General features: G+C 38.2%; 3 protein-coding genes and 1 long non-coding RNA gene across 4 annotated transcripts; 1 reads left to right on the forward strand and 3 right to left on the reverse strand.

The window, feature by feature from the left end:
• Positions 1–21,639: 21,639 nt before the first annotated feature.
• LOC110920179 lies at positions 21,640–22,068 on the reverse strand. Its single transcript, XM_022164409.1, has one exon. It carries the CDS (start codon positions 22,066–22,068, stop codon positions 21,640–21,642), a length of 429 nt encoding a protein of 142 aa, XP_022020101.1.
• A 5,085-nt stretch (positions 22,069–27,153) lies between these two features.
• On the reverse strand, positions 27,154–28,858 carry LOC110920177 (protein FAR-RED IMPAIRED RESPONSE 1-like). The gene is made up of 3 exons (XM_022164406.1): positions 28,688–28,858; positions 27,284–28,343; positions 27,154–27,215 (listed from the first exon to the last, which is right to left on the reverse strand). Exons 1-3 carry the CDS (start codon positions 28,856–28,858, stop codon positions 27,154–27,156), a joined length of 1,293 nt encoding a protein of 430 aa, XP_022020098.1.
• Positions 28,859–32,304: 3,446 nt separating this feature from the next.
• LOC110920175 lies at positions 32,305–33,008 on the forward strand. Its single transcript, XM_022164405.1, has 2 exons — positions 32,305–32,769; positions 32,865–33,008. The coding sequence occupies exons 1-2, from the start codon at positions 32,305–32,307 to the stop codon at positions 33,006–33,008; spliced, it is 609 nt and encodes a 202-aa protein (XP_022020097.1).
• A 699-nt stretch (positions 33,009–33,707) lies between these two features.
• On the reverse strand, positions 33,708–34,263 carry LOC110916788. The gene is made up of 2 exons (XR_002580000.2): positions 34,153–34,263; positions 33,708–34,078 (listed from the first exon to the last, which is right to left on the reverse strand). It is a non-coding gene; the product is annotated as an uncharacterized LOC110916788 (long non-coding RNA).
• Positions 34,264–72,089: the final 37,826 nt, after the last annotated feature.

Below are 72,089 nucleotides of genomic sequence, written 5' to 3' on the forward strand. Positions count from 1 at the left end.
ATTGTCTACGTGCAGGAAATTAAAATTGTTTAACAGACAAGAAAAGTAAATTGTTCCAGGGACCACAACCATCAAATCTAAAAAAGTGGGCTCCGGCCTAAGCATCAATATCTATCATCGCCCACTCAGATGCCCTCACACAGCAGCATCCTCTCCAACCTTCTCCGAATTCTCAACACCAGCATCCTGCCCAGCATCCTCACCAGCATCCGTTCCAGCATCCTTCTTGTCTCCAGCCTGATCCACCATCTCTGCTGACTTGGAGGACTCACCAGCTTCTGCAGGGAGTGGCACAGCTTTTCCTCCAAGCTCCTTCAGTTTGGCCACCCAAGAGTCAACCGTCCAAGCTGGGCACACGAGGCCTGTCTCCTTGGCCTCGTAGGCCATCTTGATGCGAGCTTGTAGCAAGGAGACGATGGCAGAGGCCTTGATCCCTTCCCGGAAAGAAACCATGGCCTGCTCGTGATCCATTTCTGCGGTGGCAAGTTTGAGCTCAGCCTCTTGGGTGACCTTCTTCATCAAGCTCTCGTAATGCCGGGACTTTGCTTCAGCAATGGCACCTTGGTCAGCAACAGTGCTTTCGAGCTGTTTGATTCTGGCTTCGTGGAGTGCAACAGTACCGCAGGCATCATTATACAGGTGGAGCAGATGCTGAAGGCCCTGCACATTAAATTCAGGTATGGGTCAGAATATATTAACCAGGATATCCTATCAGGATATATATGCAGGATATGTAGTAGGATATTACCTTGTTGAGGAAGGATGTCATTGGCTCTAAGGAGTCAGAAAAGCTGAGTTCACCATAGGAGAACCCCTCGGAGACTAGGGCACTAATTTCAGAGCCCTTCCTTTTTTTTGCTGTGGAAGCACGGGTCCTTGGGTTAGCCTTAGGGACCGACAGTGGCTTGGAGCTGGTGGCAGCAGGTGTCTCTTTCTTGACCATGACTGGAGTAGGATAGCTATCGAGTTCGTCTAGATCAAGGAGGATTGGAACTTTGCTGGAGTCTGCACACAGGGAGTAAAAATTCTTTCCTAAATATTTCAAATAAAAGCATGTATGCAGGATATTGAACAGGATTCATACCAGACATGTTTACACTGGAAAGAGGGCTTGGAGACGGTGGAGATGGGTTAAAACATCTTTCAGCTTCAGGAAGGAGTCTGATGGCGTCAATTCTCTTCTGTGATTCAGCAAAGGGAGGTGCAAGCTTCCTAAAATCAGATGTGTACAAGAAAATAACAAAGTCAGTTCAAGATATGCGGCATGATATAAGACAGGATTGTCCTAAAACCCTAAGTCCTACCCTTTTTTAACCATTTCACCGGATAATCCGCCCCACCAGGGATTGAATCTCTTTTTACAAAAAAAGAACTTGGATTTCCATTCCTCTTCATTCCTGGTGGCTCGGAGAATCAGTGGGTCACTGGAGGTGGAGTAGAACAAAAATCGACAAGAGCCATGGCATCTAAGCCGATATGCTAAAGGAAGGTCATGAACAGAAAGATCAGGAATATGGTTGTTCTTGATCTGATCAAGAACAGACAGAACTCGCCAAAGCATTGGCATTGTTTGACTAAAAGAAATCTTGGTGAGATTAAAAAACTCGGTGATAAACTCAAAAAAAGGAAATTGTAGCCCTAGAGTAAAGGGGAAAGCATTAAAACATAGCCACTCGTCGGAAACCATATCCGATCGGATTTCCCGGTCAAATGGCCGGAACACTGTCCCTTTTGGGAAGATGCCGGAGGTTTTGAGGGCCGAAAAGTGGGCACTGTCGAAAGAGCATATTTCCTTCTCCGAATCTTGGAGAATATTCTGGTGAATAAATGTGGGGGCGGAATCGCCGGAGCTGGATCTTGTCTGCCTTGTCATATTGCCGGAATATTGAAGAGGATGAAAGAGGAAGATGGAGTTGAGAGAGAAAGTGTTTACCTTTTTTCTCTTCGGTGATGGTTAAAAGAAGATAAGGATGAGAAGATACAGGGAGCAATGAGTAAACATAGACTGAACGGTTACAAGCAGTCACATCGTGGGTCTTATCACTTAATTGCCTCGTTCTCTGGAAAAAAATATAACCGTTAGTGCCAGGATACTTAACGGTAACATTTTTTGGGGACAATTGTTATGGGTGAAATTCTGAGCCCATATCCTGAGAATTATCTTGAATTATATCTTGTTTATATGATACATGTTCACATCCGGGATGCTGATTCAGGATATTGGTAACATCCTGAATAGTATTCTCAGGGTTATTAACAGATTATGTGCAGGCATGTGGGTTAGAAGCTGGCAACGTTCATGAAGACCTTTTCTACTAAAGACTCGGTCCAAGTCGTTCACAGGAAGCCGTTGAAGCCGCTTTACTCGGTCTACAACGTTCACTTTGGAATATTCGGAGCATCCCATGTTTATAGGAATTTTAGTTTACATTTCGTTACTATAAATAGATGGGTATACCAGATCGAATAGGACATCACAACTACACTTACACACTTGTTCTCTCGCAACTTGTACTCTCACAAATCATTGTAACACTTAGCGATCTGGTCAATATCCTGCACTGTATCCTGAAGTTTGAAGCAATAAGAAGAACTAGGCAGCTGCGATTGTCAGCTCCCGAGGTTTTATGCCAGCGATCTAGATTAATCAAAGGCTTTCCTCGTACATCTCGTGTCAACCCCTTTACTTTTTGCTCATTGTTTGATCGTAGATACAGCTCAGTATCCTGAGCCGTATCCTGAACACTGTTTTTCAAAACAACTAAACAAGCATATTTTCAACACACTTTTTAGCACACTACCTCACTTAACTAATTTGATCACTTAATTGCTTCGGTAATTTTTGACCAAAACAATATGTTATACAACTTAAAGGATGGATTCAAACTTATAAGTGTGGACTGGGGATATTCCTATAATTGAAGATTGGAAGTGACTCTTTAGGAATCTCTGGTACGATCTCTCCTTTTTTTTAGATAACTTGGGTTTAATATGTTATGCGTCAGTATCCTGAGCAAGATATCTCTCAGGATACCCTTACAATGTGTTCCCAAGAATGTTCAAACAAAAACTGTTTTCATAAATAAAATTCATGCAGTAAAGGTATAACAACAGGGATAAAGCCAAAAGAAAGGTATATTATTAACATACCAAAAGTTGTGCTTTCAGTTTCACCTCGAACAAAGGTCCATCCACCAAAAGCACGATTAGTTCCTTGCCATATTTACTTAACAGTTGAAGGTTTTGCCTCAAACCGAGACCCGTCCACCTCCAACTGTTATATTGTCCAAAAGTAAAAGCATACTAACGTTGATGACCAAGGGCTTCGTCCTGAAACTCAAGATCCCTCCACTTTTGGCCATCATATTGTTCAAGTGCAGGAAAAGTAAAGTGTAGAAAAAGTAGTTGTTTTGGGGTTACAAACTAACATTCAAATTTAAAAAAGTGGGCTCCGGCCTAGGCATCAACATCCATCATTGCCCACTTGAATGCCCTCACACAGCGGCATCTTCTCCAGCTTTCTCCGTCTTCTCAGCCCCAACATCCTGCGTAGCATCCTGACCAGCATCTGTCCCAGCATCCTGTTCCTCTCCAGCCTTGTCCACCACCTTTGCTGACTTAGAAGATTCACCAGCCTCAACAGGATATGGCACAGTCTTGCCTCCAAGCTTCTTCAGCTTTGCCACCTAGGATTCAACCGGCCAGGCTGGGCACTCAAGCGCTGTCTCCTTGGCCTCATAAGCCATCTTGATACGAGCTTGCAGCAGAGAGACAATGGTAGAAGCTTTGATCCCTTCCCGGAAGGAAACCATGGCCTGTTCATGCTCCATTTGGACGGTAGCCAGCTTGACCTCAGCATCATGGGTGACTTTCTTTAGTTTGTCCTCATAATGCCGAGTTTTCGCTTGGGAAATAACACCTTGGTCAGCAATGGCAGTCTCAAGCTGTTTGATCCTGTCCTCGTGGAGTGCAGCAGTACCACGGGTATCGCTGTAAAGGTGGAGCAGATGTTGGAGGCCCTGTAAGTCAAAATTCAGGTATAAGTCAATATTTACTATCCTAGATATCCTGTCAGGATATTCTATCAGGATATTGTGTAGGATATAGTACCAGGATATTACCTTGTTAAGGAAGGATGTCATCGGTTCCAAGGAATCGGTGAAGCTGAGCTCGTCATAAGAGAACCCTTCGGAGCCTGGGGCACTGACTTCAGAGCCCTTCATCTTTTTTGCGGTGGAAGCACGAGCCCTCGTAGTGGGCTTGGGAGCCGGGAGCGGTTTTGAGCTGGTAGTAGCGGGAGTCTCTTTCTTGACAATGGTTGGAGTAGTATAACTGAAAAGCTCATCAAGATCGAGGAAAATTGGAACTTTGCTAGAATCTGCATACAGGGTGTAAAACTCTTTCCTAAATACTTCAAATAAAAACATGTATGCAGGATATCGTGCAGGATCCTTAACAGACATGTTTGCACTGGAAAGTGGACTTGGAGATGGTGGAGATGGGTTGAAACTTCTTTCGGCCTCTAGGAGGAGTCTGATGGCGTCGATTCTTTTCTTTGAGTCAGCTAGGGGAGGTGCAAGTTTCCTGAAATCGGCTGTGCACAAGAAAATAAAAAAGAGTTATTAGTACAGGATATGGGACAGGATATAAGGCAGGATCATCCTTAAACCCTAAATCCTACCCTTCTTTTACAACTTCATCGGATATTCCGTTCCACCAGGGATTGAGTCTCTTTCTACAAAGAAGAATTTGGATTGCCATTTCTCCTCGTTCCTGGTGGCTCGAAGTATCAGTGGATCGCCGGAGGTAGAATAGAACAAGAATCTACAGGAGCCATGGCATCTAAGCCGGTATGCTAAGGGGAGGTCATGAACAGAAAGGTCAGGAATGTGATTCCGCTTGATCTGGTCAGGAATGTGATTCCTCTTGATCTGGTCAAGAACGGACAAGACTCGCCAAAGCATCGACATTGTTTGACTAAAAGAGATTTTGGTAAGATTTAAGAACTCGGTGATAAACTTCGAGAAAGGAAATTGCAACCCTAAGGTAAAAGGAAAAGCATTAAAGCATAACCACTCGTTGGAAACCATATCTGATCGAATTTCCCGATCAAATGGCCAGAACACCGTCCCTTCCGGGAAGATACCAGAGGTTTTAAGGGCTGACAAATGTGCACTATCAAAGGTGCATATTTCCTTCTCTGGATCTTGGAGAATATTCTGGTGGATAAACGTGGGAGCAGAATCGCCGGAACTGGATCTTGTCTGCCTTGCCATATTGTCGCCGGAATATTGAACAAAATGAAAGAAGAAGATGGAATTGAGAGAGAGAAGTATTTGCCTTTTTTCTCTTCAGTAAAGGTTAAATGGGATAAGCATGAGAAGATATAGGGGAGTAATGAGTAAAGATAGGCTGCACTGTTACCAGCGGTCACATCATGAGTCTAATCTCTTAATTGCCTCGTTTATCGTGAAAAAATGTAACCGTTAGTATCAGGATACCTAACGGTAACATTTTTGGGGACAATTGTTATGGGTGAAATTCTGAGCCTATATCCTGGTCAATATTTTAAGCTATATCTTAATTGTATGATATGTGTTCATACCCCGGGTTACACATTCAGGATATTGGTAACATCCTGAATGGTATCCTGAGGGTCACTAACGAATTATATGCAGGAATATGAGTCCAAGCTCGCAACGTTCATGAGGACCCTTTCTCCGGAAGACTCAGTCTAAGTTGTTCATAGGAAGATGTTGAAGCCGCTTTACTCGGTCTACAACATTCACTATGGAATATTCGGGAGCATCCCCCATTTATAGGAGTTTTCGTTTGTATTTCATAGCTATAAATAGATGGATAAATCGGATCGAATAGGACACAACAACACTCACTGCTCTCTCACACTTTACTCTCTCGCAATTCTCACTTTCACAACAAGCATTGTAACACTTAGCGATCTGATCAATATCCTGCACTGTATCCTGACGTTTAAAGCAATAAGAAGAACAAGGCAGCTGCGATTGTCAGCTCCCGAGGTTTTGTGCCGGCGATCTAGATTGATCAAGGGCTTTCCTCGTATATCTCGTGTCATCCCATTTACTTTTTGCTCATAGTTTGATCGTAGATACAGCTCAATATCCTGAGCCGTATCCTGAAACTGTTTCTACAAAAAACTTAATCAACATATTTTCAACACATTTTTAGCACACTACCTCACTTAACTAATTTGATCACTAAATTGCTTCAGTAATTTTTGACCAAAACACCATATATTTCACATTTTCTCGTACTACGTGCCCTGATCTAACTAGACTAATACAAGACTCGATACAAGACGAAGTCGACAGACATATGCACCAACACATATTAACTTAGGAAACCTGTTCATAACTCATTTGGTTACCCGTTACGCACTTTTCGCGTTCGGATCGGTTTATGTAACTAGTTTGCATAAATTAGCCGAAACAGGTCAAACCTTATCATTTTTATCTCAAAATCCAGAATGTGTTTAGTTTACCCATATTAAACAAATATACAAACTTGTCGAGTCTAAACCACATTCTAATCCGGTCTTCGCTTAATCTTGCGTCTGAACCGTATATCCTCCTTTAAAACTAACCGGTCTAAGCATAGGCTTAATTAAGACCCGTTATGAATCTAATAGGGTATTAAAAACTTCGTTCCAGATTTAGGAGCCCAGTAAAAGCTACCTATACTTGCTTGGTTGTATACGGCTGGGATAAATTGTATAAATTTGCTCAGGTAAATACTTTTAACTTATTTTCCCTATACGGGCTTGGGGTACGGTATATAAAATACCGCTTGGTCGGGCATTTGTAACACCCCAAAAATGTTTATCATGAAAGTAAGTTAAAATACTAAAAACTTAACTTAGTTAGTTAAAAAGGAAAATGTGTTGTAAATATTAGTTAAGTGATGGAAAAAGGGGCCTAATTAAAAGAAATGTAAAAACTAGAAGGGCTAGATGTGGATGATACTAAAATAGGGGTATTAGAAGGTGGAAACCCAAAAACACACACATCTGTGCGTGTCTGGGGTCGAACAAGCAGGGAGAAACAAGGGTGAAACCCTTGTTTATTAAATCTAATCAATTGGATAGGAAATTTGATGATAATCAACTGTATGAACTCGAATTTACACTCATCTAAACTCGATTATTGAAGTGGTAAGTTTAATTTTCTAAAATCATGATTTGTAGAATGAGGGTTCAACCCAATCTCTAATTTTTATGTGTAAATGTGAGAAATCTGAGTTAGGGTTACCTTCTAGGACAAGAATCATGTTGATTTTTAGGTTATTTGTAAGATTTTGGTAAAAACCCACTATGTGAAATTGTGGTATGAATAGGATGATCAAAGTAGCTATAATCATGTGGAATCTTGAAATATGTTGATGTAGTAATGCTTGAATCTTAGAAGATTTATGTAGGATAAAAGAAGGTTATGAACATGGATTGATTGTTGATGAATTATAAGATAAACTAGTAGGAATTCATGCTTTGTATACTTGTACATAATACTAGTAAATACGATGCCCACCAAGTGTTTGATGAAATGCTTAAAAGAATAATATGTATAATTTGGAAGGTGAATGAATGAGATTTAGTTGTACTAAATAAACGAGTGAATGTGTTGTTATAGGCATGAAAGAAGAAGGTTCCAACACTAGGAAATCAGAAAGTTCACAAGATCGAGGTACATTAGTGTACACCCTATTTCTATTGTGTTGTTATGTTAAAATTGTAAGATTTGAATTCTATGATTTTTCGAAAGTAAAAGTAAGATCCGTCATAACGGATTGTGAGGAATGAAGAAGTATGAAAGATAATGCATCATATCCGGTTCTTTTAGTTGAACCGGGTATGGGAAGTTAAGTATGTAATGTATGAAAGTCTACTTGATCCGCCTTTCACGGATTGGAGTATCATGTATGAATGTAAAGAATACGTTGTTCGTCATGAACGAATCAAATGGAAGTTATGTAATGTTACTAGTATCCGTTCATAGCGGGTATGTTAAGAAAAGCATGCTTAGTCTCTACTTTGAGGCAAGCATATAATGAATCGTTTAACAGTTAGTAAAGTATTTGAATGATGTTATACCGCGAAAGTGACGAATCGGTTTATCGTTTAAATGTGGTAGTAATGAAATACTAAATTATTTGTTTATGTTGAATGTAGGTAGATCCTCACTTTAGGCGACTTGGCAATTTGGAGCGAGCTCATGCACACGTTATGACCATCAAGCGCTTCCGTTATTTTGTATTAATGTTTTGGGTCAAAATGCTCGTTTTGTGTAACTTGTTAGTCGTTGCACTTTTTAACACTTGATGTTATGGTTTTTAGTCGTGTCTAGTCGAACGGGTTGTAGACTTATTTGTTTTGATGATGGTTAAAACAGGGATATGCTCGTCTTATGGACGGGTCATGCCCAAATTTTGTTAAAATCGTGCATAAATGATATTAGTAATGTTGCCCTTTTAAATTGAGAAAGATTTGTACATTTTAAAAGTTTATGTTTCTAGCGTCTTTTGGATGTCATTTCTACTAGACGCAAATGCGGGCTTTACAGCATTGAATTGTTAATGATGATAAGGTTAATGCATTGAGATGACCTATTTAAATTGTTTTGTTTGCTTAAAGCCTTTGGGGGGTTAATGACCATGTCCCTGTAGGATCGTTTTCAGACCCGAACGAGTCGATCAGAAGAGGTTATCTCTAAACGAACGGCAGAAACAGACGTGTAGAGGTCAATTCAGCTAGAATTACACTATAAACTGTTATATGATTAATATAAAGACGTTTTACAACCTGACAACACTTCGGCAGCACTTCATTGCACAAGCCGGAAAGTTACAAATGGTGAAAGTTTGAAACCTATTTATACTACAAGACCCTTCCATTTGAAAGTGATATGCCCTTTTTAAACGGAACCCTTTTCAAACTTTCAGCTGTTTCAAACTTTCAGCTGCTTCAAACTTTCAGCTTCAAACTTTCAGCTTCAAGTGTAGTAAACCGAGACTCGATATAAGACGAAGACGAGAAATGAATGCACCAACAAACTCCCCCTCAGATGTTGACGGAGTCTTCAGTGTCGAGTCTTCACATCTTCAATCTTTATCAGTCCTCTCGAACTCTTTGAAGTATATAACGTTGTAAGAATCCTCAAATCTTTCTCTTCTCTTTTCATCATCATCAACAGACTTTCCACGAACAATCTCTTCTCGGATGTCTTCAGACTCCCCCTTTCGATATGTTGGGATCGCAGCCTGGCTTGTTGAAATCACACAGTCTTCAGGTATCGGAACCTGGCATTCTATCTTTAGATAACCTGCACATTCTCTACCCAAAAATAAATTTTCTAATGATAACTTGTAAAAACAATCTCACCAGCTAATGAACCACTAGCAAGAATAATACAATCAAAGAATGATTTTACAATGTTAATCTTTGATAAACCACTTGAAGATATATTTTAATTTTTCAAAAAAAACACACTCTCCCAAACCATCTGTTCATCATGTTTAGCACTCGGAATTTTGAAAATTAGCTCTCCAACACCAGTTGTCGAAAATCTTTTTGAATTTTTTCAAAAATTTATGCTAAAACACACTAAAAATCTTTTTGGATTTTTGAATGTAAAGAAAATGCATAAACGAAATATTTACAGACAATATTTTTGTGAGTTCGTGCAAGAGGATCATATCAGTTTTGTGACAAATCACTAACACCGTTAAGCTTTAAACATACTCAGTTCTAAATAATTTACCTAGATTGTCAGTATATTGATCCACTTTAAATTTTCACACAAATTTCAATCGATTCGAGATACGATATTAATGCTTTAGAAACTTAAACTTAATTGTGTATCACTCCACTTGAATATACTCATGTATCCAGATCCCAACATTCAGTCTTACAGGTGAGTATACCACAGATGATATCTGTAAAGGGGTTATGTGCGAGGGCCGTGAGAGCTCAGGTCGATACTTCCGTATACGTAGAGAGATGACGGCTTCGACTTTTGGTGGGTCCCCTTTAGAGGATCTTTTGATTACAACAGCAGCAACTATCAATTTTATTGTTTCATCAGCTTGCTGAGGGCGATGCTACGTTTCAAGCATTTTGCGAAAAGCATTATCCGGGGACTAGGTCAGTACTTCCATACAGCAGAAGTCCCGGGATAATACCCCAGATATCACTGAGTATAAAGACCTAGTATCTCAGAATACGGGACCTTTCAAACAAGATTTCGGGGGTTACCCATATATTCAAGAATAGTTACCCACAAATCAAGCAAGTTTGAATTAGGTTTATATCTCGTTTCAATTTACTAAATGTGCAAAAACCTACTGACACATCCGCAGTAAGATTGTTTATTACATTTTATCTTTACATTTCTTTAGCATATTGTGATAGTCCACTGATGTACTATCATTTCCTCTTTTTCACAACAAAACTCATTTTTTTATTTTATCATGTTTTTGTCTTTTTTAAATTTTCTAATGTTTTTGGATTTTCTGAAATTTTCTACTCCCCCTAAAATGCAAACACATTAACAAAAATTGAAAACAAACTGTACAGAAACATGACAACCGATACCAAATCGCCTCAATTCACCATTCGCTTGGCATAAACAATCAGAACTCCCCCTATCAACAAACTATTTTCCCATTTAGATTTCAAAACACTTAAGTTTGTTTTAATCAAAATGGTTTTTTCCGGAAAATAAGTTTAGATGTGGTTCATCATCTTGTCCTTCAACTACTTGTAGGAAAATGCAAGTACAAATTAATGTCCTTGATTTACCATTTGCAAAGCTGCATAATCAAACCTTCTAACTACTTGTAAACGAATACAAACAAACATTTTACCGATTGAATGATTGACGTTACCGAATAAAACTCAAGAAAGATGCCGATTCATGCTCCACGCTTACCAACCTGGGAGCTCCGGCAAGTCAGGTTTTCAGTCGAAGAAAATATCCACCCAAGCCTGACCAGCCTTGGGTTTCACCGAGTCACCAGCACTCGGTTTCTTACCTCCTCTCTTCTTCTCATAGAATTCTTTAACCCCTTTGACTTTTCGGTCAATCATCTTACCAAAGATATGCTTTACCTTGGGGTTAAAGGCCTTCTCAGCATCAAATTCCTATTTATCATTATAAAATTGGTTAGAAATTTCAACTTTACCAATTTTCTTCTTATAATTTTCAGCCCGAAGTGATGGAAAATCCTCATCATTCACAATCGGAACTGAGTTTTCATCTTTCAAAATAGCTTCACATTTTGAAACAACTTGTGGCTCAACTGATTTTATGGAATTAGTTTCATCGCCAGAAGGTAGCTCCTCTGATTTTGACCTATCAGAATCATCGCTAGAGCTTTCACCAACTTTCTTAACAACCCATTTCTGGTTGTCAGATTTAGCTCTCTTCTTGTAAAACTTGTTCGAACATTCACCAATTTCAAAAGTAGAATCTTTAAACAATTTTGTTCTATCAATTGGTGGTTCGAACTCAACTACTTTCTCTTTGAGTTTACGAAATACTCCCTGTTTTAATTGTATTGCCTTAGAACAATCTTTGGCAATATGTCCAACAGTGTTGCATCGGAAACAGGTTTTCATTTCTTTCTTCTGCTCAGTCGTTTTCTTCAATTCATCTTGCTTCTTTGCAAGGAATTCATTATTTGACTGTCTCCAGAAATCTTTCTTTTCTTCTTCTTCAGATGACGTTCCTGAAACAAATGTCATTTTGGATTTAAAATCACGAATATATTTTTCATTTTTCTGTTTTTCTGTTGGAGTAAAACCTAACCCTTTCTTTTTGAAATTACCGTTATGGTTTGATTTCTTTTGAAAACCAGAACCAGAACCATAACCCTTTTTCTTGTTTAATCTTTGTTGTACTCTTGAGGTGTAAGGTCTCGGTTTTCTTGTAAGATTTTCATCTTTTATTTCAGAAATATTAATTTCTGTAAGTTTGAAAACCTTGTTTATTAATTCAGTTTTGACACCTCTTATAGGAAATTCCTCATCAGAATATAATTTGTTAGAATCATTCAAAGTGTAAGCAACTTTAAACGGTTCATCATCCAAATTAGATTTTGATCAGTGTCAGACGATGTAAACACGACATCAATATTATCTGGCAAATTTACTGATGACTCCGACTCCCACTGTAAATTTGTTGCTTTTTTGACTCTTTCATCATTTGGATTTCTAGCTAGATATCCATTTTCCAGCGGAGGTGGACATCTGTTGTAACTAACACCTTGTTTCTTACCAGATGGTGTCTTTTCAGTGTCTTTCTTCTTTTTTGTCTTTTTCACTGGAGTCTTATCTTCAACCTTCTCTTCAGAAACTTTCTTTTCTTCAGTTACTTCATTTTCTTCAAATGCCTTTAAACTTTCAGCCATCGGATAAATCCTGTCAATGACATAAGAAGAACATGAGTAACTCTTCAACAAACGGTTAACTCTTTCAGTTTCAATTCTTTGAAGTTCAAGTTTCTCTTCGAGATCAGCACACTTCTCAATATAATTGTTTACAACTTTTTGCTTGACCATAAAAGCTCCTTGAAGTGTTTTCATTGCAGTTGCTTGCTCTTCACTTGTGTTATTGTACATGTTCATCGCTTTGTTGAGCACATCATAAGATTCCTTTAATCTGTTCATATTGTGAATCAAAGAACTATTTTGTTTCTTTACAACTTCACAATTTTCACAAATTATTGGACTCTTCTTAGCAACAGCTTCTTCATCGATCTTGAACTCTGGAACTTTCACTTTCTTTCGAATCACCGGAGTTGTTTCATCATCACTGCTCACCGGTGTTTTCACCTTCTTCTTTTTCTTCTTTGCTTTCTCATCCTCACTGTCACTTTCTGCTAACATCTTCAAATGTTTTGCCATCTGTTTAGCATAGTACTCAGTATCATCATCACTATCTTCTTCAACTTTTGCAACAAAAGTTGTGTAAGCTTTCTCTTGATCAGGAATATAGTTATCCTAAGTGAAATTCTCCCAACTAAAACCCTCGGGTAACTTTTCATCATCTTGATCAATAACCAAAGCACTACCATCACTTCTGTTCAAATTAGCTTGATCAACCACACAAGCTCTCTTTCCAGAATCTTCAATTATAGGTCTTCCATGTGCAGTTTGAGCTTGATGTTTATGTTGTTGAGATGAATGTTGACCAACTTGGTAATAGATGGCTTTTCGATAATAATCATTGTTGTTGTTGAAAGGATTTTGAGCTCCACTTGCTTCACGGTTAGTGCACTCCCTCTTGAAGTGACCTTTCTCCCTGCAACGAAAACAAGTGACTTTAGATTTTTCAAAACCTAAAGTAGAAACATTTGCATCACGAAGATCATCTCTCCCCGTGATCTGCTTGAATTTCTCAGCTCTCCTCAATACGCTTGTCAAACACCACTTTATGTCCATCAGCTCCATCTCTTCAGCATCTATCTGGTTGTAATCTTCCTTTGTTAGCATTGGATTTCCGATACGACCTGCAACAAAACAACTGTAAGACTCTAAAACCATTCCTAATAAAGACATGTGGTTTTTAGCAACTTCCTTAGAATAATCTTGATCATTTTCAAGATTTAAAACAATGTTGCACTGTAATTTTCTTCCATTTTTCGTTGCTGAAATGTTCAGATCAAAGGACGGAAATGATGTGAAACTGGTTTTGCTGTTTGATCCTGATGATGAACTACCAGGAGAATTCTTGGCATTGTAAGCAGTTTCTATTTTCAGAGATAGATTTGAAGATTTTCATTCACTCCTGCTTTATAATACAACCCAATATCCTGTTCACCATCAAAGTCTTTCATTCGAACAATCTTTCTCTGTTCCGTTTCCGAGCTTCCAGCTTCTCAATGAATTTGCTCAACGTTAAAGTGCTAAAACCCTTTTTGTTCCTGAGCATCATCAGATAGGTTCCCCACGTTTCATGTGGTAACGCATCAGCAAGCTTTTCAATTAACTCTTCATTGTCTTTGTTGATGCTTAACCTCTTCATGTTCACCAATAAATTGCAATATCTTTCAATGATTTGTTTGGTACTCTCGTTCTTCAAACCTCTAAACAAATCAAACTCCTTTTTCAAAAGTGACTTCTTATTTTTCACCATCTCCTGACTACCAACAAACTTTAAACGCAACGCCTTCCAAATTGAGTATGAACTCCCGTTGTGTTGTAGCAATACCATAATATCTTCCTTCACAGCTTGTTGTAGCAGACTTAACATCATTTTCTCATTTTTATACTTCTTCTTGTCATCAGCACTCATGTCTTTGATCACCACTTCCTCTTCATCGTCATTTAATGGCCTCACATACTTTGTCTCGACACATTCCCATGCATCAAGATAGTTTGCTTGAACCCAGTTCTCGAAATGACCTTCCCAACCCTTATACTCCTCGATGTTCATGAGTTTGGGTGGCTTTTGCATGGTACCCGTTTCGTTCTCTAACATCGTATTTTGTGCCAAACTGATCGGTGTAACTGGAGTAGCAAATGCGTTGTAGAATTCCTCGTCCATTTTTCCGGATTTTCACAACTTTATCACCTTGTAAGAATACCCGACAACAAACAAACAATCAGTTTAAAGATTTATCAATTAACAGAATAAAACTGGTACTCGAACTATTGAATATTCTATGCGGACTGAAGATTAACAAACTATGCGAACTGATATGACCCGGATCAAATTCAAACGACCTTTTTCCAATGACCTCACTAAACCACACGACCTGGAACAAGTTTGAATTCAACAGAACTGAACCACCTCTTGTGAACTGATTCTAGCGATTTGATTGTTCAATCTGTGCGGACTGAAGAAACTTTCAAACAACCTGATTTGATTTTATGTGAAATGGGTCAACCAAAGTCAAGCTTTTTATAAATGCCAAGGAATGGGTGACTTTACACTCGGACTTCAAACACTTCACATGGGCTGATAATTCTAAGAATTCAAAATATATGACTGGGTCGTTTGCTTTGGGCCGTCTTTAATTGGAATGGGATAAGGCCGCAAAATGTTTGTGCAAGGACCTAGGATTGGACCGTGTGGTAGGCTGACAATTTAATGATTCGACAACACCACTAAACCGACAACATGAAGTGTAATCACCTTGGCCTTTAATATGTATAACATGCAATCGGCAACAATGATTGGGCCACAAATCTCTAGTTGATGATTGGACCAAAGATAATCACATTAGCCGAAAACTTTGAACAATTATTAGTGATTGGGCCGGTGAATCTTGAATGGATAACAATCACATGGGTTGATCAAAATTAATCCTTAAAAGACATCAATTGGACCTCAAAAATCACTAACCCAATAGCTGATTGAGCCGCTTGTTTATAAAGTGTACAAACAACAACACTTACAAGTTCAATTATGGCTGACAATTATTAATGAAACAACAGTGATTGGGCCGATAAAGATGAATGGGTCGGTGTATATAGATCTCTTTTATTGGGCCGATTAATATTTTTGATTTTAATTCTATTAAGCAACAAAAATGGCCGACAACTTTATTCTTTGCATGCAAACCGGTTCAAGCTATATTTTTTTTAACGAATTCTCATTGGACCTCCATTTACACTAGCGGACAACAAAGATACCAAATGATTTTCGATTGGACCGTGTGCTTTGATTGCCCCTGACACACTTACTTTTACCGACAACCCACAACTCAATGCACTTTCTCGTGACCCATGTTTCAAACTGTACACTTCAAACGATATGTAACCTTGTCAAACAATATATTCAAATGGGAGCCTTGTTTCAAACGGAAGTGTGATGTTCAATTTTTCAAACGGTCAAGCTCAATTTCAAACAGACATGTGCAGATTTCAAACAGTTAGGGACAATTTCAAACGGTCATGTGCATTTTCAAACGGTCACACGAGATTTCAAACGGTCGTGCAATTTTTTTCAAACGGGATGGATCAATTCAAATGATACAGTCCAGTTTATAGGTTGTAGATTCAAACGGTCAGGCACTGGGCTCATTCAAATGGACATCAGTTTTAAGTCAATTTTCACCACTTTTACTTCGAGTTTTAAGCTGAAACTTTCAAGGGTTTGTCAAAACACCATTACGCACACATTGTGAAAGTTTCAGCCGAATTTAACCATGAAAACTTGTAATTTTCGAAAAAGAAAGGTGTAGAAACACAAATTGCAGCTGAATTGTATAGAACTCTTCTTCCTGAGCTCTGATACCACTTGTAGGATCGTTTTCAGACCCGAACGAGTCGATTAGAAGAGTTTATCTCTAAACGAACGGCGGAAACAGACGTGTAGAGGTCAACTCAGCTAGAATTACACTATAAACTGTTGTATGATTGATATAAAGACGTTTTACAACCTGACAACACTTCGGCAGTACTTCGTTGCACAAGCCGGAAAGTTACAAATGGTGAAAGTTTGAAACCTATTTATACTACAAGACCCTTCCGTTTGAAAGTGACATGCCCTTTTCAAACCGAACCCTTTTCAAACTTTCAGTTGTTTCAAACTTTCAGCTGCTTCAAACTTTCAGCTTCAAACTTTCCGCTTCAAACTTTCAACATCAAACTTTCAGCTTCAAACTTTCAGCTTCAAGTGTAGTAAACCGAGACTCGATATAAGACGAAGACGACAGATGAATGCACCAACAGTCCCGGATATCCTTGGCATCATTATAATAAAATGGCCACGTCTTAAGCACGGGGTGTAGGTATACACCTGACAGTTGCATATGTAAAAACTGGTAATCCACTTAAAGGAATCAACCTTGTGGGCATTATACGTGTGGTGTGTCTATTAATCTTTAACCTGGTATACAGCCCGGGCTACTGAACGCATAACAAACATGTAATTCTTTTACAAGTTTATATATAAATAATTATCCCAAGTTAAAAAATATTTTGTGCCTTGTGCATTCAAATCAATTTTCCTAAAACATTTTCAAAATGAGACAGTTAATTGTATTTACCAGTGTATAAACCACTGACGTATTTTCCACAAAGGTTAAGTGCAGGTACTAGACGGAATAGGCTGGCTACTACTAGCATCAATAAAGAGTCTTGCAAGCTTAGATGTTAAAATCTGTTGAACAATTATCTTTTATTTGATCCGCCTGTGGATCCTTTACATTCCGTTTGTAATACTTTGATATTACTTTATATCGGTTTGTAATAATTTATCTTTTGCTTCCGCTGTGCATTAAATTGTGTTGTTTGACTATGATGATATCAACTATGTCACGATACTCCCCACCGGGCCCACCGGTAATACGTGGAAATATCGGGGTGTGACAAGAGATGAAGTAAATAAGGAGATAAATGGAAGGTCCGTAAATGGAATTCTTATTTAAGTTATTTATTTATATAATTAGTCCCTAAAAGGTAAATGACAAAGTTGCCCTCATGTGCAAGGCACATGATCAAATTTAACTGAAAATTAACTAGGTTAGGCCTAATGGACATAACGTGTAGGATTTTAAAACCTAAAGTACAAAACTCATCAATTTTAAATATAAAGGACACCGCCTGCAAATGTTTATAAAGATAAAGGACAATCTTTGCAATTCACTCTTTAAATTATTTATGTTGCTAAATCAACACATAACAACTAAAATAGTTTACAATTGTCGCTAGCTACTACAACTTTCCGACAAATTTGGATATTTTTAATTTTTTAAATTACATCGCAAAGGTAATAAATATCGCCACAAAATTGCTACAAATGGTTATTGTGTGGCAAGTTTGTCTGAAAATTGTGGTAAATTTTTGGTTTTTATGTTTTTTTTATTGTCAGAGAACTGTAGGAAAATTGTAGCAAAAAATTGTAGTTGAATTTTGAAAAATCGTTGCTTCTTTAATCAAGGATTGATTTTAGACTTGGCACAATAGGCCAAATGGGGGTTTTGAACCTTGTGACAAAGATTGATAAACATAAAACGGCTTTGGGGACCCATGAATTTAGTGGATCATCAACTTAAGAAGTTAAAATATTAAGAAGTTAAAATAGAACATCCTGAAGAGAGGGAATGCTTGGTAATAGGATGCCTTATCCCCTGTGATACATTCGTATTCATTATATAATCAATTACAAATCCTATATTAGGATAGGATACAACAAAATTAATAATTTATAAAGGGAAAATATTTATTCTAAATATATAGTCTATTATACCCCGCAGTCGAAGCGAGGGTGAACGAATGGTTAGACTGGACTGAAAGTCTTTGAACAGAATACATGGAAGGCCCTCTGCAAATATGACTGCAATTTGGTAACATGATGGAACGTGAAGCACACAAACTTGACCGCGCTGAACTTGTTCCCAAACGAAGTGAATGTCGAGTTCAATATGCTTCGAACTTTGATGCTGAACCGGGTTACCCGGCAAGTATATTGCGTTGACATTATCACAGTATACCAACGTAGCTTGTGAGAGCGGATGATGCAATTCCAACATGAGATTCCTTAGCCAACATATCTCGGCCACGACATTTGCAACTCTGCGATGTTCGGCTTCGGCACTTGAGCGGGAGATTGTTGGTAGGCATTTTGAAGACCAAGATATTAGATTGTCACCGTAATAAACACAATACCCACTAGTTAAGCATTGAGTATCCGGGTAACCCGCCCAATCCGCATCTGAATAAGCAAGAAGAGATGGGTTCGTAGAGGCACCAAATGTAAGGCCATACAATGTTGTCCCTTTGATATAGTGAATGATACGTTTTAAAGCAAGCCGATGATCAATCTTCTGGTCATGCATGTGCAATCAAAGTTGCTGAACGGTGTAACTAATATCGGGGCGGGTGAAGGTTAAGTATTGTAATGCCCCGAAAAGACTTGTTTATTCTGTTGTATCCTATCCTAAAATTACATCAACATATAAAAGGAGGTAGGTCGTGTTGCGAACGCGCTTGAGTGTGAAAAGAGAAGCATCACGCCGATGGTGTGTAAAGCCCAAAGTGAGGACATAATCTGTGAAGCTTTGGTACCATACCTGTGCGGCCTGTTTTAGTTCGTAAAGGGACTTCTTTAAGAGACACACATGATCCGGAAAGTTTCGATCTCGAAAGCCCATCGGTTGCTACATGTACACTGTTTCGTTTAGATTCTCCTGTAAAAAAGCGTTTGTTACATCTAACTAATGAACCAGCCATGATTTGGAGAGAGCAATTGAAAGTATTGTTCGAATTCTGGTAAGTTTGACCATGGGGCTAAACGTGTCTCCACAGACGATACCAACCTATTGCAAACAACCATCACATACAAGTCGAGCCTTGTAACGCTTGAGAGAACCATTAGATTTGAATTTATGTTTGAATAACCACATGCTTCTTATAACATTCCTATCAGGTTTGCGTGGAACCAATTTCCATGTCCCGTTTTTTATAAGATCATTGAACTCGTTGGTCATGGTGTTGTGCCATTCCGGTATGGATAAGGCAATGGTTGGGTTTTTGGGAAGGGGTATGATCGTGGATGTAGAGTGGAGGTTAAAGTATTGTTTTGGCTTAACGATGCCATCCATGACTTGTGTTCGCATGGTACGAATGGGAATGGTAGGAAGTGGTGGTGAGGAGGAGAAGGGTGAGGCGGTTGGTGACGGTGTATCGGCTGGTGTGGTGGGGGTGGCGTTTACGGGCTATGTGTTGGGGGTGATGTTACGGGTTGGGTCGTGTGGGTATGTTGGGCCATGAGTGGGGTGGCTGGGTTGGTATGAGGGGGAGTGGTTTGGGCTACGAAGGGTTGATCAGCAAGGTGGTGGGGTGTGTAGTGGAAGGGTAGTGTAGGTCATGATCTGTGGACTAATTTGTTACATGTTGGATGGGGATGGTGAGGTCATCGATTAGAGGCCAAAGTTGTGGAGGGAATTGATTTGTGAGAAAGTCGTAAGAGGGAGCGGGGACAATGGTGTTTTTAAATAGGATGGTTGTTTCGTCGAAAGGCATGTGACGGGATACGACAATTTGTTTTGATTTAAGGTCAAAACACTTGTATCCATGATGGTTTGGTGGGTATCCTAGGAAAACGCAAGGGTACGAGCGGTTCTCTAGTTTATGGATAGAAGTGGAGGGAATGAGGGGATAACAAAGACATCCAAACACGCGAAGATGTTCGTATGATGGTGTTCGCTGGTAAAGCAACTCAGTTGGGTTTGGAACTTATGGGTTTTGCTTGGAAGAATATTCAGATGTATGTGGCGGTTTCGAGAGCATGGTGCCAGAATGTGTTGGGTAGAGAGGTGTGGGCTAAGATTGTTCGAATAATATTATTTCTTGATCGAATTTTCCGTTCAGCCTTGCCGTTTTGCAAAGATGTGTGTGGGCAAGATAGACGAAATAATATCCCGTTTTGGTCAAAGAATTGTCGGAATGAGGAGTTAACATATTCTCGACCGTTGTTGCATTGGAAAGTTTTTTTGTCTTTTTCAAATTGGGTTCCAATTTGTTTGATTAGGTGACAGAAGATTGAAAACACCTGTGATTTTTTTCACAATTGGAAATGACCATAGAAAGTTTGTAAAATCATCCAAAAATAATATATAATATTTGTGTCCACCCGAACTTAACACTTGAGATGTCCATAAGTCGATATGGATAGTATCAGATGGTTGAAATGTAATCGTATGAGATGTGTGAAATGGTAACCGAACACTCTTTCCAAATATGCAAGATTGACAAATATGTTTATTAAAATGCGGAAAATAATAGAACTAGAATGTTTCAAAGTTTGCAATAAAGGTTGTCCCGGGTGCATGAGACGTTGGTGCCCTAGCTGAGACGAAAGAACTGCGAAGGTGGATGTTGTGGTGCTCCCGGACCAGAGAATGAGCGGGTATAAGTGACCGATGTTGTTGCACCAGAGGATAGGGGTCCGGGTCTTGTAGTCCTTCACAAGAAAACCAAAAGGATCAAATTAAACTGAAACAGAATTGTCGGTTGTGAATCGACGAATAGATATTAAGTTTTTAATTCATTTGGGGGCGTAGAGGACATTGTTTAGGGTCAGGGGAGGGAAGGATGGTGGTAGAGTTTGAGTTCCATTTTCAATAACGGGAATGGTCGTACCATCTCCAACAATAATATTTTGAGGAATGTTGTTATTAAAAAAGGTCTGAAAATTACCTAATGTGTTTGTCATATTTGATGTAGCACTGGTATCCGTGTATTATGTGGGATCTGGTTGGTTAAGGGAGAGAGTGTATAGGGCCTGCTCAATATCGGTAGGTGTGTAGGTAGCAATATAAGCTTAGCTAGGCCATGGGCCAAGTAGGCCGTTTCCGTTGTTAGTAGTGTTGGGTCGCGTGTTGAAGTTGGGTGGGGGCAGCGTGGTGCAACCCACTGTTGTTGTGGAGGATTGGCCCAAGGTAGGGGTGAAGCCCAATAAGGCCATGTGTTTGGATTTACTGAAGTGGGCCAGCTGGACCAATTGAGTTGCTGAGTGTTTCCCCTACCACGGGCCCAAGACCCCCTTCTAAAGCCTATGCCCCTAGATCCGTCGCGCCCACGAGAACGGTCACCCGATAGATCTTGCCGGTAGTTAGTGCTTGACACGGCCTGAGCTATGACGCTGGACGAGTGGAATTAGCATGGAGTGCGGTTCCCGGCGGTCTGAGCTGCATGAAGGGCCTGCTCGGCTTTGCGGATTTCGAATAGTATGAGTTTTGACCTGGCATCGTAAAAACTAGGCAACGGGTCCTGTTGTTGGAGTATAGTTGCTATGCCTTCGTACTGATCATTGAGACTGGATATCAACCGGAGAACCAATCGTTCATTGTCTACCGGGTTTCCCACGTTTCCGAGTTGATCGGATAGGACTTTAAGAGCTTGATAATATGCTGAGACGTTTGGGAATCCGTCTAGGCTTGTATCTAAGAACTTGTGAAGGAGGTGAATGGCGCGAGAGCTCTTATTATCCTGGAAGATATTCTCAAGAGCGGTCCAAGCTTCATATGCGGTGGTATTCGGTTCAAGAATTGTGTGTAAAAGATCACTGGAGATGGTGTTGTACATCCACTAGAGTACGATAGCATCAAGACGATCCCATGAGTCTTCAGATTTTGGAGTCTTGTCTTTCTCTTGGTCTTTATCGGCCTCTTTGGAGGAGGCAGGTTTGTCGGGTTTGGGAGCCAAATGGTCACTGACCAAAAAGGCATTGGATCCGAAATAGCACTCCAGGACGCATATTGTCCTGTATCCATCTCAAGGGTGATTGGTATTAGGCTTTTTATGTTTGAGACAGTAAGGGCGGGGTGGATCATGGGTTCCACGGTGAGATAGATAAGAAAAGAGGTTAACAGAGGGTGAAAAGAATTCTAAAGAAGGTGGCGGCAGCTAAGCCAATCCCTGTCCCGTGATACCATGAAGAGAGGGAATGCTTGGTAATAGGATGCCTTATCCCCTTAAATACATTCGTATTCATTATAGAATCAATTACTAATCCTATATTAGGATTAGATACAACAGTGTAAACAGTTTACAAGGGGAAAATATTTATTCTAAATATATAGTCTATTACATCTAATCCAAAAACATGGAGATAGCCAGTCAAATTTTTTATAGGTAATTTGGATTTAAATAATCGAACTTTCTCAATTTGGTCGATAATAATCTCAACTCAGTTATTGGCCGATAATAATCTAAACTGGTCCACTTTTGGCCTATAATAGAGTGCGTTAAATATAGCTTAACGGAGTTAAGTTTTTTTTTCCAAATTACAAACTGGTGTTTAAGGGTTTTTTATTAGAACGAGAATACGAGTTGATTGATGTAAAATTTACCTTGAAATATTGCCCCAAAAGACGAAAACAATGCTTCAATTCGGGTGTTTAAACTTCCAATTAACAAAAATCAAGTCGTTTGAAGCATCATTTCGAGGTTAGTTTTACATAAGTCGACTCGTATCTTCATTCTGATCAAAATCCATAAAACATCAGTTTAATGACGGTCACGTACACCTCGCCATACAAGCTTGAAAGAAATCTCAGGCGGAGGGGGAGCATCTGGGTGCGCAAGCTGCACTGGGCCCCAGGAGGGTGAAATGTGAATGACGAAAGGAACTCAACCAGTAGCTCCATGTAGCTCGGCGTGTGCGCCAACTCAAAAAGACGATGCCACGGCGAATCGACATGTATAAACTGACGCACTCTAACCGTCTCACTAATCTCATCCATCGCATCCCGGTCGATCGCTGCATGCGATCTAATGTGCATCCTCCTAAGCTTCGTGCAATGACGGGCGGCAGGGGTACCGTCCGGAAACTCTAGATACGGGTGACCCTACAGCATATCCGGAGGCGGTAGCCGTCTCCGTCGTGGACCCCGCTGAACCGGCTGACCCCCCGGCGGTGCCCCATCAAGCTCCATCTGAATGTCATCGCCCTGAAGCGGATCGTCCTCCATAATCAATCTGCAAATAAATACCGTATACGTATAAAAACAATAATAAATAAATAAATAAATAATAATAACAACAATAAAAACAATAATAATAATGATAATAATTTAAAAATAACAATAATAATAATAACAATAATAATAAAAATAATAATAATAATAATAATAATAATAATAATATAAAAATAATAATAACATTAATAATAATAATAATAAATGATAATAATAATTATAATAATATTAATAATAATAATTAATAAATAATAATAATATTAATAATAAATAATAATAATAATATTAATAATAATAAATAATAAATAATAATAATAACATTAAGAGTTAATTGCATGGATGGTCCCTGTGGTTTAATGTTTTTTTACGTTTAGTCCCTACCTTTTAGAAATAGCAGGTATGCTCCCTATGGTTTGTCATTTTGTTACTCGGATAGTCCCTTGACATTTACTCCGGGGACTATCAGAGTAACAAAATAACAAACCATAGGGAGCATACCTGCTATTTCCAAACTAACTGACATCTACTCAGGGGACTATCCGAGTAACAAAATATCAAACCATATGAAGCATACCTGCTATTTTAAAAAGGTGGGGACTAAACGTGAAAAACGTGAAACCACAGGGACCATCCGGGCAATTAACTCTAACATTAATGATAATAATAATAACATTTATAATAATAATAAATAATAATAATAATTACAATAATAAAAATAAAAATAATAATAATAATAATAATAATAATAAGAAAAATATTAATAATAACAATAATAATAATAATAATAATAATAATAATAACAATAATAACATTAATAACATTAATAACAATAATAATAACATTAATAACAAAAAAAAAAAAAATCAGTGCCTCGTATCTGCCTCGTATAGAGGTATACGGGGCGTCCTGTTCTACGGCCTTCATCTTCAACCTCAACATCAAACCCCCAAACCTAACAAAAAAACTAAACTACGGGCTGAAATACGTACCATGGATGCTTCAAATCTTCGAAAATACGGTCCAAATACGTATCCAGAGCGTATAAATGTGTGTCCTCCGTATATGTGTGTGTGTTTTTTTTTTGTTTGGGGGTGATATATAGGGTCGTCTAGGTCTCCCCCTATTATACGAGGCATAGACGCCTCGTATAGAGCTAGACGACCCGTCTAGCCTTTTTATTAAATTACCATTTTATCCCTATAAAGCCTCCAGTATAGGCCTTAATCAGGGGTAAAATGGTAATTAACCAATCCAAAAAGATATTTCTAGAATTGTTAATTACCATTTTACCCCTGACTAAGGCCTATACTGGGGGCTTTACAGGGGTAAAGTGGTAATTTAATAAACATTTTTTTAATAAATAAAAAAAGAAACCTAAACAGTTGCCGCCCATCATGTATGATGCGTATAGACCTATACGTGTCATCTAACCATTCAAATTACCTTTATGCCCCTGATTAAGGCCTATACTGGGTCTTTTCAGGGGTTTAATAGTAATTAACTAAAAGATTTTCAAAATTCAAATTTTAAAAAAAGAAATGTTGCCGCCCAGAAAGACGACCCATCCAGCCCTATACGAGGCGTCCTTTTTTGTTAAATTCAAATTTTGAAATTCAAATTTTCAAAACTCAAAAACCCAAAATGTCGCTCAAATAGACGACCCATCCACTTCTATACGAGGCGTCTGGGTTTGGTGAAATGACCTTTTAGCTCCTGATTTAAGCCTACAACGAGGGCATATCAGGGGCAAAATGGTCTTTTGACCATCTTACACGACCAGTCTAGGTCTATACGAGGCGTATATTTGTAATTTTTTGTAAAAACTTTATTAAACTGTTTTAATCAATTCTAATTTTAAAAAATGATAGAAATTTTTATAAAAATGTTATTAAACTGTTTTAATCAATTCTAATTATAAAAAAATGATAGAAATTATAAAAAAAATTATAGAAATTGTAGAAAACTATAGGAATTAATACAAAAAAATTATAGAAATTAATACAAAAAATCCTATTAATTACAATAAGATTAATTATAGATACAGAAAATATTATTAATTACAAAAATCGTTCCTCCGTATCACAGTCGATGTAATTAAGACTGGGGTTTGATCTTGGTGGAGGATTCATTATCGATGTATACCATTCTAGACGTGGCAAGTACATATCATCCCATTGTTCCGTATGGGTCTTCGGTGGTTCAACCATAGCCAGTGTGCTGGTGGCATTGGATAATCCCCTTCCAGCTTAGCATGTATGAAGTGGTTCTCGTTAACATGTGCAAGCGTTATGAATAATGGTTGTTCATTAGCCGGAGGACTTAGTATCGGGAAGAAAGTGGAACTCGCACCCATGGTTGTTGTTAACAGGAGCACCCCGATACTGTACGTTTGTGCAATAAGAAGTCCTGCTAAGGGGAAGTCCATCCAGTGATCCGGGGGACAGCCGGACACTGAATCCCAAATTAGGCCCTGACGATGCGTGTAAAAATAACCTTCATCCCATGCTTCAAATATTGGGAACCAGATCGATTCGTTCTGATCCATTTCTTGGACAAGGTCCCTTCGAATGAGCCCCCATGAACTCTGATCCATACCTAAGCCCACAGCCACAGACCGAAACCCACAATGACCGTCCGACATCACATCTCGTATGCACGAGACTTGCGGATGAAACACTGGCGGAATGGCAGACTTATACTGTTTGATGATTCCCACGTTCTCGTCCCCAATGATTAAAGGAAAATCGTGATCATCTCGTGTCTCTTTCTTCTTAGAACTCTTTGAACGGCTTAGGCTCACTTTGGGTTGTTGGGACCTTATAACCGACTATTGAGAGGCATGTGACGGAACGTACGAGCTGTCGCGAGGGTTATCGTACTTACTTTGTCCGGAACCTTCAAAGCACGTGTTTGCATCACCGAAGGAGCTTCTCCTCAATTCTTCATCTATACGAGAGGCCTCGTCCAACCTTTGTTGTACCTGCTTTGTTGTTGGTCGGCCACGAGTATTTTGTTGGACAACCGGTGGTTTCTTGGTAGATTTCTTTGGAGTGAACACCGCTTTAATCTTTGACATCAGGCTTTTTTTGCTGAGCTGGGGGTGCGACTCTAATTGTTGTCTAACAATATTTAGCTCTTCGACCACATCAACGTCATCGTTTATCAATTTACAACTTTGGAAGTTAAGCTTCCGCCCGAAGACGTCTATCTCTTCGAGTTGAATTGGACGCTCTGCACGGTTAAAAACAACATTGTTTAAGTCACATGATTAACAGAAATATATCACACAAGTGTTGTACGTTTAACAATTATTACCTTCACGCATGTACTTTTCTGTCCTACAAGCACAGGGCAACCCACAACTGTACCACATTTGGCAACCACATGATGAATGAAAGCGCTCCAAGACATCTAGCTTCCTAATTGCCTCTCCACTCAACAAGTCAAGGGCTGTATGGGATACTTTTCCATGTAGGTGTTGAAACAGCGGGTGTTTGTGGTGATTCATTCTTTTTTCGATGCACTCTCGAAAACTCTTCCTTATTTCACAGAACTGTGTCTCAACTACATCCCGGACACAACCAACTACTCGGTCCAGCAAGCTCCTATCTTGGACGTATCTCTTTAACTTGGCGTGTTGGCTCTCAACTCTGTTTGTGGTACGATTACCAAAGTTGCGCCTCTTATCAGTCTACGCAAAGGCAAACATCTCCTTATAGTCTTTTAGCCAGTTATCGTACACGTAATTGAAGACTACTAAAAAGTACAAATAATTTAATAAAATTTACATAGGTGAGACGTATGTTATTAGAAAAACTTACTAGAACGTTTGCACTCCACAAGTCGCTTTCGCAAGTTGCGCAAGTGGTACTCGTAGATGGGTATGGATGGAGACTCAATCAATGTCCCCCAGAATGACAAAAATTTATCGCAGTCTTCTTCTGTGAAGGCAGCCTTGCAGTGCTTCATAACATTCTGTTGTATGTGCCACCTGCAAAGAAGCCTGGAGGCGTTTGGGAATACATTAGCATATGCGCCCATAAGGGCCATGTCTCTATCGGTTACAATCACACGTGGCTCCATACATTCATCCAACATTGACTTGATCCTCTTAAGCACCCACACAAAGTTATCACCCCGCTCTTTGCTAACAACGGCATGCGCGATACATAATGAATGGTTGGTAGGTGTTATACCAACAATCTGCATAAATGGCATATTGTATAAGTTTGTCTTGTATGTCGCATCGATCAGCATGACGTGGGGAAATGCACGCCACATGTCTTTCGAGTACTCATGAAGAAAGAAGATCTCTGTTGTTATGATCTTTGTTCCGGGTTGCTCCCATGTCTCGTAAATAAAGTCGTTGTTTATCAGCACGTTTTCTAGTGACTGCATGGGAGTCAATCCTTGTCTTTGTTCGGCTCTAATCTTCGCCAAAACATTTTGAACGTCTTTCTGAACATGAAACTTGTCGGGGTCCTGCTTTCTTATCGTTCGAAATATTTTGCGCGGCTCAATGTTTTGAGCTGTTAGCTCCTCGATCAGTTTCTTTTCGCTTGGAATAAACCTTCGCACGAACGCGTGGGCCGACAGGTCCTTACAAAGTTCGTGGTTATGTTCAATTTTTTCGTCTTTTATCTCCCAGGTTTCATACGGGTGGTTTTGCATAACCAGCAGGTAAAACGGGCAACCGGTTTTTTTGCTTCCGGCTTTTTTAAGTGTTGCTGTAGTTTGGTGCTCACCACCACGGCCACATTCAAGCCATACCCTCCCGGTTCTTCCCTCGATTTTCTTTGATCGACGGGTGACAATAACAAAACCATCCGCGTTTGCTATTTCTTGTATCCGTTTCTTTAGTTCATCTAAAGAGTTGACATCCTGTAACATCGACAATAATAATAATAATAATAATAATAATAATAATAATAATAATAATAATAATAATAATAATAATAATAATAATAATAATATTAATAAATAAAATAATAATAATAATAAAATAGTAATTGATACATGCGTTTTTAAGTACGGATTGTCCGGGATGGGAAGTGCCTCACCACCATATCTACCATATCCACCATAACCACCATATCCTCCAACGTCCGGATTGTTTTGATGAACGTAAGGAGTGCCCGGGAAAATGAATTGTTGATGACCACCGTCTCCTCCGTATCCACCATATCCACAGTCTCCTCCGTATCCACAGTCTCCTCCGTATCCACCGTCTCCTCCGTATCCACTGTCTCATCTGTATCCACCATCTCCTCTGTATCCACTGTCTCCTCTGTATCCACCATCTCCTCCGTATCCACCGTCTCCTCCGTAAGAATATTCACACCCGCATCTATAATCCGGATACCTTTGTTGCATCGGATAACTTGGTTGACCAGCATGGTATGAGTTATCTACAGGGGCTGTTTCATCAACAGGGGGATGTGTGTTCAAATCTAGAAACGATCTGTTTTGTTTTCCTTGTATACTAGACACAACCTCCTCTTGCTCATTAGAATCGGGAACGCCAGACTCCACCAAAATAGATAGACAGACGATCCGTATCATCATTAGTAAATAATAAACTAAAACAATAAGTAATTAAAGCATTTAAGCTAATAACTGTCACCGGAACGCTTTTGGGCACCCAGTTGTCGCTACAATATTGCCCGAAGACATAGTTGCCGTCCCAGTATGATGACATTTCAACACTTTGGGATGATAAGAACACAAATGCAAACAACAAGAGTTTCTTTCGAAGAAATAGAAGAAGAAACAGAATGAAATGAATGTTGAATGCTCGGGTGGACCAAGATGCACTGTATATTGCACTTTATATGAGATATAGACGCCTCGTATAGCTCCAGACGCCCCATATTACTTTAAGTTACATGTCAGACTCATAGTCAAATCAGTCTCTAAGACGCCTCGTATAGGCCTATATGAGGCGTCTTAGTACCCTCGTATTGGTCGCTCGTACAGGCCTAGACTCCCCGTCTGATGTGACTGATGTGACGTTGTACGAGGTTCAGAAGTTGGTCGGGAAAAGGAACCCTATACGCCTCGTATAGGCCTATACAAGGCGTCTATTAGGGTGTGGAAATAGGCATTAAGGTGTGTAAATATGTAGACCCTAAAACAATAACTACTGCAACAATAAGTAAGAATATATGAATCACAAAACTGAGTCCCCCTACTAACCCAGTCAGTTATTAAGGTGAAATGTCCAGCTTGCCCTTTAAATTCTATAACCCTGTGGTATTATATCCGTTGAAGATTGAGTCCACCGACGAGTCTGTTGATTTTACCCGCCAAGTTCAAATAATCCTAACTTTTTTTGAGTCCCTAAGATGTTCAGTGATTAGTTAAATGAGTCCCTGGGGTGTGGAATTTTCATAAATTAAATTTATAAACCGTATTTCACAATCATAAATGCACGTAACAAAGCAAACTAAGATCAACGTACTTAAACTAAATACCAAAGGATATATCATAGAGTTAATATAACTATAGTTATAAGTCACAAATTAGATTACAAAATATATATCATGAGGTTATTAACTTAAAATATTACATGTGCGGTACACATAGTCTAGGTGTAACGGTGATGTCGTTGAACCACCCGAGTATCAATGACATCCCGGGTTCAACACAGTATATCGCAGCAACCCGAAGCTCAAGTACAAAATAACCCAAAATTAACCAAGAGTGTGTTTACACATTATGTATAAACTAACCCTAACCGGTATATAAACAAACTATAACCCGTTTATATGAACAATATTTAATCGTATGAACCAATTTTTAACTGTATAAAACAATTTTTAACTGTATTCATCCTTTTGCAAATTTTCTAACTGAAAAAACAGGGTTCATGGATATTATTAGCAATGGGTGGAAGGTGGATGTGGAAGGGGTGCATATGTATAAGGTGGTTAAAAAGCTAAAAGCTATGCAATCGCCATTACGTAAACTACTTCAATCCCAAGGAAATCTTCACAGAAAGGTTGTGGATTCTCGTAGAGAGTTGGAGAACATTCAAGCACAAATAGATAGTGATCCGTGTAACTACACTCTTCATGAAAGGGAAGCTATTATAATGAGAAATCTCAATGTTGCTGCACTTGATGAAGAAAATTTTTTGAAGCAGAAAGCCAAAGTTGAATGGCTTGGTGTTGGGGATTCAAATTCAGCATACTTCCACAATAAGGTTAAAAGCAAAAATCATTGTTGTAGAATTGAATTTATTAAAGACACCAATGGTGTTATGCATCAAGGTGGAGATGCATCTAAAGCCTCGGTCGATTATTATAAGAAGTTCCTGGGTACCCATGGGTCATCGTCTACTCTTCCAACGGATGACTTATTTTATAAAAAGCTTTCAGCTCGACAAGCTAAGTATATGGTCCGTGATGTCACGGACGAAGAGATTAAAGAGGCGATGTTTGGTATTGGAGTTAACAAAGCTCCCGAGCCGGATGGGTACTCTTCGGCTTTCTTTAAAACCACATGGGATATTATTGGAGAAGATGTGTGTCTTGCTATTCGGGAGTTTTTCAGGAAGGGTAAGCTTTTAAGAGAGATAAACCACACCATAATTGCTCTAATTCCTAAAGTTCAAACGCCTAAATCTGTGACTGACTATCGTCCCATTTCGTGTTGCAATACGTTATACAAATGTATTAGCAAGATTATCACGAATAGAATAAAGAATGTGCTGCATGAGTTGGTAAGTATTAATCAATTGGCTTTCGTCCTGGGAAGAAGGATTTCGGATAATATTATGCTTACACAAGAGCTCATGCATAATTATCACCGGAATGTCGGTCCGCCAAGATGTGCGTTCAAGATTGATATTCAGAAAGCATATGATACAGTCGACTGGAATTTTTCTTGAAACTACTCTTAAGGGGTTTGGATTTGATTTAAAGATGGTGGATTGGATTATGACTTGTGTTACAACTACATCCTTCTCGTTAAGCATTAATGGGAATCTGCATGGGTTTTTTAAGGGGAAAATAGGGCTTAGGCAAGGAGATCCAATGTCACCCTATTTGTTTACCCTGGTTATGGAAGTACTAACACTTGTTTTGCAGCAAAAGGTATCGTTATCGTCCGAATTCAGATTTTACAAGCACTGTGATAAGCAAAGAATCATCATTTTATGTTTTGCGGATGACTTATTTATCTTTACATGGGGGAACCTGAATCTGTGAAGTTGATCATGGCAGCTCTTACTCTGTTTAAGGACATGTCTGGGTTGATTCCAAGTCTCCCGAATAGTACGGTTTTCTTTTCTAATGTAGCCGAGTTTAATAGACAAAAGATTTTGGAGATTATGCCATTTAAAGAAGGAACACTGCCCGTTCGTTATCTAGGAGTTCCTCTTATCTCTTCAAGATTGCAAAGTGCTTATTGAAAAGATGGAGAACAGGATTACACATTGGGAGAACAAGGCCTTGTCGTTTGCGGGTCGCCTTCAGCTGGTTCAGTCTGTTTTGCCTTCCCTTCACATATACTGGGCCTTGGTTTTTATTCTCCCCATTATTTGATAAAAGAATTGGAGAAAAAGATGAGAGACTTTCTTTGGAGTCAGGGGCAAATGAGTAAAGGAAAAGCTAAAGTGTCTTGGAAGAGTGTTTGTCTCCCTATAGCCGAAGGTGGTCTTGGTATAAAAAGTATCTGTGAGGTGAATAAAGCTCTATTGACGTTTCATATTTGGAGCTTACTGCAACACAGAGAATCCCTGTGGGTTAAGTGGATACATGCCTATAAACTTAAAAGGAGGAGTTTCTAGAACGTGCCGGCTACTGCTGGTTGCACTAGTGGATGTAGAACGATTCTCAGAATGAGAGACCAAATTCGTCCGTTCATTTGGTCATCTATTGGAGATGGAAAGACCACATCTGCTTGGTTTGATAAATGGTCTGATGTGGAGCCGATTGGGAAGTTTATTTCGCCTAGATTGATTCATCGGGCAGGTTTTGACCTGTACACCACAGTGGCGGATGTGAATCAAGATGGCCAGTGGCGTTGGCCAGCTGCTTGGTTAGACCTTTTCCCTGTCCTAAACAACCTACCACAAATGAACTTGCAGTCGGATAGAAGAGATTCGTTAGTGTGGAGGGATAATAGTGGAAGAGATAATAAGTTTTCAACTAAGGTGGTTTGGGACTCCATTCGTAGGAGGAGCGCACGAGTTGGATGGATCAAAGCTGTGTGGTTTTCGCATTGCATTCCGAGACATGCGTTTTTGATGTGGCTGATTATGGGTCAGAAACTTAAAACTCAAGATAAGATTAATCAATGGAGGGTTGGAGGCAACATGAATTTAATGTGCTATGCGTTGTGTAAGAAGGTCTAGACTCACACAATCATTTGTTCTTTCATTGTATGTTTGCTTCACAGGTTTGGGACCAAACGAAGAAGCTTGGGGGCACTCAGTGCCTGTATAATCAATGGGACGATATCCTCAATTGGTTGACAACCCAGGCAAACTCAAAATCAGCAAAGAATGTTATTGGTAAACTTGTGGTGGTGGCTACAGCTTAATATGTTTGGCAAGAGAGGAATCGCAGATTGTTCACTATGAAGACTAGAGATGTGAATCAAATGGTTGATCAAATTAAAATCTCTATTCGTCTGAAGTTGGTCACGATGAAGTTCAAGAACTCAAGTCAAGTGGATCGACTCCTTCAAGAGTGGAAGATGCCAAAGGCGTTTACGTTATATAAAGATGAAGGCTGATTAGTTCCTTGTCTAGTATTTGGTTTTGCTAGGTGTTGTTCTAGCATGTGATTTGTTTTTGTTTTTGGTTGTACGTGTACACAGCGTGTTGTGTATATGAACTGGTAGGTATCCACTTGTTTTTATGTGTTTATAGTGGAATGAAATTTACTGGGTAACCCTTTACCCAAAATAAGAGAGTTAAATGCCCAGATAGAGTCCCTGTGTTTTGCCATTTTTTCACCTTTAGTCCTTAACTTTCTAAAATTACAGCTATAGTCCCTAACTTTTCAATTATCGCTCCCGGATAGTCCCTGTGCCTAACATCAGTTAGTTTTATCAGTTAAGTTAAGAAGGTGTGAAATGACATAAATACCCTTTCCTTAAAACATTAAAAGAAATATATTATTTATTTATTTAATCAAGTGGGACCCACCATCTTTATCTTCATCAACCCAACCCACCCCCTTCATCTTTCCCAAACATCTCCACCATTACTGTGAATAAGGATCTCCTGAATCCACATGCTCCCAACAAAGAAATATTTATTTTGAGCAACATAGTTACAGAAGCCACTACATATGCGAAGATTACAATTACAAATTCTACTATAACCACTTGAATGGAACAGTTCCAAGTGACCTCCCACCAAAAGTTCCAAGTCGTAATGAAGATGGAATCCAGTGCATAGATATTGACGCCATGACCAAGAAGCCAACTGTAGATTCTCGATCATGTTCTGCCATGGCCACGGTTATGACGATGCGTCTTTAGAAGAAGAAGAAGCGATTGCGTCACCATTTTTCTGCTTCTTGTTTAATTCTTCTCTCTCTACGGTCCAAGCAAAATCTATTCGCCGTATTAAATTCACTCTGTTATCATCATAACTCAAATCTCTGCAAAAATTATACGTATTAAATAAGAGTCAGAAAATGATTGATTGGAAAGTTGTCGAATTATAGGTGCATACGGAGGGAATCTTTCAGCACTGTTTTCTTCAATGACTTCTAAATGTTTAACAGGGAGCTTGTGGATTCAGGAGATGTTGGTAGTGATGTTTGGGGAAGATGAAGTGGGTGGGTTGGGTTGATAAAGATAACGATGGTGGGCCTTACTTGATTAAATAAATAATATATTTCTTTTAATGTTTTAAGAAAAGGGTCTTTATGTTATTTCATACCTTTTTAACTGATAAAAATAACTGATGTTAGGCACATTGACTATCCGGGAACGAAAATTGAAAAGTTGAGGACTATAACTGTAATTTTAGAAAGTTAGAGACTAAAGGTGAAAAAATGGCAAACCATAGGGACTATCCGGGCATTTAACTCTAAACCAAGATCTAACCGTATACCTTTGTATACACCAAGATCTAACTGTATAAAACAATCGGTATAACCGTATAAACGTACACAATTTTAACTGTATACACGGGTATAACCAAGATCTAACGGTATGCTTTTGTGTGTACTGGTTATTTAACCCCATATATTTCATGTCAACCCGTATATTACCTAGTCAACCTCATATATATACTAGATCAAAGACAAAATTACGGTATCTTAAACCGTATATTTACACAATTTGACCCAATAACACCAAAGAAATACAATATAGTTCAAAATTTACCTCCTAAGCCACGTGTGTCAAAGATCAGAACAAACGACATGGTACCAAAACAGTTGGGACTACGGGAACAGTAGGAATAGGGGAATCCGATGATGGTTGTGGGGACTACCGTATAGTTCAAAATTCTGATGGATAATGTGGTATACATTTAAGCTTCCTAAAGCTTATTGAGTAAGTCACCGGAGGAAGAAACAGGGGAACAGTGGAAGCCCGATGATGCAATAAAATATCGGATATCGGTTAAGGATCGACATTTGAGACATCGGTTATCACGGTTGGATATGAGATATCGGTAATTTTAATATCATGCTAAATTTATATATATAGCAACTTAACATTAACAATCCATTATACTCTCCTACCATTAACAAATTAACCTTTTACAACTTACAAAACACTAACAATTCAGTATACTCTCCTACCATTAACAAATTAACCTTTTACAACTTGCAAAACACTAACAATTGTAGCAAGTAGGAACTGACTAAGACTTAAAACATTGACAACTAACAATTAAGACTTAAAACAGAAATAGCAACAATAAGAAGAAAGACGAATGGTAGATCTAAGAAGAAAGGTACTGATATCGGAAAATCGGTGATATATCGGTTTGTTGGTCCAATATCGGTCAATATAACCTATATTATGGGTACCGATATTCTAACTAGTATTTTGCACGGATATATCTTGGCAGGGGACTGATAACTCATATATCACAGATATAAATGATATATCACATATATATTTGACTGATATTTTGCACCAGTATATCATCGGTACTAACATATCACGGGTATATCGGTGATACATTAAGATATTAACTACATGGCTTATAAGAGAGATTTGCCAATGTTCTTTTTCCTACTTTAGTTTATGGTACTTCATTAGTGTAAACACACTTACTTTGACTTATTTTGATTTGAAAATATTGTGTTAGGGAGGATTCCTTCCATATATATTTTCGTAAGTTTTATAGGAAGAATGTTATTAAAATCTTTGAGAGCTGTTTGGTATAGGTTAATAGAATGCACGAGGTAATTGACTGGACAACGTAATAAAATGAATCGTTAGTTTTTTTTTCTGGTCCACTCACAACTACTTTCAAAACATAATAAAACTTATAGAGGGTAAATGTTCCCAGAATATACAGATAATCAGTAACATTTTTTCCTCTTATTCACTCACAACCACTTTTTTATAACATAAAGACCACCCTCACAAAATTTGAGAGAAGAGATGTGAATGCTCGAACATGGTAAACTTTGAAGGCCCGGAAATTACTAAAAAAAATACATTTTCTTCTACGTATTATTATGCACGTGTCTTTTAATAATTTAATTTAGAGGAAATTACAAAAATGTCACTTGACCAACTCACATTACCAAAATATCACCTTAAAGCGTCCATGGAGTGGCGCCTCAACCATGGGAGGAGTCCGTGTGTCATTTTTTGCGTCCATCAAGGGGGTGGTGACACGTGTCCGACAAACTTGTTGCGTCGTTTGCCTCATAGTATCAACGTCTCCTACACGGCTTGCGTCAATGATAGAAAAGTTGTGTGGCTTGCGTTTGTGTCGCATTATGGCTGACGCAATAGAGATGTCAGGCCGATGCATTGGAGTGGTCTGGGAGACGTCATGGATTTGAGGCCAGGCTGACGCAACAAGGTGTTAGCCCGACGCATTAGAGCGTAAGGGCCGACACCTTCGAGTGGTCTGGCTGACGCATTAGAGCGTAAGGGCCGACGCGTTCGAGTGGTCTGGCTGAGGCATTAGAGCGTAAAGGCCGACGCCTTCGAATGGTCTGGCTGACGCACTAGATAGTAAGGCCGACGCATTTTAGGGGTCACCCTGACGCACTAGAGTGATCTGGCTGACGAATGGAAGTAGTTTGCATACTTTCAACCGCAAAACCGTACGACCGTCGCATTTTAGGGGTCACCCCGACGCACTAAAGTGGTCTGGCTGATGAATGGAAGTGGTCTGCATGCATACTTTCAATCGTAGAACCGTACATTCTTCATCACGTTTTAAAAGAGTTGGAACCCAATAAAATTCATGTTGCAATTGTTATTTTTTTTTACTCCCAATATACTTCTCGGGTCTTTGTTAAGTTTCCGTCAATTATTATGGGTGTTAGATTTGTTGTTTACATTAGTGGAAACTGGAAAGTTATTAATAACAGCATGGAATATGTTATATAATCTGATTCAATCAGATGTCTTTTAGAATTTCCAAACAATAATATTTCCTATCCTGATCTCTTGAGATATCTTTTTGAGATGTGTGGTGTTCAAAATATCACACGATTATCATACAAGATGTCAACTTTTACTAACCCCATTGATATTGATATAACGAATGATTTTGATCTTCTATTTTTTTCCAGCTTGCTGAAAACAATCCCCATGAACTTTTTAAATTATATGTTATACAAGAAATTGGTGTCGGTTCATCTACCGGATGTCAACGCACTGATTTCAAATGTCCCGATTTAAATGATCTTGTTTTTTAAACAGATGACTTTAATGATTGTCAGAAAGGAAATTTTGACAATTACTTTGAAACCCCTTTACCTGTTTCTTTAGTGTGTAAAGAAAAATCTAGTTCATCAGGTCTGTTTAAAGAAGGCTATATTTTTCGAAACAAAGAACAGATGAAAATCGAATTAGGAAGATTATCTCTTGAAGAATGTTTCGAGTATAAAGTAGATAGATCATATAAAACTAGTTTTGTCGCATCATGTGTAATTGACAACTGTGAGTGGCTATTTAGAGCATGTAGTCGCAAGTCTAGTGAAGTGTTTTACGTTAAACATTTTAACCATAAACATACATGTTCGAAGACGCAGACACATCCACGTCTGCGTCAAGCAAACCCAAAGGTTGTGGGAAGTTACGTAAAAGAACAATTAAAGGATGGCGCACACGTTTACTCAGCTGCTGATATCGTTAAAGATTTTAGACAAAATTTACAAGTCAATCTATCCTACATGCAAGCTTGGCGTGGTAAATGTAACGTGTTACGAATTTTGCAAGGAACTTTAGAAAATTCTTTTGCCGAACTCCCACTGTATTACTACAATTTGGAGAAGGCAAATCCAGGACAGTGACACACATATTGACTGACGATGAGAGTCGCTTTGAAATGGTATTTGTTTCCATCGGTGTTGTGGTAAGTGTGATTTTCTCTGTACGTAATATTTTTTTGATATAATTTTGTTAAATTTCTGTTAAATATTTTGTTAGGAAACTTTTGTAAGTATTAAAGAAAAAGATGATAAATCTGATCAGATACTGAAGATAAAGTCAAGAAGATCAATAAAAAGGTGACTACAAGATAACAGGACAAGAGAAGAAAGAAAGATTTGCTTCAACAAAGATCAGAAAGTGATCCAAAACAAAAGAAGACGAGCAGAAAAGACCATTCTGATGAGTCTGATGATAAATCTGGTATTTATCATCAAACTCTGATCATCAGAATTTCTTATGATCAAACTCAACAGAATTCTGGTAAGAAGGCGATCAGAATTCTAATGAGCCAACTTGTCTAAGTGATAAGGCCCTGACACATTTAGAAAGTAGCAAGTTGACCTCTATGGATTCAATGAATATGCCAAAAAGCTACTTTGTGAAGAGCAATTGCATGAATAAACAAATGTTACCCTGACTCTCTATAAATAGAGATGTCAACACTGAAGGTTAAATGAGTTAAGCCAAGCATTCAATACATACACCAAAAAACTCCATTACCCTTTATTAAAGAATTCTTTGAGCATTCATTTGTAATAGTCAATAACCTCACAATCACCTTGTAAACTTTGTTTTTCTAAAGTGATATATATACTTGAAAATTCTGTAACTTGTGTTTCTTGAAAGTTTGACTTCTAGTTCCGCACAATATTTTCATACTTGTTTAAATCTATTGCCATAATTAGTCAAAGAGCATCTTATCTTATCTGGGATCAACATATTTAATATTTATTTGCTTTCAGGTTCGTAGTTTTATTAATAATTTAAGACCGGTGATTATCATAGATGCGGTGCATTTGAAATGTGAGTTTGAAGGGACCATGTTCTTGGCAGTTGGCATGGATGGAAGCAATCAGATTTTGCCTATCGGCTACGGTAATTGTAAATCTGAGGACAGTCAGTCTTGGACCTCGTTCTTGTCAAAATTAAAAGAGTGTTGTCGTCATTTGATGGTCAACCTGCGTTTACCGTCAAACAAAAAGAAGGAACACGAGTCCCTCTAGTGGAAGACCTGTAAATCCTGCTGGTTGTCCGATTTTGAAGAATCCCTCGACGCGCTTTGTGCAGCTGTACTGAGAATTCGACAGATTCTAATAAGTATTGGTTTTGAAAAATGGTCTAGAGCGCACTGTCCGGGCAAAAGATATCATTATATGACATCTAATAGTGCGAAGTCTATGAACCCATTATCTAGATATCAGAGGAAAATGCAATAACCCAACTGGTCGAATTTTTCTGACACTCTGTCCAAGGATGGTTTTATGATCGCTGAAATCTGGGTATCCATGGTAAGCAATTACATACAGAGTGGGTTGAGAAAAAAATTGAAAAGAAGATAGCCAATTCTAGGACGTGGACTGTTGATGGCATTTGTGTTCACACTTTTGATGTTGAAGACGAGAAAAAAGTGGCCTGGTCGATTTCTCAAACCGCACATGCAGTTGCCGGGTATGGTAAGTATATGGGCTTCTGTGAGGCCATGTGATTGCAGTTTCAAGATTTCTAGTTGAAATGAACTACAGTCATTATGCGTCTTGTTATAACAACGAAGTATACAAAAGAACGTATGTGGAAGCGATATATCCACTACTGCATAAATCTGAATGGGAAGTACCAAGTGGCCTGATCAATCTTTAGCCACCACATATTACTAAACGTCAATCGGGTCATCCTAAGGAAAACAAAAGAATCCTATCCAGAGTAGAGGAACCCACTCCTATATATCATGGTCGATGTAAAATGTATGGCCATCATCGTGACAGTTGCACAGTCCCCATGCCGTCCTAGACTTCTTCACGTCGAGGTTCAAAGAACGAAAGTGTTAGGATTTGTGGCTGTCTGTGATTGTGTTTGTTTGCATAAAACGAATAAATGCAGTGGAAATGAGTAGCAAACTTTGTAAACACAAACAAAGAAGAGAAAAGTATGATAAACAATTGGTTTACATCAAGTTGAATGGTTACAAAGCAAATCAAGAGATTACAAGCATGCTTACAATACTAAACTCACCCTCAGCCTGATACTCCCTGGTTGATCGTACAAGATGAAAGGAGATGAGCAAAAAGCTCCAAGCTCCAATAGAACAGTACAGGTACTGCTCTATTTATAGTGCAGATCAAACCACTGAGAATCAAAGCTGACGTCACCATAAAAGTGACATCTAACAACCTAACAACCTGTAACTACTGACTAGTACAAGCCCTGCTTACTAAACAACTGATTACAAGACAAAAGTTAAACTGCTGCTGTTGAATCTGCTGTTGATACTAAGCCATTGTTGTGGTTGAGCAGTGGTTCACCTTTGGTTGATCAGGCCTTTGGTTCAATAGTGCTTGTCTTCAACAGGGCTTTGGTCCTCAGCAGTATTTTGAGACATCAATAGATTTGGACATCAGTGCTTAGTCTCCAGCAGTCTTTAGGAATCAGCAGTTGTTGTAGGTCAATATTTGTTGTAGAATATCAGTACTTTGAGTTGCATCAGATGTTGGATCCACTGTCAAGGGGAAAGTTTAGTGTAAACCGCTGCTTATGATGAATCCACTGTTCTGAACCAGTTTTGGCTTTACATCATCTGTTCCTCTAGTAGGGTTCAATCCCAACAATCTCCCCCTGGAACAGATGACGCCAAAACACTTCATTATTCAGGATCTTTATTGTCTCATCAGGAGTTCCCTTACTTGATCTTTGATTTGTAATTTAAAGTTCATGGAATCCTTATTACCCTCATCCCTGCACAGTGTAAGCTCAAGGAGATCTTGCAAATCTTCAACACCCAGGCCAAATGTTGTTTCCCTTGATATACGCTTCACCTCACCATTGGATCTGAGCAAAGTCGATACGTGGGTCTTTTGATCAGACTTTCACTTTAGTATCTTTGAATCCATTGGGTTTCTTGGGAGAGGTTTATTTGATCGATGAGTTTTGAGATTGAGGCCTAGTAATGACAACTTTGAGCAGTAATTTGAGATTTTGCTGTTTCTTGTAGTTCTGCTCTAAGTGTCTGAAGAACCATTTTTATGATATATTCTCTGAAGCTTGGTCTTCTTTTGGTATTTCAGCATCCATCTGCTTTGTTTCCCTTTTTGATAAAGGATGGAAGTGGTTGATTTAGTGGGGGTGGCAGTGGTTGTGGTGTGTGTTGATGTGGTATGGTGGCAGTTGTTTGGGTGACAGATGTTGTTAATGGTGGAGGAGTAAGTGATTTTGTGAGAACAGAAGTTGTGGTTGAAGTAGTAACTGGCTTCGTTTTAGAAGCTGTGGTGGTTGATTTCCTTTTTTTTCTAACAGGACTCTTCTTTAATGAAGTACCAACCTTTTCTTTTCCTTTTTGCAGAACTATCTTTTTCTCAACCAAAGCTCTGCTCGCATCCCTTACCCTTTTAACATCAGCAGTGGTTTTAGGACCAGCTGAATTAATTTGACTTGAACGATCCTCATTTGTGTATCTTCATCATCTGCTTGAATTTTCTGGGTTTCATCACCTCCCTTTTCCTTTTCTTTGACAGATGTTTCAGCAGAAGTTACTAAGAGATTTTCCTCAGAGTCATTTTCTCCCCCTTTTTGGCATCATCAACTCTTTCGAAGATATGTGCAGGGTTTGAAATAAATTCCATAACTCATTTGCCGCAGGTGCTTGTGGTGGAGCAAGTGCTTGAGTTGGAACAGTAGTGGGTTGCACCATTTGTACTGTTAACAACTGTTGCGGTGTTTCTTTGATCTCTGCAACAGAAGTATCCAGTTTTTTCGACATGTTCCGTCAATTCTAGGTACTTTAAACCATCACCCAAATTAATGAGATCATCTGATTTCCCACTAGCCGTGGTTTTATCAGTAGTTGAGGTAGGGAGTGTACTCCAAACATTAACCACTGATGCCCCTTTTTCTTGGTACTTGGGACTTCTTTCTTCATAATGAGAAACACCTTTTAGTGAACCAGTGAAGACTGGATACACAGGAGTTCCCAGTGAAGAAATTTCCTTCAAGGAAGTCTTATTGATGAAACTACTGTCCAAATGCAAACCAGTGGGTTCAGCACTTGTAGTAGCTGCTTCACTTGAATTACCACCAAGAGTTACTTATAACTCAAGGGGTATAACCTCCTCAGTTGTTGCTGGGATAGCAGAGGTATAAGCATCAGACTCAGTCACCTGTTGGAGTGTACTCTTAGTGATAGGTGTTTGAGAGGAACTGATTTATGTCTGAGTTATATCCAAAGCATGCAACAAGGTTATTATTGATGGTGGTATTTGTGAAATGATGATGGGAGTTGAAAGTGAATTTGCCCCGGGCAGTGGACTGTGGATGATGAAGTCAAGTGATTCCAGAGCATCATAATTTGGTGTCCCTGTTCTTACAACTTGTTCTTTTTGAGAAGAAGCAGGAGGAGTTTGAGGCATGGGTTGAGATCTTTCGACCATCTGCTGTGAGGAAGTAGCAGCAGTGGTTTCTAGTGACTTTTGTGTTGTCACTGGCAGTTGCTCTGGGATCTCATCTTCCAGAGTTGCCTTTATTGTAGGTTTGGGGGCTTTTGAATTTTATTTTTGTTTTGGTGGGTTTAGGTGTGGGTTTCACAATAGTTGTTTTGCTCCTGTAATCACCTTGAGCAGTGGGCTCAGCAGCAGGTGCCTGAGGAGCAGTGGTAGCTGCTAAAGTCTGCTCAGGAACCTCTGCTTGTGTTTTGGAAACAGACTTTGAGGATTTATTGAAAAATTCAATTTTAAACTATTTTTAAGGTTTTATTTTGATTTTCTGAAAACATTTTGATGCCATTTACACATGAAACACAAGAATGCTTGCTTTGATCCATGTTTAGCATTCCAATCCTAGAGATGAAGTTTTCAAAGGTAGATGTATCAAATTCTTAGGTTTGTACATTTGCCAACTGATCTTTAGGATGGACATGATGCAAAGAAATCAAACCTTCTTCATAGCAATCCCCCACACAGTGGTGTCTGATGTCCAGTGATGATGGATGAATGAGATACTGGATTTTTGATGATATATTTCAGCTACTTGACATCCCTGCATAAAAGAAGTCTTTTGAGCAATTTATATCAAAATCCAATAACATATTTTGACGTTACAAACAATTGGACTTTTCAGCAACAACAACAGCATCATAATATTCTTCAATCAGTGTTGTGGAAACATCTGCTGCATGTGTATAGTCAAAATACTAAGCTTATTGCCTAGGAATTGATATCCCCCTGATGTAGTCTTTTCACACTCTTGGTGTCTGTACTTGTTTGAGTACGATATATCTTGACAAACATGCTCCTAGCATATGCAATGTTCTTTGAGGACCCACTATTTGCCTAAGGATTCTCATCCTTTGGCTGTGGCACAAGTTTTTCAAGCTTGTTGTCACTGAACTGCTGAAGCTCTTCTTAGGAGACAACTACCCAACTTTCTGTTTTTCAATGCTTTATGGCACTTTGACTTGCTGATGGAGTGGTAGAGAGTCAGCAAGAAGACACATGTTTTAGGATAGCCTTTTTAAAAGAATCCTTTTCATTGATGTTGCCAAGAGAATGGTGAAATGGTTGAGTTTTAAGGAGGATTGATGTTTTAACAGGTGGAGCTGCAGATATGAATCATCTGAGCTAACCACTGCTGGTGACTTTGATGATCCAGCAGTAGCTTGAAATGGATGTGAAAGGATTTGAAGGAGGGGTTTGGCACACTGAAGATTTTTTATCCACTTTTGATGAATATTTATCAACAGTGGTTTGGTGAAGTGGAGGTAGAGAATTAGAAAGCAACTTAGATCAAACACTATTTGTACATCAGTGGATGAGCTTTAACAGTTGTTTTGTACATCTGCTGCTCTGATGATGGAAACGATTTTGGTATCATGTCCAAGATCTGTTGATGATGAATGTGGGTCACCTGCAGAACCAAATACTTGACAAACACATTTTAAATGCAAGTTTATCAGAATGAATCATAACAGCAGGGTTTACAGGAATTTTTAATGCAGCAAATTTACTTGTTTCAGCATTCAAGGTGTTACCACATGTTTATCTATTTCAAGTTTTGAACACTTTTATAGATTCTTAACAGTGGTTTAGTACCCCATATGATGGAAACCTTTTTACTATGGCTACTCATTTTGTGTCAATAGAACATGAGCATCCAAGTATTTTAAGGTCTGTTAGCAACCAATCTTTGATCAGTGTTAAGACAAACTTGAGTTTGACATGTCCTTGACACTTGCACCATTTCCTTTTGATCTATTTTCAAGGATAGTATGACCAAAAAAATAAGGGTCTACATCCTGACAGGTGTTTGAACTTTTGCTATCAAAAACAAGTAAGAGTACAAAATATATCATTCCAAAAAAAAAAAAATAATAAAGAATAATATATCCTGTTTTATTTTGAGAAAACTTTACAAAAAAAAAGAGTAAAAGTTTTCTGAAAATAAAGTCAATTAGATCTGGTGTGTCTCAAGAGTTAAAATAACTTTGAATAAGGTCAAAATCACTTCATTCTCAAGCTTAGGACAATGGTCAGTGGTTTGAACCAAAGTCCTGTAACCACTGTTTGGTACCATTTCCTTGTCTGTTGATTGTTACCATGAGGAGCTAGTTCACAGGGGTTTTGAAAGTTCTTTGTGAACCTTATTACCATGTGAATAATTTATGAAAAATTTGGCCTATTCCTCTTTATTGAAAGATATCTGGAGATACTTTTGTTACCTGAACTTCCCTGAAACAATGATTGTGCATGGATGATTGATGACATTATGTTTGACCAAAAATGCAGATCTATTTTTGGTTTTCCTTTTGTAGGATTAACCGGTGGACTCTTAAGTGTTTTGGGTTTATACTCTTTTCTTTTGAATTCAAAAGTTTTGAGATAAACACACTTTTGAGTTTTTGTAGTTTTTCTTCTTTTCCTTTTTGCCCTTTCCATAGAAAAGTATTGAAACTTTTTACTGGAAGGTTTTCAAGGAAAGAATACTCAATCCGAAATCATTTTCAGCAACGTTTTGAGAGATTTGGACATTTTTGCACTTGCTTATGCCAAATTCCACATTACTCATGATCTGGATATTTTAACTGCTGATTTTCTTAATGTATTCTTAACATAGTTGATTTTGGTCCTTTTAGAGAAACCTCAACCTGTTTTTCAATACATAAGATCTAAATAGCTAAAGTTTTAATTTCCCTTTTTTTATGCTAACAAAAACACTAATGTTATCATTCGAACATAGATTTTTGTTAACATGAGGCAAACACTTTAGAAGCAGTCATGATAAAAACATCACAACCTTCATAGAAACAATTGAAATCAATTTATAAACTAAATAGATTATACCATAGTTATCAGACATATTTTCAGATCTGAGCACTATAGGTGTTCTATGCATGATATCACTTGTTATATCAAGTTTGTGTGTCATATGACATCTTGGTTGTTTTACAGAGTATCAGATCCATCATTTTGAATATGATTTCTCGTTGCTCTGTTTTTCAACTGAATACAATCAAGCTTAGTATCAATGAATTTTGAGCTGAACTGTTATGTCAAATTGATTGTTAGATCGAATTTGACTGTCCAGGCTCTGATACCAATTGTTAGGATCTGTGGCTGTCTGTGATTGTGTTTGTTTGCATAAAACGAATAAATGCAGCGGAAATGAGTAGCAAACTTTGTAAACACAAACAAAGAAGAGAAAAGTATGATAAACAATTGCTTTACATCAAGTTGAATGGTTACAAAGCAAATCAAGAGATTACAAGCATGCTTACAATACTAAACTCCCCCTCAGCCTGATACTCCCTGGTTGATCATACAAGATGAAAGGAGATGAGCAAAAAGCTCCAAGCTCCAATAGAACAGTACAGGTACTGCTCTATTTATAGTGCAGATCAAACCACTGAGAATCAAAGCTGACGTCACCATAAAAGTGACATCTAACAACCTAACAACCTGTAACTACTGACTAGTACAAGCCCTGCTTACTAAACAACTGATTACAAGATATAAGTTAAACTGCTGCTGTTGAATCTGCTGTTGATACTAAGCCATTGTTGTGGTTGAGCAGTGGTTCACCTTTGGTTGATCAGGCCTTTGGTTCAACAGTGCTTGTCTTCAACAGGGCTTTGGTCCTCAGCAGTATTTTGAGACATCAGTAGATTTGAACATCAGTGCTTAGTCTCCAGCAGTCTTTAGGAATCAGCAGTTGTTGTAGGTCAACTTTTGTTGTAGAATATCAGTACTTTGAGTTGCATCAGATGTTGGAGCCACTGTCAAGGGGAAAGTTTAGTATAAACCGCTGCTTATGATGAATCCACTGTTCTGAACCAGTTTTGGCTTTACATCATCTGTTCCTCTGGTAGGTTTCAATCCCAACAGAAAGTTTTACGCATCCTGAACCGTACAAGTTAAACCTGAAGACTTTCAAGATTATGTATACCAAAATACATTTCCATCATACAACTTGGGTGACTTCTAATGTTTATGTAATTCATATATATATATATAGGGTAAGGTTCATGCGAGAACCACCTTTATTGTGAGAACCGCGAGAACCAATGTGAACACAACAAAAAATAGCTAAAAAAACCTAAAAAAAACCCTAAAAAACCTAACCCCCACCCCCCCCCCCCCCAAAAAAAAACCCTACAACAGTGCTTGTCTTCAACAGGGCTTTGGTCCTCAGCAGTATTTTGAGACATCAGTAGATTTGAACATCAGTGCTTAGTCTCCAGCAGTCTTTAGGAATCAGCAGTTGTTGTAGGTCAACTTTTGTTGTAGAATATCAGTACTTTGAGTTGCATCAGATGTTGGAGCCACTGTCAAGGGGAAAGTTTAGTATAAACCGCTGCTTATGATGAATCCACTGTTCTGAACCAGTTTTGGCTTTACATCATCTGTTCCTCTAGTAGGTTTCAATCCCAACAGAAAGTTTTACGCATCCTGAACCGTACAAGTTAAACCTGAAGACTTTCAAGATTATGTATACCAAAATACATTTCCATCATACAACTTGGGTGACTTCTAATGTTTATGTAATTCATATATATATATAGGGTAAGGTTCATGCGAGAACCACCTTTATTGTGAGAACCGCGAGAACCAATGTGAACACCACCAAAAATAGCTAAAAGAACCTAAAAAAAACCCTAAAAAACCTAACCCCCACCCCCCCCCCCCCCAAAAAAAAAAAAACCCTAACCGCCCCCCCCCCCACAAGTGTCAGATGGATGGATTGGTCGAGTTACACTAATGATTACAACATGAAACGGGTCACTTCAGGTTTATTATTGTGGTTACGGATGAAACAAAATGGGTCAGACACGTTAGATGAATGATCAATCTGAATTCGCCCATTAATCTGTTATGTATTTAGATGCTAACTTCTTACATCTTTTCAAAATAAATGAAAAAAGTTATACATTTAGTATAAAATTGTTGCTTTAAGTTTATGTTTAACCACCTGGTTTGCCGTAATCTATATCGCCAAGCTACCCAAACTGATTAACTTGTTATTGATATCGACTTTGCAGGTTGCTGCTGATGGTATTTGGATGGTATGCCCAGAAGCTGGTTGTCTGATCCAGTTTCCTGGCTTTAATGGGGTAGTTTTCAAGGAAAAAGCTCCCTCCTTTGTGACAAAGTTTGTTATGCCCAGAAGCCGGTGCGCCGATCCATTTCTTGGCTTTAATGGTAGTTTTCTTGGAAAAAGCTCCCTCCTTTGTGACAAAAAATTTGTTATTTTAATATACCAGTATCTTGTTGCCACTCACAGATGTAGCGTTGACCTTATTTTAAAATTCGAGTAGTGTCTGAACTCATGCAACTCTAATGGTGACTGTTAATGGAAAATGTCACTATTTCATCGGGTTAAAGCATTGGTGGCTAGGAATGGCTTAAGTCAGCTCATCCATTCACCTTATGATCGACTTGCTTGAATTGAAGAAGAAGAAGAAGAGCCGACTTTCATTTTGAATTTAGGCTTTCATCGTGACATTTTCTTTTTCTTTTTCATGTATTTGTAATTATATAACTGAGATATGTAAGACATAGATAAACAATAAGAAAAGTAATAAAAAAATACTACCTCCGTCCCACTAAAAGTGTCCTATTTTGAATTTTCAAAATATTTATTTATAAACTTTGACCGTAAATAATTTTGTTTGTGTTAGATAATACTTGATGAAAGTTATATGATTTGAGTGTGTTTTACAAGTGTTTTTATGGGGTTAATTTTCATCAAGTTTTATATAACAAAACAATATATAATTAAAGTCAAACAAAATTATATAACATACCCAGACTTATTTAACCTAAATCCATTATTTAAGACCGACCCATTTAGCTAAATATATAACATACCCAAACTTATTTAACCTAAATTCAAATTCAATTGAATTTAAATAAATAAAAAAGTAATTGTAATAACATATGGTTTTATTTCATATTAAACTACAATGTATGTAAAAATATGAACATCAACTGTATCAATCAATCCTAATATATGACAAAAAAAAAAGACCAATGGTTTGGTTAAGTCGGAACAAATTCATCAAAGTTATGATTTGTTTTAGTTTTGGTGTGTGGCATGCTTGAATTGAGATTTGTAAGGCTATAGCATAGATAACCCACACCGATACTAGACATGCTATACGATGTATCACAAAAGGATTAATAAACTAACACAAAACGACTATGGCGTTGTAAATTATCGCCGCCGCCGCCGCATCACGCGAGTTACCTACTAGAAAAATGAGTGCCAACATATCACGAATAAGAAAACTAACTTAAGTACTATACAATATATCACGAGACGACTGATAAACTAACGGTAAACGAGTATCCTATTCTAAATCGCCACTCCCGCTGCATCGCGCAGGTAAATGGCTAGTATTAGAGAGAGAGTATAATGTACAAAACCCCTAATCATACTTTATGTATGCGACAAGGAGATCTTAACGCGTGGCACGGTTTAAGATTTCTCATTAAGGGCAAATTAGACATTTTTCATTCTTGAGGCAGGGTAATTTAGACATTACTAACATTAAGAGATTTATGCGAGTTCGTTATCTCCTGCATCCCGGTAATTACGATTTCAAATATTTTCCATTTTTCAAATATCAAATTAGTGGTTATAGGTGTGCGATTAGGGTTACTATCACTTATTGTTTGAAATGGATCCACAGAGTAGTAACGCTCGAATCACAGATGATGTTGAATTTGAAGATGCTGAATTCCATGCCGTTCATGATGATACTGAGCATTTGAGGAATCCGACATCAGACAACCAAGTTCTATTAGACGATCAGAGCAGTAAGTTGTCAATTAATCGTTTTAATTTTCTAGAAATCAACGAAGTTATTGTTATATGATGTTTTGTATTTGATCGTGCATCATTATTTGATACTTAGTTTTTTTTGGGAATGAATGTTTCATAAATCACGCATGTTCATAAGCTATATAGTGTAGGAGACCTGTGTAATTCCATCAAACAAGCGTTATTATTATGAAGTATACAGTCTGCGTTATTTTTTAGGTTGTCATGACTGTGTGTTTTTGGTCTAGAGCGCATGTTTTTTTTTTCATTCCAAAATGTGCAGATGAAAGATTGTATATTCCTGAGGTAGCTTCATCATGTGTTCCTGTTATAGGAATGGAATTCACTTCCCTAGAGCAAGCATATGTGTTTTATCAGACATATGCCAAGAAGTCAGGGTTCTCTGCTCGAAAAGGAGGTGAACACCATGTTGGTGGTATTATCAAGACTACATACTTTGTGTGTTCAAAGGAGGGCATAAACTTCTGGCTTTTGATGATCCTTATTCGAAGTTGTCTAAGCCATATAAAAAGAGGAACAGACTGACTATTCCATATAAATCATGCATGATCATAAGCTATATAGTGTAGGAGACCTGTGTAATTCCATCAAACAAGCATTATTATTATGATGTATACAGTCTGCGTTATTTTTAGGTTGTCATGTGTGATTTTTTTGTTTGCGTGATGTTTTTTAATTTCCTAGATTAGTGACTGTGTGTTTTTGGTCTAGAGATCATGTTTTTTTTTCATTTCAAAATGTGCAGATGAAAGATTGTATATTCCTGAGGTAGCTTCATCATGTGTTCCTGTTATAGGAATGGAATTCACTTCCCTAGAGCAAGCATATGTGTTTTATCAGACATATGCCAAGAAGTCAGGGTTCTCTGCTCGAAAAGGAGGTGAACACCATGTTGGTGGTATTATCAAGACTACATACTTTGTGTGTTCAAAGGAGGGGCATAAACTTCTGTCTTTTGATGATCCTTATTGAAGGTATAAAATGGTTTTTGTACCCTTTACTGGTATTGATAACCACTATCGGAATGTGACGCTTGGAGCCGGGTTGCTAGCTTCTGAAAGTATTGAATCATACAAATGGCTGTTACAATCATTTTTGGACTCATTTGGTAAGAAGCCGAAGGTTTTCGTCACTAATCAGGACCCGACGATGAAACAAGCTATCGAGGCAGTGTTCGATAAGAGTAGGCATAGATTATGTATGTGGCACATAATAAAGAAAGTTGCCGATAAGGTTTATTTCCAACACTCGGTTTTTTTATATGCACTTTGTACAAAAAGTTGATCATGCGTTATTATTTCGTACACTCACTTAGGCTCATGCGGACCACCTCCAGATCAGAGAGCGAAAACCATTTTTTCTGTCAGGTGGCAAATTCTCAACTTACCCTTGTTGAGTTTTTTAACCATTTTGATGGGGCAATGGACGTGTAAAGATTCCACCATCGGAAAAATGACCATATTTCTAGAAATACAACTAACTGGTCTGAAACTACCTTAGAGGATGATGCTATGAAAATTTACACTAGGTCCATCTTTGCTGATCAACAGGCAGAGTTATATCGAACACTGTCCGAGTGTCTTCCTATGGAGACTAAAATCGAGGAACCGTTCTTGAAGATAAGTATGAAGGATTGGAAAGCCCACGGTGATGGTTTATTAGAGGTAACCCTATCTATACTAGATAACATGCGTTATTACAGAACAACGTGCATTTTTTCCTTGATTTTTAGTTTTCAATTTTTTTATTTAGGTTTGTTTCAAGAAGGGGGAGGATGTAATTGCATCATGCAGTTTTCGCACGTTTGAACAATATGGATTGTTGTGTAAACACATATACTTTGTGTTTAGGATGTTCAATGTTAAAGAAATTCCCAACAAGTATGTTATGAGAAGATGGACCAAAGATGTGGTACCGAATGATCTAAATAACACCTTTGATTTAAGTGTTGATGATAATGATGGGCATAAAAAGGCCAAAGAGGTTGCGTATGAGATAACGTAGACCGGAGAGTATCCTATTGGTAACTTGATGAAAGATTTTGATCATCTTGTTATAGTCAGGAATCGGATGAGGGAGATGAAAGAAATGGTTGACGAACTTCGCATAACCAAACCCATCGACCTTAAGTTTGATAGATATTCAAGGTTAATCGGTTACGAGAAACCGAACACTGATGCTCCACCTACAGTCCGTGTGCCAACCGGTATTAGAAACAAAGGTCGCAGTTCTCATAAGCGGATTAAATCAAAAAAAGAAAAGATGATTAGTCTAAAAGGCAAGAGAAGTCGGACATGCAGTGTTTGCAATACCAAAGGTCATGATATCCGAACTTGTTCTGTTTTAAAGGGTCAAGCTAGTGCTGTCGATAAGAAGGGGAAGAAAAGAAGAGTAATTCAGTTGGAGACTGATCCTGGTTTAGTAGACGAAGAGGATGAGGAGGCAGAAACTGGTGAGGGAGAGGAGGAGTATGAGGAGGTTGACGAAGCAGATGATAGTGATTCTGAATGGGAAGAGCCAAACGATGACGAAGAGTAATTTTTGAACCACAATTGCATACATTTATTTCTCTACATTTAATCATGGTTTTTTTCATGCATTTTTAAAGAAACAACTGACATTTTACAAGACTTTCTTCATGCGAGATTTTTAATCATGGAAAATTTTAACATGCATGATTTTGAAGACCAAAATCATAAATATACAAGACTTTCTTCATGCGTGATTTTTTATACCATCTTGAAGCGTGATTATGTATACCATCTGAACTGATCCTTTTTTATCCATGTTCAATATGCACATGCATTTTGATGTGTGATTAAGTAAACCATCTGAACTGATCCTTTTTTACTCCTTTTCAATATGCAGATGCGTTATTTTACTGTATTGGTCCTTAACCTAAAATCATATCTTAGATGGAGATCTCAAATGAACCATTTAACCCATGTCTAACATTTTGTATAACCTGTCATAACCCCTGTTCATAGCTATTTCAACCAAAAACATACCCAAACACAGATCACTTTTTCATAACTAGCGTCTTTAAATGTAACATGTGTGGTAATATTTAACATGCCTTTTTCATATATATAACGCCAAAACAACATACATAGATGTCTGAAAAGTTATCAAAACATGTTAAAAGTAAGCCTACGTGACTTTCCTAAATATATCCACATATCAGTTTCTATTGCCAAAAACCACCATAGTTGTAAGTTTTCAAAATACCAACTTTAGAACATCCCCAAAAGTCAACAAAAAAACGTTTATTAATCAACATACCACCTAGTTCGATGTGAATATCTTCCCAAGCTCCTTGTCACTGGTCTCCATCTTCTTTTGCACCATCTCCACTGCATCCTTGAGATATGAGTAAACCAAGTGATCAGCAGATGCCTGATCCTTCATAAGCTTTATACCGTTGTCCCTCAACGAAGATTTTGGTTCTTGTAGTAGTTTCCCCCAGACTTCCTGGTTCATCTTCTGTTGTTCTAAGACCTTCATCTGCACATCAAAAATACTGTTAGTAGAGTTTACGTCAGACGCAAGCTCTGTCAACGTGTGGCTGGAGCGGAGCTCCTTGATGGCTTTGCTTGCCGGATCAGTAGACATTCTTGTTTCTTGATTAGAGTTGTTATTTTTATGCAAAAATCTAATATGGGGAATCATATATGTGTGAAGATTGTGATTTAATATGGTAGTTGTGGGAGATGTGGTAAGTAAAATTAAATATCTCACATAATTACTAGTCATGTCGATTTGGAAGGCTATTTTTAGGTTTCATTATTATTAAGATTAATTATATTTTATATCAACTTGCACTGCATCTTGCATATCAAAGTTCAGTAGCTTAAATAAGTCACAAGCAGGTCCTGTGTGATAATAATTCCATGCGTGATTATTCTTATACTTGCGTGATAATATATACATGCGTGATTATCTTACATAAAATATGTACTGGACCAAGAAAACTCCAAAAAACAGCTTGAATTATCTCTGAACCATACAGCTGTCATGCTTAATAATTTTAGTTGTCCTCTTGTTTGCTATTTCCTTTTATATATCATTGAAAGAGCATTCAGTTATTACCTCATAGATGGCAGATTCTTGTAATTCATCTTGTGGTTCCTCTTCACCATCAGGTATGAGTGTTTATCTCAAAAAGAGAATCGAGGACAAATTGCCGAAGACAAGTCTTGTAAAGACTTGTTGGAAACTAACATATCTAGGGTCAGAAAGAACATGAAGAGGCGAGAAGAGATTTTCAATTTGCTGTCTGGTATGAAAGAGTCAAGTGTCCAAGAGGTGGCTATGATGTTTATGGTTGATCTAGGAGAGTGGGATGAGAAACAGTTAAAGGAGCATGCGAATGCAATAACCGTATTAAGATGCTCTATGGACACGAAAATCAAGTTTTTGAAGTCCTTTTTCTGATTGGTATTATGTGTCATTCTCATTTGGGTACTGAAATCATGTGCTTTTTATGTTTATCTTAGTGTTTTTCTTGAATTGAAATTTTGTTTCAATAAGGAAATTTTCCCATTGTTTTTACATTTTTCATGTTATATGATATCATAATTTACGAGTTTATAAGTAATCAGCAAATTTAAGAATTAAAAATAAAAAATGAACATGTCAAATATGTTTGCAACAAAGTAGTTCTACGAGGTAGCATTTTGTTTCACTTTGGCAAGGTTGAAGAACTGATCCAATCTTTCCCTAATTTTGTTATCTAGATCGCACAAAACATCTACGGTGCTTGCGTTCTTCGTAAATTCCTTAGCTTTGTCGTACATTTCTTTCCTTATAAGATTGTAGTCGGACAATACAATCTTACTAAGATATCGGTACCGAAAGAAGCGAAGTTGTGAATCTTGAATGGTCTTTTTATCTTCGTTCACAAACCCCGGATTCCATGGAGATTTGGCTTTATACGTCTCCATATGTCTTATAGTGAAGACACCATAGTCACAACCGTGTTGAAGAGTTCTCCAATCCATTTCCTTTCGAATTATGCTTGCTGTTTCCAAGTTTGTTATCCACTCTTTTCGTCGAATCTTGCCTTTTAGGTATAGTACTAGAACTCTTCGCTATAATCACGCTATAATCACGATAAAAAATCATATTAGTTCCTATTCACAATAGTATATAGTCTTTTTTGTATATAAAGCTAAGTATTCAAGAATTACCAGCTTTTCGGGGCACCCACGGTAGCGTTTGCTAAACGATTCGTCAAACCTAGAGTTATCAATTAACTCGATTTCACCATTTTTCAAGTGAAAGCATAGGCACCAGAAATGATCATATAGTAGTACTGGAATGAAGATTAGATCCACTGTGTCAACTTTCTTCACCTGATACTTACTCAGTATATTGTCTAGGCTTGGTGTAAATACTTTCAATCGATCATTGTCTGTGTATTTTGGCCCAAACATTTCGTCAGGCTACAAAAATTATGGTGATTTTTTTCATTAAACTCCATCGGTCCATTAAGCTTAAACAGGCGTGATTATCATATAGAATGCTTGGTTAACCTTAAACATGTGTGCATTTAACTTTCAACATGCGTGATTATTATATAGCATGCTTGGTTAACCTTAAACATGTGTGCATTAACTTTAAACATGCATGATTATCATATAACATGCTTGGTTAACCTTAAACATGTGTGCATTAACTTTTAAACATGCGTGATTACATTTCAATATGTGTGGGCTAACATATAAAAATACAAACATGCGTGATTAACTAAGTATAATTCATACATGCGTGATTATTATGGAAAAAATTACAATCATTGTACTTGACAAGAACAACTTGTAGGGTAATGATTTTTTGTCCCTTTTTTTCTCTTCAAAGTTTAACACATCTACAAACGCGTCCACTCCATTTGAAGCTATGTATTGTGATGGGTGAAAGCTTTCAAAAATGATTTTTAGTGTTTCGACTCCACTTTCAGACTTGTATATCAATGACTTGTTGTTTAAAACCAAAAAGGACAGTTTAAAAAGAGATAAAGATTTTAAGCGGTTTATAAGAGACAAAACATCTTACTCAATATCTCCGACCGGAGTTAAGAGGTAAAAGATGATCGTTTGGTCACGTTCCAGAAGTGGCTCATATAAGTTGGTTATCCTGTTGCAGTAAGGTGATCTGTATGCGTCACCTAATTCTGCCATTTGTTTTTCGTTCTTTTCCCTCAACATTTTGATACGCGTTCTCACTAGTTCTGTTTGTCTCTCTTCATCCGTTTTCTTTGTGTTCGCAGACACGGGAGTGTTTTGCTTACTTTCATTTGATGTTTGTAGGATGGGAGCCAATTTTAAAAGTGTCTCCACCGACTGCATTTCTGCATCCGTCACTTCATCAGTTTCTTAAGTGGTTGTGGTCGGAGGCATTTCTTTACCATAGACGTCAGCGTTTATCTTTTCAAGCTCATTCAACATCGACTCGGTTATTGTATTCTGACTTTGTGCTTTTTGCTGACTACACTCTGCTAAATTTACAGCTTGGTCCATTTGGTGTACCACATCTGCTTGTGTCACTGTTTGTATGTTCGAGTAGGTTAATTTTTTGTAAACACAAGTTAGAATACGGTTAATAATTTAGCAATGATCGTATTTGTTACCTTTTGTCGTCTGCTTGTATACACCTGGTTCGATGGTTTGTAATGTAGCCAGGCATGAGTTTAAAATACCCCCATCGTCATTTGTCATATTATCAACATCATGACATCCTATAAAATCACAAACGTTTTAGTCATTATTGAACATAAATTACCGTAAATCTTAAGAAATAACACAAATTCTTATCTACCTTTTGTTTTTCCTGGTTTTCATCTTCCACGGTTGCATCTCCATCCCCTCCTAACTCTACCCTCTCCAACTTTGTTTTGAAATGCCTCATCACCTCCAGAGCTTACTTGATCAGTCCTCGTCGGCATGGTATTTTTAACTGCACCATCCCATCTTTTACACATTCTCATTATATTATATCTGGATACCAGAAACACTTTTCCTTTGCGTCCGTAACGATATTATTCATTTCTGTAACCAGAGAAATGTAATTATTCATATTCTTGTCCATTGTTTTCAACAACAGCTGCAAAATTGGAGTTTTATCAATATCATGCGTTATTATCTATCTAAGTAGAGTAGTTTTTATTTTTAGCAATGTCGTGCGTGATTATACATGTAACTAGCGTAATTTTTTTTTGTATTTATGTTCTTGTCCATTCTGTTAATCATGGGCTTTATTTCAAACCAAATTTAGTGCAATTTTTTTCCTTTTTCAGAAGACCACAACCCAATGACTCCTAATAAATTGGCCCAAACAGCCCAATGTTTCTCTTGATAAATTGGCCCAACAGCTTAATCTCCTGTGTAGCCTATATCATTCGAAGCCCATTCCAATATTTATAAAATCAAGAGTTATGCAAAAGACTGACTCAAGTCATGCGTTATTAATTGGGCCAGTCATGCCTTATTTAATTGGGCCAGTGATCTATATTCGGCTTTGTTTCTCCTAATAAACTGGGCCTCTTGTTCCAGTGATCTATATTGGGCTTAGTTATAGGCTAAACACCACAATTAACAATTGAGCCATTATAGCATGCCATGCAAACAACAATATGGTCTTCACTAACTGGACTCAGTTATAGTAATACAACTCAAGTCATGCGTGATTAATTTCTTCAGCTAAAATCCGTTATTATTTTTTTAAACTAGCGTGATTTTAATTTTTATGCATGCGTTATTTTTCTAATATCCTAAACAAGCATTCTACTGTATTCTACTGTAATATGAAGGTCTTAAAGCATGCGTTATTAATATTATCATAAACAAAAATCCAAAAGACTGTACCTTCTTATTTTTGTTTGAGGCTTCCCGCGCAGCATCATCATAGATCACCCCGGTTAGTTGAAGCGGAGTGGAGCAGTAGTCAAGCTCTTTTTGCGTTTGTGTCCCAATGTCCATATCTTATAGGTCAAATCTGAAATATGTTCACTAGGATTCCAGCCCTCAAACCAATCGGTAGTTGATGGTATGTAACATTCTTCCGTTGAATTTTCACCAGCCTGGTTTCTTCTTTTGTAGACCTTTGTGGTATCCACTGGTGGTATTGTGAAATCATCCGTATCTGTCGTAGGCTTGTATATCGTTTCAAATCCGGTGAGGTTTTCTTGTACTGCAGCAGCCTCGTGTAATGGGATGTTGTTAGTGAACAGGTCCGTCAATAACGTCGAATTTTGTTGATTTACGTTTTCGAATGGCGTTTTCGGAGCCTCTTCATCTTGATGATCATCGCTATTGATGTCTGAGGCAGTCGCATGTTGTTGATCTTGGCGATTGTCATGCGTTTCTTGCTCTTTGTCAACTTCATCATGATCTTCAACATCTGACAGCGGCCCGTTGTTGTATAAATACTCATCCATGTCATCAATTATGCCAGATGTTATATACTTTATGACAGGCAGATCGACAACTTCATCAAAAATTTTGTGCCTTTTGTTGAATTCATGGGTGTATAGAAGCTGCATATAATTGTTTAAAAAAAATCCAAATTACTACTAACCATATTGTATTAGCTTAAATTTTGAAGATGTTTACAAAAATACCGTTAGAAATGCAACTGGTCCATTATATTGTGAGTCCAGTTTTTTCCAACCTTGTCTAGTTCGTTTAAGTGACTCTAAAACAAACGAGCACCAATCCAGCTTCGGAATGTCTTCTTCTTTGTCAATGCCAAGTAGAAAACTTTGTTTAACCGTTGTTGACTTTGTAATCTCTACAAACAACGTGTTCCAGTAGGCTAAAAAATTTAACTTGAATAATCTGCCGCCATTTGTTTGTTTTTCCATCGCTTTTGCAACTAATGTATGAGTAATTCTGTTGGTGTCCGGCCACTAGTTTTTGAACTCATCAATAGTTGTTTCGACCCCTTGAGTAGCAGTATTTTTTTTTTCAACTGTCACTTCTTTCCGAGGCTTATTTTTTTCCCGTACTGGAGAACATGTCCTTTTGGAATACCAAACACATCATGCACTGAATCTCGTGTGATTTCTATCTTATGATTTCCTATGTTTAGTGTGCTGTATTGCTCGTCATAGTTTCGTACAAGCCAATAACCTAGACGTGTGCTTATATGATTAAGCTTTATATCAAGAACATCACCAAACCCAATGCTTTTCACATCCGCTACCTGTGCTTCTGTAAATTGTCTTACTGTATCCAAGAAACCTGAAGGACTACACCGTAGGCTTATTACCTCATATGATGATATTCATAGTACGGTCTTAGTTCCATCCTAATTGGTTCCGCTTCGTTAATCGTCTGTCTTCCCTTGTCTTGTTTCGATGGTTTCTTTTTTTGCGGGCTCCTCAAAGTCATCATCATCTTGGTCAGTTAAAGTCTTTGCCCTCTGTTTTGTGTTTTCGGCCCTTTTGCATATCAAGTCTTTAATTGGTACTTGAAAATCATGTTTTCGGCCCTTTTGCATATCAAGTCTTTAATTGGTGCTTGAAAATCATCATCATCATCTTGAAGATTTAATTTCTTTGGCTTTTTAGTTACCTTTAACTTGCAAGGTTTGTTTGTTATCATCGGCTGAATGGGGGGCTCAAAATCATCATCATCATCAGCAACCCCTTCATTCATATTTCTAAACAAATTAAATCAAGCAAATTAGCTTTTTCATATAACAACAGGCGTTATTATTTATTATTTTCATTGGTTGTGCTCAACAAATCTTATACAACTTGCCTTATTATTTTCATTGGTTGTGCTCAACAAATCTTATACAATAGGCGTTATTATTTTGCCAACAATTCTTTTTCATATACTGATAAAAGAAGTTTTTTAGTGGACAAAGGCTTACTGTTAAAACCCTAAAAGACACAGGATGTGCATCTTACATCAGTTTCAATGATTTCCCAACCAAAACTAACTAATTCTACCCTTATGACCTTTTTTTACCTGTTAATCCCTATATTATAGAATGCATGCTAACATGAGTTGGTTTATATGTCGTTCATTGGTGTGTAGCAAAACATATGTGTATCTGATTTGACGTATATGTTTAGTGAGTAAAACATAGGTTTAATGAAATGCAAATTTGGCTTCATTTTTTTTCTGCATTTCAAGATTACACAGGGCAATAACTTTGGACACTGACTTAACTATAAATTTCACATAAAAAGCTTGAAATTGTGAATTGATGCTTATCAGATTTGCATGATCCGCATTTGAATCCGGTATTTTAGTATGGTTATCAGCTGGTCTAGCTGATGTTGGGAAAACTTAAACGAGGATTATCCCAACAATAAACTAGAAACAGAATGGTAAAATTACATAGGGAAATTAATGAAAACAAAATAATAACGCAAGTTGTATAATCTAATGCCGCAAGTTCAAAAGCCCCATTTTCAAATTTTAATCGTCTAATGCCACAAGTTCATATCAATCAATCGTCTAATATCAATCATTCTAATACCGCTAGTTCATATCAATGAATCAACATCAAATTACGCTAGTTCATATCAAATGATGCTATTTAATCAAAACCTAATATTTTGGATTTTTTAAGAAGAAACCTGGATTTATGCCGCTAGTGTGCACCGGATCGTTCCGTTTCTTGCTCCTCTCTCGTTTAGCTTCAATTTTTGTTCACCATACATTAAAACCACCGATCAGTTTGAGAATTTCTTCTACTAAAACCGTTAGGTTAAAGAAGAAAACAAATGGATGAGAAGATGATTTAATCGATACCTCCTAATGCCGTAATCGTCATTCCTCTCTTCAAATGGATACTCGTTTCTTGTTCACCGCTGCTGTCTGCCGTCGTTTAGCTTCCGTCATCGTCAAATCGCTTTGAAACTTCACCGTGATTTTTGGGGTTCTAATATCGTTTTTGATTTGAGACGGAGATATAGCCGGGTAAATTGATATAGTAAATTGACGATTTTAACCTTTAGATACCATAATTACACTTTTGCCACCGCTTCTCATCATCAATTTAATCACGCTTTAATCACCCTGATCTGACGGTCAGGATAGTCACGTACTTAATGTACGATTACTCATAATGTATGTTAACCGCTCTCTCTCTCTCTCTCTCTCTCTCTCTATATATATATATATATATATATATATATATATATACATATATATATATATATATATATATATATATATATATATATATGTTAGTATTTCGAGTGTTAAAAAAACCGAATTTAATTAAATAATAAATACCAAAAAATGTAACACCTATAAATAGGCAACCAAAGCTTACAAATTGTTCCATACCCAACACCATATTTCATAACAATGTCTAGCTCATCGGAACAATGGTCTGAGGAGGAAAACATAGCAGTTGCTATATCTTTTGCCGAAGTGGATTACTTAGGTTCGTATCCTAGCATGAATGACGCATTTTGGAACGGGTATTCGTTCAGTTTTGTCTCCATGTTCTTGAGACGAATCGTGACGTGGATCAAGTGAAGATAAGTGGTTGTTTACTCCGTTACAGATGTTCATTGTTTTCTTCGATTTTCAACAATGTTGAAAATCCGAATAATGACCTTTCTGAAGATGATCTCCTTAGAGACGCCTACCTTGAGTACACTGACAATACGATGAGGACTTTGAACACTTGTCTGTTTGGCGAATATGAGGAATCAAATCTGAAGATGAACTTTAACTTATTATTTTGTATTGTCATGTTTTTTTTCCGTTTACATTAAGTTTATGTTGTAATGTCCTTATTTTTAAGTTTATGTTGTTATTTTTAAGTTTATGTTAAGTTGGTTATTTTGTAGTGGTTGTCCGGGGCTGCTTTAGCAAAAAAAAAAGTGCACGATACCGGTTCTTTAACACTGAAAAACGGGTCTTACCGGTGTAACCCAACCCGTTTCATTTATCGCCTTAGGAGTCCCATGTGAGGTTGTCGTCTGGACTGGGCCAGTTTCCCTGTTAGCGCGTCGGGCCATCAGATATGGTCCCTTAAAGTGGCTGCCCAAGGTTGTTTTAGCAAAAAAAAAGTGCACGATACTGGTTCTTTAACACTGAAAAATGGGTCATAATGGTGTAACCCGACCCGTTTCATTTATCACTTTAGGATTCTCACGTGCCCGTTGGGCCGCCAGATACGGGCCCTTAAAGTGGCTATCCGGGAGCAAAAAAAAAGTGCACGATACCGGTTCCTTAACACTGAAAAAACGGGTCATAATGGTGTAACCCGACCCGTTTCATTTATCACTTTAGGAGTCCCATGTGAGGTTGGCGTCTCGACCGGGCCAGTTTCCCCGTCAGCCCGTCGGGCCACCAGTTACGGGCCTTTAAAGTGGCTGCCTGGGGCTGTTTTAGCAAAAAAAAAAAAAAAAGCGCACGATACCGGTTCTTTAACACTGAAAAAACGAGTCATAACTGTGTAACCCGACCCGCTTCATTTATTGCCATAGGAGTCCTAGACCTGGCCAGTTTCCCCATCAGCCCGTCAGGCCGCCAGATACAGCCCTTAAAGTGGCTGTCCGGGGCTGTTTTAGCAAAAAAAGTGCACTAATAAAAAAAGAATGTAACATTTACAAACATCAATATATAAAATCAATATTATACATCAATCCAAAAATAACTGTTCGTTAGCCTTAATCTACTATCATCTTGCTACTAGACAATCAAAATTGTCTGCCAGGATACTATCATAGAATTTGATGGCAAGCTTGTGTCTCATTTGCAGTGCAGTTTGGGCGGGGTTTTCACATTAACTGTTTGATTCTTAATCAACCTCCCTATAAAAATGCATACCCAAACCCCACAATCACCTAACGCTCCGCATTGTTGAGGGACGTTATCCGGGTAAACAACCTTGAACGGAAATGACAACGACCATTGCTTCTCCTCATAATAGTCATTCATTCGTAACCATAAGTCGAATGCAAAATTTATATGACATATGATTTCCGTTCTATCTTTGTCCAGTGACGAACAATTCAACAAACTGTCTACATGAAAAAATTAAGAATTATTAAACATCATTAACAACAGTAAAAAAATTTAATTACACAAACCTATCATATATCGTTAGAGTTTTCTCGTGAAGGTGGAATACGTCTAAAAACCAATGCTTGTTTTTAACGTTCAATGGAACATAAACCTACAAAATTTGGAAAAGTCAAGAACAAAAAAACAACTTATAACTGAAAAAAATTAATACCTCATCAACTTGCTTAATTTGTAGCAACGGTTCTAATGATCCATCGAAGTATTGCCTATACCTTTTCTTTGATTCAGTGTTAAAAATGGTCCATTGGAAATGAGGCGGTAAAATACACCACGATCTTATATAGGTCTATCATACAGGCATAGATATGCTGTAATAGAAGATGTGTTAAATATGTTTTAAATTATAATGTAAATGTTCTTCTATGATCGTACTTTAAATATGTTTTCTAAGAAAATTTGTTCTTACATCATTGCCTAACCACCCACTCCCGTCATCGCCTAGCAACGAAATCCAAAAGTCTGGACCAATTTATGTGCCAATTGTTAGCCCAAGTCTTCGAAGCTTCGAATCTTCTTTTGTAACAGCAACATTTGTAGCCCATTCCTTTATTTCCCTGATTTTATTATCCTTCGAAGCTTCTTTCCGCTTTTTCTTACCGCACACCTTGTTAAAAACAACGAAAGGCGAAAGCATACACGCGGCAAGCTTTGTTAACCTTTCGGATCTTCTAAGTTCCTCAATATCTTCATCTTCAAACTAACACAAACATTTCACAATATCATAAATGTTATAAATCATTTGAAAATTATTTCCTATAGTTATTTTATATAGATTGGTTACTCACTATATTATTACTCGATTGCAACTTGTCAGTGTTCACATGATAATCGTTAGCATTGTCATACGCACCATATGAGTCCGCCCCAAACTAAAATAATAAATTACTTTTACAAAAAAAAATATATCTTTATATTTCCATTGTCCAACTATTTTACCTTTTCAGTAAATTTAGATGCTCCATACGCCCCCTTAGAAGTTGCAACTATAACAATCGTTGCAATATAAGATATAGTAGATAACAAACATTAGGATAAAGTTAAACAAAAATTTCATGTTACCTCGGACTTCAATAGCTTAGCCAACTTCTTGTTGTTTACGTCCAGCCGATCTTCTAGGAGTGTTTTAAATTGCTCTATTAAAAAGGTTTGTGTTTCATCATCAACATAAGACCCACCGAGCGGTTTTCCACTTCTTTTTTCTTTGGATGTTTGGATGCATTCATGTGAAAAGGAGTTTCCGAACCGGAAAAACCATCGACCCTAACTTGACAATCTTGTTAACTATCATTCGGTCCACCGGCTTCCTCTATTTTTTCAAAGACATGTGGCTCAAAAGACTTCTATATTTTTTCGGGAGCTTGGTTCACTTGCAAACTGGAGGCGAACCACACGGTCTCCAACTCTTGGTCAGTAGCAACAAAATCAAACGTCGGAATATAAAGATCAATCTGCAAATATTTTACCTAATTATTTTCAATAAAAATCCTAAAAATGTATAAATTTGTAAAAAACATAAAATTGCAAAAACAATACCGTTGCTGAATCTTGAATTATCCAATCGACAGTGGACCGTGCTAGCCTCTTTCCTTGGCCCCAGCTCAAAAATCTAGGAATTTGTTGACCGATATAAAATCCTTCCCAAGATTTATTCTCCGGAAAGCATTCTAATTAAAATCCAAAACTGCGAAAATAAATATGCATAAAGTTAAATGAACTTATTTTTATAACACAAGGGAATTAGTTAATTAATCTGGGCATGTACCTTGAATGGCAAAACGCAGCCAGGTAACGAAAAACCCTTGTTTTTTGCTTGGTGTCGTTGGGTTAGATTGTAAACATTTGAATACATGTTCGGCCACAAATAAGTACCCCATGGAAACTCGTTCCATGCTTCGAGAATATCGACCAAATTTAACAATAGGTCATCAACAACTTGATGACATTGGCTGCATCATCAAAAGGCGAATTCGAAGACAATCATCTTCTTGGTACCCAGTCTAATTAGACACAAACAACGTTTCCAATTGACGTTCCCTATCTTGTTTTAGGATTTCAGATTAGGGTTATCGAATGAAAGAAAGAAAAAAAATGTTCGTTTATTTCGAATTGGTGAGGAATATCTATTAACCATACATACATATATACATGACGGTTTGATATATAACCGCCACTAATAATAATAATACTGAACAAAATAGATACATTATACTTATTAATATATCTAGCTTAATTTTTTTATCCTAATATTCCCTCCCGTAAGCTAGATAGCGGCAACATGCAAGAGCTCTTTGAGACGAAGAAAATCCTTAGGTTGCAGTGCTTTTGTAAGTATGTCTGCAGCTTGCTCTTTTGTTGTGCAGAACTTCACTTCAACTTCATCTTCTTTGACTAGATCACGTATGAAATGGTATTTCACCCTAATATGTTTGCTTTTTCCATGATAAACCGGGTCTTTAGCCAAACAAATGGTGGATTTGTTGGACCTTTGTAAGGATTTCTAGGGTTTTGCTTAGATGAATAAATTGTTCATAAAGAATATGAATTGATAAAATGAAGTTCGTGAATGAATTTGCAGCGGACAAACAGGATTTCGGAACATCAGTGGACATGTTTGTTAATGAGTTTTAGAGTACAGAAATGAAAGAATGAGTTTGAATGATAAGGAACACTCGAATGGACAGAATGAATGTGGAATAATCTGTCTTGGTGCCGGAAATTGTTACCGGACATTACATATATATGTGTGTGATTATGGCGGTTAATCTTGGCGGCAATAACTGTCATTTAGCAGTTTAAAATACCCGCTCATGATCTAGACCCACACTTATCACACAATATCCGAATATAACATATCACTTATTACATAACCATATAAATATCATAATCATAATAAAGTTTAGTTATCCTTCACTAACACCCTCCCTTAAACTTAATTATGGCTTCATCATCACGCTCATGTTGGCTTCATCGACTACTTTACGTGCTTCACTGAAGTTGAATCGGCGACGCTTCTTGTGCAGATTCCAAGAGCCTTCCCAGCTATTCCCGGCATACAAAGCATAATGCTCTGTTGCACCATCTTCCAGCAGCATTGGATCAGCATCAGCACTCTTACATCTTCTTGCTCGATCATTTCCAGCCATGGAGCTTTCTTCTTGTTCCACCATTTCTTTTTCCTGCACCTTCTTTTTTACTGATTTAAACTTCTAATAATATACAAGAACTGTTGGAAAATAAGTGAAAATAGCATTTTTTCACAAATATAGGAAAATGATTTTTTCCTATTTTGGACTAGAAATAAATATAATAAAATGAGCGGGTTTTATGTATTTATTTGTGGGTTTGTGTTCTATGTTGGAAGAGCTTCGCAACGAACTAAACCGCGTCCAAAACCGAGCTAAGATGAATGAGATATCGATGCTCAAAGTTGGGTGTTTGGAACATTCAATGTTGAAACTAAAGGGAAAGTAGCACCTTGTCCCACATAGGAGGAGAGATGGAACTTAAATGGGTATTTAAGGTGGAACTCTCCATCCTTATTGTTTCATGGAAGCACACACTAGTGTCCTCGCGAAGGGTGCGGAGCACCCTAACTCGCACTCGCACTCGCACACGCTCGCGCGCGCGCGCGTGGCGTGGGCGATGAGGCGCAATGTGGCGCTTTGATGGCGCACGCTCGCATCGCCGCGAGCCGCTTGAGAGCCGCCTTTGTATTTTTGACCGCGCGCGCGTGGTGAAGCACAAGGGTTGCAAGGACCAAGTGGTAAGGTGATGCGGCGCATGACGTGGCAGTCATGCGCATGCGCGCGCGGGTACACGAGGCGCGCGGTTGGGCGCATGGTGCATGGGTCCTGCTGTGCCGTGTGCGGCGCACCAGAGTGAGCCAATACGGCGCGACTGTGTGGCGCGCACGTATAGACTCACAGGTGACGTGGCGCACGCCGCACCGCCGCACGGACGGAGTTGAGCTGCACCGCCGCACGCCGCATGGACGGACTTGAGCTGCACCGCCGCACGCCGCATGGACGGACTTGAGCTGCACCGCCGCACGGCAGTGAGCCAAGAGGCCGCACGCCGCACGACAGTGAGCCAAGAGGCCGCACGCCGCATGGCGCACCGCGCATGGGCGCGCGCGCGCGCAGAAGCTTCCAGCATTGAATGACAGGGCAGTTTCAGTCCAGCTTCGTAACTGACGAGTTAATAGGCTTTGACTGAGAATTAAATGACGTATTAAATTGCATTGAAGACGTTTAATGCAATTTAAACCTCTCATTTAATTCATTTTGACTGTTTCAACCTAGGAGCTGTATAAATACAGCTCCATACCCACTTCAGATGGACACCAGCAACAACAGCTATATGCAAACAATCTTCTACACTCTTCTGTTCATCTTCTTTTTACAAGCTTCAAGGTAACCTTCGGGTTGTAGGCGAATTCCGGCAGTACCACTGCTCCGGCTGTTGTACCCTGGGAAACAAAACGAGTACTCCTGGGAGACTCGGAATTTGTTTTAAGGGAAGCGTGTGTTCACGTGCCTCAGCCACTCTGCTTCTACTCCTTTCTTGTATATTTGGTTTATTTCAGTTGTATTGTTCTAGTATTTTATTTTTTAGCTTTCCTTGTATTGTAATCTTATTAATAAAATTTGTTTTATTTTATTTAATTACTCGAACGGTTCTTACAATCTTAAAACAAATTTTTAAAACCGTTCGTGTAATCAAAACCATTCTGTTTGTGATTCAAACCAGTTTTGATTTCACTCAGTTTGTGTTTTAAAAACAGATTTTTTTTAGTTTTCATCTTCAAAGGTGCGACTTTGGTTGAAAACTATTTTTGGTTACATTCGAACTTGTCCTAAATTTGCTAAAACTTTCTGATTTGGTCTTCAAAGTTGGACTTAGAAGCCAATCAGTAAGTTCTAAAAATTATAAAATTTTCTGTTTTTGGTCTTCAAAGTTGGACTTAGAAGCCTAAACAGTAAATTTGTGGTAAAAAATTAAAATTTAATTGTTTAATTCTGGTTTTGCGTAAATCAGAATATTTTTGACTAAACTTTTAAAATTTTAATTTTTTCAGAATGTCGACCTCAAACAACAACAATACGAATGTTGTAGTTGGAACCCCTGCCAACACTGTGGGAGCGTCCACTGTGGCAAATCATGCTGAAAGACCTGAGAAGTTCTCGGGTCTACACTTCAAGCGGTGGCAACAGAAGATGTTCTTCTACTTGACCACCATGAACCTTGCGAGGTTCTTGACGGAAACCGCTCCCCAACCTGCGGAAGGGGAGACCGACGCTCAGGCTCTGAGCGCGGTAGATGCGTGGAAGCATTCGGATTTCATATGTCGAGGCTATGTACTCAACGGTCTCTCGGATGCTTTGTATAATGTGTACTATAATATCAAGACTTCCAAAGAATTGTGGGAGTCTTTGGAGAAAAAGTACAAAACGGAGGATGCGGGAACAAAGAAATTTGTTGTCGCCCGTTTCTTGGACTTCAAAATGGTTGATAACAAGCCGGTTATGAACCAAGTCCAAGAGTTGCAAATTATACTAAATGACATCCATGCCGAGGGAATGGTACTTAGCGAGACATTTCAAGTGGCAGCCATGATTGAGAAATTACCTCCTGCTTGGTTGGATTTTAAGAATTATCTTAAACACAAGCGGAAGGAAATGTCGGTGGAGGACCTTGTTCTTCGTCTTCGTATAGAAGAGGAGAATAGGATCGCCCTAAAAAACAGCCTTGTGCAGCCGAGTGCTAGTGCAAACGTGGTTGAGCATGGGCAATCCTCTAAAGGCACAAAGGGCAAGGGGAAAAAGGACAAAGGGAAAGGGAAAGCAAAGGCTAGCAACCTTGGACCGAAGAAAGGGGTTGTGAAAAAGAAACCTCAAACGTTCCAAGGGACTTGTTACAACTGTGACGAGCCGGGGCATCGGGCTAACCAATGCAAGAAACCAAAGCGTGAGCGTGCGCACATGGTGGATGAAGACGGAATGCCTTTGGTGGCAATGATTTCCGACAAAAGCGCAATGATGGATGAGGTCAATACTGTGACCAACACTCCAAAAGGTTGGTGGGTTGATACGGGCGCGACCCGTCACGTTTGTGCAGACAAAAGTCTCTTTACCACCTTCAAGGCGCTTTCGGGAGAAGAGAAGCTGTATATGGGAAATGCAGCCACCGCTGACATCATGGGTGAAGGAACGGTGATCTTGAAGTGGACTTCAGGGAAGGAGCTCACTCTAAGCAACGTGTTGTATGTCCCAGACTTGCGCAAGAATCTAGTCTCGGGATGGTTGCTTAACAAGTTTGGATTTCGTTTAGTTTTTGAGAGCGATCAATTTGTACTAACTAAACGAGGAACGTATGTAGGCAAGGGTTATGCCCAAAATGGAATGTTCAAATTGAATGTAATGGCTGTCAAGAACATGAATAAAATTGCTACTACTTCTACTTATATGCTTGAGTTTTCTGAATCGAATAAATGGCATGGTAGATTAGGTCACGTAAATTTTAATTCAATACGCCGTTTAATCAATTTAAATTGTATACCAACATTCCATATTGATTCACACTATAAATGTGAAACATGCGTTGAATCCAAACTTACAAGAACATCATCGAAATCGGTTGAACGAATAACCGAACCCCTTGATTTAATTCACACTGATATTTGTGATTTAAAAGTGGTACCCACAAGAGGTGGAAATAAGTACTTCATCACGTTTATTGACGATAGTACTAAATATTGCTATGTATATTTACTAAAAAGTAAAGATGAAGCAATAACTAAATTTATCTTGTATAAAAATGAAGTTGAGAATCAACTTCAAAAGAAGATAAAAGCTTTGCGAAGCGATCGAGGAGGCGAATATGTTGCACCTTTTGCCGAGTTATGCGCAAAAAGTGGCATTGTACATGAGTGTACACCTCCTTACTCTCCACAATCAAATGGCGTGGCGGAACGAAAGAACCGCACATTGAAAGAAATGATGAACGCCATGTTGATAAGTTCTGGGGTGAGCCACGAACTGTGGGGGGAAGCCATTCTCTCGGCTAACTATCTTTTGAACAGGATACCACTCAAAAAGAGAGACGAAACTCCATATGAGTTATGGAAAAGGAAGAAACCTTCATACAAATACTTGAAAGTGTGGGGGTGCCTAGCAAAGGTGACTGTACCACCTCCTAAGGCTCTTAGGATAGGACCCAAAACTGTTGATTGCATATTTATTGGGTATGCACATCAAAGTAGTGCACATCGCTTTCTTGTACATGAGTCCAAGAATCCAGATGTACACGTAAACACTATTATGGAGGTGAATTCTAACGTTGTGTCTTACTTTGAAAATGTGTTTCCTTTGAGAAGACAAACACATGCAACGTCATCAACACCTAATTTTGAAGTAGGTGAAAGTTCATCTACACCAGTTGATGAGGTGGTTCATGATAACACACATGAACAACCTGAGGTTGAAGAAAGTGATCGTAGGCGAAGTAAAAGGCCAAGGGTTGAAAAATCCTACGGTCCAGACTTCGTTAGCTATATGGTTGAGGGCGAGCCCAATACATATCGCGAAGCGGTTTCCTCTTCAGAAGGACCTCAATGGAAAGAAGCAATAAGAAATGAAATAGATTCTATATTGCAAAATCATACTTGGGAGTTAGTAGATCTTCCACCTGGTTGCAAACCACTTGGATATCGTTGGATATTCAAAAGGAAGATGAAAACTGATGGAAGTATTGATAAGTACAAGGCTAGGTTGGTGATTAAAGGATTTAGACAAAAGGAAGGTCTAGATTACTTTGATACCTACTCGCCTGTGACGCGCATAACCTCGATTAGATTGGTTCTTGCTATAGCGGCTTTAAGAAATTTGGAAGTTCACCAAATGGACGTTAAAACCGCATTTCTAAATGGCGATTTAGAAGAAGAAATTTACATGGAGCAACCTGAAGGTTTCTCCGCCCCAGGTCAAGAGGGTAAAGTATGTAAACTCGTCAAGTCTTTGTATGGCTTGAAGCAAGCACCAAAACAATGGCACCAAAAGTTTGATCATGTCATGATTGACAATGGTTTCAAAATAAATGAGTGCGACAAATGTGTTTATTTCAAAGACACAAAGGAAGGTTATGTCATCTTATGCCTTTATGTAGACGATATGCTTATCATTGGGAGTAATGATAAAATTATCAAAGCTACTAAAAGCATGTTGAAAGCGAGATTTGACATGAAAGACATGGGTTTAGCGGATGTGATTCTTGGAGTAAAGATCATAAGAACCCAAGATGGTCTTGTGTTAAGTCAATCTCACTATGTGGATAAAATTCTTGAAAAATTCAACTCGGGAGATACGAGTGTAGCTCGAACTCCAGTTGATACCTCCCAACATCTCAAGAAGAATAAAGGAGATGGAGTTGCTCAATTAGAGTATTCAAGAATTATTGGCAGTCTAATGTATCTAATGACATGTACTAGACCCGACTTGGCTTACGCGGTGAGTAGGCTAAGTAGATACACCAGCAATCCGTGCGCGGATCATTGGAAGGCTATCACGAGGGTGCTTAGATACATACGATACACAAGAGACTATGGACTGCATTATACCCGACAACCAGCAGTGATCGAAGGATACACTGATGCAAACTGGATATCGGATAATAAAGATTCCAAATCAACAAGTGGTTACGTGTTTACACTTGGAGGAGCTGCTATTGCTTGGAAGTCTTCTAAGCAAACGGTCATAGCGAGATCCACAATGGAATCTGAATTTATCGCCTTGGATAAGTCAGGCGAGGAGGCGGAATGGCTACGTCAATTCGTGGAAGATATTCCAAGATGGCCAAAGCCTTTGCCAGCCATATGTGTACATTGTGATAGCCAATCAGCGATTGGTAGAGCTCAAAGCTTGATGTACAATGGCAGATCAAGGCATATGCGACGTAGACATAACACGATACGACAACTACTCTCAACGGGTGTTATCACAATTGATTATGTGAGATCAGCGGATAACATTGCGGACCCGTTTACAAAAGGCTTAAGCAGAGAGTTAGTAGAAACGTCGTCAAGAGGAATGGGACTAAAGCCCGTGGTTAATGGGAATATGAGGGAAACCTAACTTAGTTGACTGGAGATCCCAAGATCTAAGTTCAATAGGACAACTTAATCATATTACCAGAACGGAGTCACTGTGGGGGAGTACCCCAAACTACATAAAAGGGAGTTACATATACTTCCTAGTCCATTCCAATCAGTGACATGAAGTGAGGTTAAGCATATTAAGGTTAATGATTTCGGGAAATCAAATAACCATGATGCTTTTAATGATTCATGGGAATCACCTATGTTAGAGAGAAGTGGGGTCGCTTCAAATGGATTTGTGGGGTGCGCAAATCCTAGAGCTCTCGCAGAACCAGGCTAGTGTTCCAGGACCATAATAGGACACGACAATGAGGAGTTGGCCAAACCAGGGAGAGTATTGTGTGAAGTGTATTGTCGTTTACACAAATGGGGGTATGTTCAAGGACATCGCGTCTACATATCGCTAGTAAGCTAAGTGCGCTTCACAAAAGAAGGTTCAAAGGCTTCAACCTACCTATCTTGCAATACTCAACTGTCGAAGTTTATCGTTGAAAA

Source organism: Helianthus annuus, chromosome 16, assembly GCF_002127325.2.
Source record: "Helianthus annuus cultivar XRQ/B chromosome 16, HanXRQr2.0-SUNRISE, whole genome shotgun sequence".
NCBI classification, from domain to species: Eukaryota; Viridiplantae; Streptophyta; class Magnoliopsida; order Asterales; family Asteraceae; genus Helianthus; species Helianthus annuus.

What these genes read in the sequence shown, in the direction of transcription:
- LOC110920177 (XM_022164406.1), bottom strand. Translation starts at nt 28,858, where the DNA reads ATGCTGGTCAACCAAGTTATCCGATGCAACAAAGGTATCCGGATTATA. An exon ending in CAGTGGATACGGAGGAGACG is followed by an intron (nt 28,344 to 28,687) that starts GTGGATACGGAG and finishes TCGATGTTACAG; the next exon opens with GATGTCAACTCTTTAGATGA. An exon ending in TGTGGAGTGCAAACGTTCTA is followed by an intron (nt 27,216 to 27,283) that starts GTAAGTTTTTCT and finishes ACTTTTTAGTAG; the next exon opens with TCTTCAATTACGTGTACGAT.
- LOC110920175 (XM_022164405.1), top strand. Translation starts at nt 32,305, where the DNA reads ATGAGAGACCAAATTCGTCCGTTCATTTGGTCATCTATTGGAGATGGA. An exon ending in ATAAGATTAATCAATGGAGG is followed by an intron (nt 32,770 to 32,864) that starts GTTGGAGGCAAC and finishes TTTGCTTCACAG; the next exon opens with GTTTGGGACCAAACGAAGAA.
- LOC110920179 (XM_022164409.1), bottom strand. Translation starts at nt 22,068, where the DNA reads ATGTACAACACCATCTCCAGTGATCTTTTACACACAATTCTTGAACCG.